Source organism: Artibeus jamaicensis, unplaced genomic scaffold (assembly GCF_021234435.1).
Source record: "Artibeus jamaicensis isolate MK-2021 breed Jamaican fruit bat unplaced genomic scaffold, CSHL_Jam_final contig_1803, whole genome shotgun sequence".
NCBI classification, from domain to species: Eukaryota; Metazoa; Chordata; class Mammalia; order Chiroptera; family Phyllostomidae; genus Artibeus; species Artibeus jamaicensis.
The window spans coordinates 4,864,033-4,934,059 of record NW_026521356.1 but is presented as its reverse complement, the minus strand read 5'-3'; the positions used below and the strand labels follow the sequence as shown (position 1 = coordinate 4,934,059).

Below are 70,027 nucleotides of genomic sequence, written 5' to 3'. Positions count from 1 at the left end.
TTATTTCATTTAATTCCCAGCCTTGCCTTAGGAGGCTGTTACTACTGTCCCCATTTTACAGATGGAATCCAGGCTCAGAGCAGGTAAATGTATCTAGGTCCCACAGCTTTTAAATGAGCTGACCTGGGCATTAGTCGAACTGGGCATCTGTTGAACTCCTGAGACTGTATATGGGAAACCACAGAGACTTCAAGGGTGACATGCTCCCTACAAGCTTTACCGAGGCTTGCAGGTCCCATTGTCTGCTGACACACATGGCTTCTCTTTGTCCTCCCTCGTCCCTGGTGGTCCCCTGGGCTGGCAGTCCTGCTTAGGTGCTGCTCTCCTCTGGAGGTCACTCTGCCCAGCGCCGCTTTCACTCTCTGACCAGGAGAAGTCAACAGCTGTAAAGAGGCGGTGGTCTGGAGGTGTCAGTCACTGCATGGCCCACCCACACCTCTCCTGGGGACTCCTTCCCTCAGAGCCTGCCTTCCGGGGTCCCAGCAAATTGCCCCAAGATGGACGCCTGACCAAGGTCAGTTCAGATGTGATTAGCTCAACTACTTGTGCTTTGTGGGACCTTGCTTAGCAAAGAGGAGCTCTTTCCATCAGATGCCTTGCCAAAAATTGGAAACTGGGCACTGAATCAGTAGAGACACTGGATATATAAATGCTGTGATGTAGAAAGGGGACTAGGAAGTGGGGGAAGGTGTGACGAGCCATCCCCTTGTGAACTGATGAATGGATAAGCCAAGCCTCTGTGCTGAGAAAAGCGCGGTCTGTGTGCGCAGAGGGGCAGATGGCCCCTGCACTGCAGGTGACAGTCCCAGTCTCCGTGGTTCCTGCTCTGGGGTTGCCACGGGCCCCCGGCAGCCTTTCATAAACCCCCTTTCCTGAGGTAAGCTGAACGTTTCTTCTTTCCTTGAAACTAAAGAAGCTTTGTCTAGAGCAAGAGGAAACTTGAAATAATTTATAAGGTTTGAGCTTCCTTTCAATTGACAAAGAAGACCTTTGGGGTAAGAGTTCCCAAAGGGCTCTACCTAAGTCATGTGGAGAAGCTATGAAGCAGTGAGTGAAAAGCGGTCACATAGTCTTCCAGTTATCTGTTGCTAGGAATGAAAACACCCCACATTTACAGGTTTAAAACAACCATCATCTCTTTTGTTTATAAATTCATAATTCAGGCAGGGTCAACAGGGACAGCTCATTTCTGCTCCACTGGGCGTTAGCTGGGGTGGGTTGAGGCTGGGGCTGGAATCACCTGAAGGCTCACTCGCTCACCTGACTGGAGGCCGGTGCAGGCTGTTGAATGGGGCCTCAGCCGGGGCTGTCTGCCAGACACCTACGTGCGGCCTCTCCATGTAAACCACATGCCTCTTCCTTGTGGCATGGTGATTAGGTTTCAAGAACAAGTATTCCAAGAGGACCATGTGGAAGCCATATCACCTTAATGAGCTTAGTCCCTGGGCATCATGGACCCACTCAGATTCAAGGGGATAAATTATACACAATGAGTGGAATATCAACATTACATTGTAAGCAGAGCATGTGGGATGGGCTACATTGTGGTGCCCAGTTTTGAAAAATAAGCTGTCATGTATAACTAGTGAGCTATAGACTTTAGGAAGATGGATAAAGCCCCTGACTCCTAGTCAGACAAACGCATATTAATTGCAGCAACAGATCAAGAGGTTCATTAAGACTGCTGCCGCAGTGAGACAGAATTATGAAAAGCAGGGAAAAGTATAAAGCACAGTAGTGTGGAACCATTTAATCAATTATCAGCATACTAATGTTGAACTTGAATCCTCTGTTAAGAATGGAGGGATGGGTTCCAGCCAAGATGGAGGTGTAGGTAGATTGCTTTGCTTCCTCACACAACCAACAGAAGGACAATAACCAATTTAAAAACCAAAAACAACCAGAACTGCCAGAAAATCAAACTGTATGGAAGTCTGCAATCAAGGGCTTAAAGAGGAAACATTCATCCAGACTGGTAGGAGGGGTGGAGACAATCAGTTGGGAAAGAGAGAATGCATGGCAACAGACTGGCTGGACGAAGCAGTGGTTGTCAGACCAGATGGTCCTACATTCAAATGTGGATAAAGCAGGAGGAACAACTGGGGAGCTAGGCAGACAATGCAACCCAGGGGTCCAGAGTAGTAAACTAAAGCCTCAAAAACTTTTGGCTGTAAAAACCTGTGGGGGTTTCAGCAGCAGGAGAAACTCCCAGCCTCATAGGAGAGTTCATTGGAGAGACCCACAGGGTCCTGAAATGTACACAAGTCCACCCACCCAGGAATCAGCTCCAGAAGGTCCCAATTTGCTTGTGGGTAGCAGGGGAAGTGACTGAAAGCTGCATGAGAGCTGAGCAAGCAGCATTGTTCCCTCTCAGACCCCTCCTCCACATACAGCACCATAACACAGAGATGTGGGTTGCTCTGCCCTGGTGAATAGCTAAGGTTCCACCCCTTAGTACTTAACAGGCACGATGAGACAAAAACATACGGCTTAAATAAAAGAACAGATCAATGCTCCAGAAAAAATACAACTAAATGATGAAAAAAGAGCCAACCTACTAGTTGAACAGTTCAAAACAATGGTAATCAGGATGCTCACAGGATTGGCTGAGTATGGTGGCATAGTAGAGGAAAAAGTGAAGGCCATGTAAAGTGAAATAAAGGAAAATGTACAGGGAACCAACAGTGATGGGAAGGAAACCGGGACTCAAATCAATAGTTTGGAGCAGAAGGAAGAAATAAACATTCAACTGGAACAGAATGAAGAAACAAGAATTCAAAAAAAAAAAAGAGGAGAGGCTTAGGAACCTCCAGGACAACTTTAAATGTCCCAACATCCAAATCATAGGGATGCCAAAAGGAGAAGAGGAAAAGCAAGAAGTTGAAAACTTATTTGAAAAAATAATGGAGGAAAACTTCCCTAAGCTGGTAAAGGAAAACTGACTTCCAGGAAGTCCAGGAAGCTCAGAGAGTCCCAAAGAAATTGGACTCAAGGAGGAACACACCAAGGCACATCATAATTACATTACTCAAGATGAAAGATAAAGATAGAATCTTAAAAGCAGCAAGAGAAAAGGAGACAGTTACCTACAAAGGAGTGCCGATAAGACAATCAGCTGATTCTCAAAAGAAACCTTACAGGCAAGAAGGGGCTGGAAAGAAGTATTCAAAGTCATGAAAGGCAAGGACCTACATCCAAGATTGCTCTATACAGCAAAGCTTTCATTTAGAATGGAAGGGCAGATAAAGTGCTTCCTAGATAAGGTCCAGTTAAAGGAGTTCATCATCACCAAGCCCTTATTATATGAAATATTAAAAGGACTTATCTAAGAAAAAGAAGATAAAAATATGAACAGTAAAATGACAACCAACTCACAATTATCAACAAGTGAACCTAAAAACAAAAACAAACTAAGTAACTGGAACAGGAACAGAATCACAGAAATGGAGATCACATGGAGGATTAGCAACAGGAGAGTGGGAGGGGAGAGATAGAGGGAAAGGTACAAGGAATGAGAAGCATAATTTGTAGGTACAAAATAGAGGGGGAAGTTACGAATAGTACAGGAAATGGAGAAGCCAAAGAACTTATATGTATGACTCATGGACATGAACTAAGCGGAGGGTGAATTCTGGTGGGAAGGTACAGGGTGGAGGGGAATAAATGGCAGAAAAAAATGAAACAACCATAATAGCATAATCAATAAAAAAAACTTAAAAAAAAGAATGGAGGGATGGGATGATATATTTTGGAATGATTTATATCAGAAATCATTAACAATGTTTTGACTTTTAAATGGATAACTTCAATAACAGATTACCTGCCCCTCATGATGACAGGTAAATATTACTATAGTATCCTATAATTATTTTATGTGTAACCTTCCAAGAAGCAAGGTCAACTTACTTTACTTAGAATTCTCTTGGAGATATCATTCCATTATATTCTAGCCTCTTGCTGTTGAAGAGAAGTCTGCTATTACTCTATTTTAGTTCCTTTGTAAGTTATCTGTCTTATTTCCCTGGTTGCATTTAAGATTTTTTCCCCCTTTGGTGTACTGAATTTGCTCGTACATATATGTCTGCCCATGGAGCTAAAAAATTCTGCTCAGGGTTCACTATGATGCTTTAATCTGATGACACATGTTGTTTAATAAGCTATCTGTTAGTCTTTGTCCTGGGTTCCTGGAAGGGAGCTTCTGAACCTTTCCCAATTTTCCTGAGTGATAGGAATGTTTTGTTGATCATGGTGGGGCCGTCGGACCACACCTGAGTTTACATTAACGATGACTCAGGGTGGGGGCTCCTCACACCAGAAAGACCAATCAGGATTAGAGAGTTGGGGATTTTCCTGATATCAGTCCAGCTTCCTCTGGGGTGGGGATAGGGGCTAGAGATTGAGGACAACCAATCCTGCAGATATAATGAAACACCAATAAAAACTCTGGACACCCAAAGCTTGGATAAGCCTCCTGGTTGGTGATGCATTGATGTTCTGGGAAGGTGACACATCCTGATTCCACAGGGAGGCTCATGGAAAGTCCATGTTTGGGACCCCCCCAGACCACACTCTATGTGTCTCTTCATTGAGCTGCTTCTGGTTTGTATCCTTTACAACAAAACTGTAATAATAAGTATTGCACTTTCCTGAGTTTTGTAAATCATCCTACTAAATTATGGTACCTGAGGGGGTCATGAGATTTGTACCTGATTGGTCAGAAGTGAGGATGGCTTTGGGGATCCCTGAACTTGCAGCTGGATCTGAGTAGGGCAGTCTTATTAGGGACCATGTCTTTCTCCTGGGGAGGCTGTGCTGACTCTGGGTTATTACTGCAGAATTGCACTGTGGTATTGCACACATCTTTCTTCACTGTGGAAAGATTTCAGTGTTTCACACGTGCTCATCGAATGCCACACTAATTTACTGAGAAGTCTGGAATGACTCCTCATTGCCTGTTCTTTTTTTGTATTTATCAATTTTTTAGACAAAGAAAAACATCAGATTTATTGTTCCACTTACTTGTGCATTCATTGGTTGATTCTTGTAAGTGCCTGGACTGGAGATCGAACACACAATCTTGGTGTATTGGGATGATACATTAACCAATTGAACTACCTGGCCAGGGCTGTCTGTTCTTTCCATAGGAGCGAACTGTGGCTCCTCTGCCTGCATCGGAAATGTGCCAATAGGAGCCCTGGCTGGTGTAGCTCAGTGGACTGAGTACTGGCCTGCAGATGAAAGTGTTGCCTGTTTGACTCCCAGTCTAGGGCACATGCCTGGGTTGCAGGCCAGGTCACTAGTAGGGGGCCTGTGAGAGGCAACCACATGTTGATGTTTCTCTGCCTCTCTCCCTCCCTTCCCCTCTCTAAAATAAATAAATAAAATCTTAAAGAAAAATATGCCAATAGGAGAAATAATATCATACCTTTGATGTCAGAATATGACAGTATAAAATAAAGGCAGTGTGGTAGATGGCATTAATGTGCCTTTAGTGGACATTATTGATGCTCTGCACAGATCTTTTCAGATATCTTTTCTAATTCTGTTCCTTCTCCCAATTTCTGTGATTTTGCTTCTAAGAGCCATGCAGGGCTACTCCTGCAGGGCTACTAGAGCTGCTTCACCCAGGTTCCGAAAGCCGAGTGCCCAGTTGCTTGGAGCAGTCCCCAGCCAATGACTGACAGCTGTGAAAATATGAAAGCCTAGCTCCACCACCTTGAGTTGGGATAGACTCTGAGGTTTATACTCCAGAACTCCCTGAATAATGAGGTTTAGCCCAGGAGTTTGTCTGAAATTATACCCTTATACCCTTAGCTTTATCTCCTTTCCTGTCCTGGTTCCCCGCTCCTTTTCTGGATTCTTGTAGGAATACTTCTTTTCTTAAAAAAAAAATATTTTACTTCTTTTTAAAAATTATTATTATTTTTTTAGAGAGGGGGGAAGGGAAGGAGAAAGAGAGGGAGAGAAACATCAGTGTGTGGCTGACTGGGAATCGAACGAAACCCTTTGGTTCACAGCCCTCGCTCAGTCTTACTGAGTTACACCAGCCAGGGCAGGAATACTTCTTAATAAATTGCTTGTCTCTAATCCTTGACTCAGGGTCTACTTTGGGGGAACCTAAAAGTTTCCAACCATTCACTACTGAACAGGTTGCCACATGACTTGCAATGTCTGGGCGGTAGGGGAACCTATTTCTCAGCCCCCACTGAGTCAAGTGGCAATGTGATGTGCTTAGACCAATGGAATGTAATGAGGAGTAATGTGTGCCACACACTACTCGACTCTTCAGAATCATCACATGTTACTAGAATTGCTTCTCTTTCTCTCAGGAAAGGCCAAGACTGGGGCTGCTCCTTCAGTCTGGATCCCAGAACAAGTCATGCAAAGCAAAACCACAGCTGATACACAGCCAGTATGTAATGAGCAAGAATACACCTTTATTATTGTTAAGACACTGGGATTAGGGTGTTGTTACTGCAGCACAACTAATGGATAGAATACAGGAAGGGTAGTATAATAGTTAACAGTATGTGTCCTGGAGTCAGACAACCCGGGGTCAAAGCCAAGCTCTGCCACTTACTATGTATATAACCTTGGCCAAGTTCTTTAGCTGACCTGCAGTTTCTCCATCCAAAAAATTGGAATATTTAGCAATAACCACCTCATAAGCTCACTAGGGATCAAATGAGTGAACACATACAAAGTGCTTCATTAATGCGTGGCACATGGTAAATGCTTAACAATTATTAACTAAAGTGAACTATAATTATGAATGATAACTCATCCCCAAGTTCTGATCTATATCAAGGGCAATATCATGTGATGCAGCCTAACACATGGAATTCACAGGAAAGCGGCAGAAGAAAGGAAGGAGGAGTAAATCCCACCAGAAGCAAATCTGAAGGAGGACCATGTGGATTTTAAAGAGATGCTAATCTGTCGCTCCAAAATGGGTATTAAATATAATTTTGGACAACTAGCTTCTTTATTAGTCAACTACATACTCCCTGTGAAGTGTCATATTATACAACACAAGCTTATATAACATCTTCATTCTTCCAACCTTGTTTTCATGGCACGATATTTCTTTTTTCCATCAGGGGCAAGAAATTCCCAAAGGTCTTAGCAGAAATTTTGGAGAATACCTTTCGACAGTTTTGGGGGAAAATTCAGGGTCAGGCAATCCAGGGAATTCAATTTTTCTTGCTGTAAACTCCCCTGCAGCAAGTTGGGGCGTTAGGGACCCGAGTGGGGCGGGTCCTTCCCCTCGCTGAGCCGCAGGTAACGCACCAGTGCGGTGGGGTAAGAACTGCCCTCGGCGTCTGGCTGGGAGGATTAAACAGGGAAATCCACGTCCGGGGCACGGTCCTCGGTCAACAGGAGCCGTTACTAAGTAAGACAATTTCAAACCTTGCAGCTCTTACAGGGTGCAGCACTCCACGAAGCGAGGAGCGAGACGCTACACCGCTACACCGCGCCTCTGCCTCCCTCCCGGCCACCGCCTCTGCTGCTTCCCAGCGGCCCCTGCGGCGGGCGTGGCCCGGCTTCCCAGAATGCCCCGCAGCTCAGGCCGCCAGCTGGACCTGGGCAGGTCTTGGCGGCCCCTCCGCGGCCGGCCAGTCACCGGCACCACTGGGGAGGTTTCTTGGGTGCTAGCTGCCCTCCTGCCGCCTCCCCCCCCCCCCGCTCCCCCCAGCGTATCCCACCCAAGCATGCACGCGCGGCATGGATACACTAGCACACACGTCCACACACGACAGCTCGCTCTGCTTTCTGCCCACAGACGACACACATCGCCCCCGCACCGAACGAAGCCCATGCGCTGCAGCATGCGGAACGTGTGCAAGGCACAGCACATCTTCACACGTGGCACGTCTCAGTGCCCACACAGAACATAGACCTCAATATTCAAAGCATTCACTTTGCTCACCAAAGACACGAATATATCCCATAACGCAGCAAAAGTATCACACACACAGTGCACCACTTACACATGCACACACCACAAACACTGTGTATTTTGCCAAGAGACTACACGAGTCACCCACACATGGAGGTAGATGTCACACACACACCACGATGCACTGTTCCTTCCTTACACAATGTACATGTGTGCATTCCACACTACAACAAGCACAAAATACACACTTAAAACCCCGCTGAAGAAAGCACATTAATTGCACACAAACGTCATGCATACACTACCCATATCACAGTCAGTACAACATACTACAGAAGCCCTAAGCATAGGGACACACCTCACAAACATGCAAACATCACATCACACACTCAGCAACATACACACAACACACGAACCCTAAATGTACCAACATATCCACACTACACACACTGCTCACACACACGAATAGTCACACACATGCCCACACTCGGCTTGCTGGACACACAGATACTACACCGACCAAAACCATACCCACAGCTGACCCACACAGGCACACCTAAGGTGACCATCCATCCTGTGTGCCCAGGACTGGCCTGGTTTTAGCGTGGAGAGCCCAACGTCTGGGGAACCCCTCAATCTCAGGCAATCCAGGATAGTAGTCACCCTACACATTATTCAAATTAATCAGTCCTGGACCCCTAATTACTACTAGTAATAAAGTCTGAGCAGGTCTGGGGGCCAGGGAGGGAGCCACAGTGGCCAGGAGCTGAGGAGCCCCAGGCAGGGTTCCTTAAGCACCAAGTCTCATCCCTTGTCCCCACCTTGTCTATAGGGGGAAGTTTAGCTGTAGAGGAATTTGAAATGAAGTTGCTCTCAGCACCTTCCAAAGAAAGGAAAGAGGCAGAGAGGCTTAAACATACCTGACTGGGGTTTTACCATTGAAAAACACTTTTATTGAACTTATCTAATCCTTACAAAACCCTGTGAAGTGGGTAGTATTGGTGCTATTATGACAATGATGCCAGAGAAGCACAGACACCTGACTAAAGTCACACAGCATATGTCATGGGCAGAACATGTCTGGAAGACATCCCAGCTCTCTGGTTCCCCCACCCAGGCTTTTCCCCTCCTGCCAGCTGTCTGCACGGGCCTCTCCATCCCTCATCTTGGTTGAGACACCTTGGCTAGAATCAAGAAGCCACCTGTCTTGAGCCACCACCTTCAAAAGCCTTTCATTCCATCCTAATGGGGCAAGGCGCCCAGGCTGCCCCACCCTCAGGGTGGGTTAGGCCTCCACCTCCCTGTTAGGGTTTAAAGTACTTCAAAAGAGTTCCCTGAACAAAAACAGCTCTCACAGGTCCTGTCTGGTAGCTTGGAATCACACCAGGAGAGACAGACCCCTTTTAGGTAAAGACATTGAGCCTTGGAGGCCCCTGCTCGAAAGTCACCTGTATCCCTAGAAGGGACTCCCACACTGCAGCCTCCAGTACCCTAGCTGGCATTGTCTCCCCTGTCACTCTGTGCATTGCAACAGACATTGCCTAATGCCAGATTGCTGATGGGATTGGACAGTCGCTAGCAATTCCTGTGAGAATGGGGGACAGGATGGGGAACTTTGTGACTGAGGGAAGGTGTGAGAGGGTGCAGAGTGACTCAGACAGGGGAAGACAGGATAGTAGAGGTGTGGGGTTCTGTGAAAGATGGGGACACGCTATTGGCAGGAGTAGAGAAGGCCTTTAGTCTAAGGTGGAATGCCATGAGCTTTCCAGCACTGCCAGGAAGAAAAGGGTTGAGTCATAGGGTGGGCATACGTGGGGGGTGGAGAGGTCAGGGGGAAGGGGCTGTTTGTGGGGGACGCTCTGGTTCAGTGCTGGCAGCACCCTGAGCGGCACACTTGAGCAATCACAGATTATTCCTCTGTGGAAGGTGATGAAGAAAATGTAAGAACATGGGAAAGTGTTTGCGATGTAACGATAAGTGAGAAAAAAGAAGGTTACAAAATGGGACGTAGAGTGGGATCCCTATTGTGTAACACTGGCTGGAAAGACACCAGAACATTAGCTGTTGTTATCCCTGCTACAGTAAGGATGACTTGCATTTCTTCTTGGAGCCTGTCTGTGTAGTCCAGGTTTTCTATAATGAACTTGAAATGTGATTTTTCTACATATCTGAAAGTGTTATTTTAGAAGAAAATTAATTGAGTGCTTATTAAATTCTACAGTTTCAGCACAACACGTCATGCAAAGAAGTGTAAGCCACAGCCACCACTCGCAGATGACTCTGAAATCCAGGCATAGCACCGGGGGACAGTTCTGTGCAGAAGGAATGTGGCCCCCGCCTGGGCTCTGCCCTGGTCCGCAGCTTCCTACCTGTGACCCGAACAAGTGCCTGGACCTTTCTGTGTTTTGTTTGCTTCATCTGTAAAATGGGAATAATAACAGTACCTGTAAGGATTAGTTGAGCTGATACACGTGACCACTTAGAAGAGCACCTGCCACTGGATAATCACGACAGAAGCGTTAGCTGTTGCTTCTTAGTGGTTAAGAACTTTGTCTCTGGTGTCGCTCTGTCTGGGTTCAAATCCATGTTCTGTCTCGATCAGGCTTAGGCAAATGATTTCATCATTGTCTCTACCTCAGTTTCTTAATCTTTAAAATGGGGATGAAAATAATGGTGCTTCATCCATAGAGTTGTTATAAAAATTAACCATGTAATTATGGATAAAATATGTTACTTAGGAGAGTGTTTAGCAGCTAAGAAGTGCTCAGTAAATGGGAGCTGCTATAATACTAATTATTATTAGTTATTACTATTACTGTTGAGGGAGGCAGTGACTGGCGGTGAGAACCACCAGAGCACCCTGTGGAGAGCCAGCCGCAAGTGGCCACTCATGACTGAGTGGGTGCATGAGATGGGCTGAGCCGGGCCCTGCAGGATGGCTTTACCCTCTCTTTTCTGCCTCTCCTGTGTCCTCCTCTAGCTTGGGTTATTCTGGTCCTTTTAAAACTGTGCCATTCCTTCAACACACCACTAACTCCTTGATCCTTATTTAGGCACAGGCAGAGGTGGGCATGTGGTGAAGTTAATGAAGGGAGGCTTCCAGAACTGTTTATTTCATGGGAAATGCCTCAGCAATATTATATTTATAATGGAGTCTTTTTCTTGTAGGAGACTTCCATCTTTGTGTCAACTTTGACCCCAACTGGATCCTCCCTTCGATTTAGGAAGGGGGCTCCCAATTTAGACTTCCAAGGCCCCATCTGCTGAAATCCAGCCCCTTTCTTTAACTGGCCCTGGTCACCAGGGACTTATCTGGGTAATGTTTTTGCCCCTGTGAGCCTCTTTTCCTTTGTTACTGATGCATAGTATGTCATGTCTCCTCCTGGAGCTACAGCCTCTACCTGTCACCATTAGGGTTGGTGTTAACACGAATGAATGAATGAATGAATGAATGAACGCACGAACGAGTGAACTTGCAATGCCTGGGGGTAGAGAACAAATGAACAAATATAGTTTGAGTCTGTTTTATTCCTAAAGAAAAATTAACAGCAGGGTAATTGCTTAGTCCTGTGATGGAACAAAGTCCTCAGAAGACAGGAGAAGCTGGAAGCCTTTTAAATCGATGAGGAACAAGAAGCCTCTGAGATCCCAGAGTGACTGAAGTTTAGGAACACAACTGCATCTACATGAGAAAATGTATTAAGTCTGGAGAGATGTGTCCAGAAGCTGAAGTTGAGGAACCATCACAGGGCTTTATTGAGAGCTGGTTCTCCTTACATTTGAGCTTTATGAATGCCGCTTTGCTGGTGTACTTTATTAAAGACTTATGTTTTTAGTTAAGAATGAGTAAAATCAACAGGAGAGGAAGCATGGCTGTGTCAACGTTAGTCAGGGACTCCCAGTGTCTCTCTGGCTTTCTGAACTACATTTGAGAGAACTTTTCCAGGCCGTATTCAGAACCTTGCAACTCACCCCATGACAGACGCTCCTACGTACACTGTGCGATTGTTTCATTGGCCCAGCATCTCCTCGGAGACCGTTACCTCTGGGAAGGTGAGACTTCCACACCCCCCCACAAACACTGAGAGCTGAGGAGCTGGGGCGTTAAACAGGAGCGGTGGGGAATTTTGTGTGAACTAAGTACCCACTTGTTGGTCAAATACCAGCCTAGATGGTGATGTGAGGGATTTGTAGATGTAATTAGTATTTAAATCACTAAGCTTTGAGTAAAGCTAATTACCCTCCATAATATGGTTGGACCTCATCTGATCAGCTGAAGACCTAAGAAAAGACTGAGGCGCACCTCCCGCACCCCCCGCACCCCGGCCCTCCGACCAGCAGGAAGAAGGACTCTGCCTTCCGAGTGCCCTCGGACTCCGCACTGCCACGCGGACTCTGGCTGCGGCGGCCAGCCTGCCAGCTTGCCCTACAGGTATGGACTTGCCAGGTTCCACAGTTCCACACATATATTCATATTCTGTTTCTCTGGAGAACCATAATACAGTAGGTATGAATGTAAGTTGTTTTCTTGCTCGGAAAAATTTTTCTCGAAGTGAATGACTTTTCACGATGGTAAGTGTTTGGACAGGTGTAGGCAGTCTGGGAGACCGCAGAGGTCTTCTTTTCTCTCCCCTCAACTTCTGAGCAGGCTTGGACTTAAATATTCGGTCACAAATAAGCATGAGAAGTGAGCATCCCATTCCTCCTCTGTCACCACCTGCTCTGTGTAGTTAGTTACATCTAAAACTACATGCATTTGTGATAGCACGACTGGAGTCAGTCTACATACTCTTTGCACAGGAAGGAGTACTATGCAGCAGTACAAAGGAAGTGGGGTCTTTTTCTGTGCTGATGTGGAATGGATTTAAGATAATATGAGTGAGTTCTGGCTGGTGTGGCTTAGAGGACTGAACGCTGGCCTGAGAACTGAGAGGTCACCGGTTCGATTCCCAGTCAGGGCACATACTGGGGTTGTGAGCTAGGTCCACAGTTAGGGGTGTGGGAGACACAACCGATCAATGTTTCTCTCCCTTCCTCCCCCAGTCATAAACAAACAAATAAAGCAAGGTACCGACACTGCGTTCCCATTCGGGCGAGTGAAAAGAATACATGCATATCTGCTTACAGGCCCACAATCCTTCGTTCGCAATTCCAAAATCCAAAAATCTCTGAGGTTTTTCTTTGGTGTTTGGCAAATTCATTTGGCAGCAAAACTGGAGCTGAAAGGATGGGTAGCCACTGGCAGTTTCTGTGTGTCCCTATTAGCACGGACACCTCACACCCCAGGCCCGGGTGGCCGGTGGGCCTGTTTGCCTGGGACTGAGTTGCTCCTCGGACCGGAACTGCCGGGCTCGCCCCCAGACGGTGGGTCATCTGATGCGGAGCTGACCCAGGTGTTAGGGAACACGTTATGCACCTTATGTACCTGTATAAAATCTGACAAGTGCTGGATTCTGAAACCCATCCGTCCCCGAGGGTACTGGATGAAGGAGTGGACTGTCTCTGGAAGGAGACCCAGCAGCCAGCCACAGTCCCCGGGGAGGCTGGGGGGCTGGGCCATTTTTTACTGCGCATCGTCTCCCATCTTTTGACCATGGACCACGTGAATGTATTATCTCTCAAAAAATAAACACAGGAAATACAGGAAAAACAAAACTCTGCACTTTTGACTAAACTAGAAGTAGAATTTTAATGATTTTTGAAAAAAGAAACTACTGTGCTGCTGTTATTGATGCTGTCAAAACAACATTTGCCTTTCAGATTCTGCTGCCCCCAGTGCATCCTGTCCTCAGGGCCGCCTCCCCTACTGAGGCCCCAGAGAGAGTCAGGAGGCTTGCTTTTTGTGTTCTGAGCTCAGAGGTCCCTCCCCAAGCAGCAGCAGGTGGACGACCCCGGCTCTTGCCTCAGCAGCTTGCTCCACAGCCCCAGGCGACTTTTTCCTGGTTGGAAGTTCTTATTTTGAAAAATCAAAAACAATCATACAAAACAAGTAGAAACAGGCTGGGTCAGCTGAAAAATACCCACACGCTCCCACCCCGGGTCTCTGGGTGATATAATTAGCTGGTTTTATCCTGCGGTGAGTGGGAGGCTTGCTCCTCTCACACCCGGCAAGGCCAGAGGCTGACGCAACAAAAGGCAAGCCCGGGCAAGGCCAGCCTGAGCTGTGGCTGCCGAGATGCTGATGCAGGCTCTGTGGGGGTGAGGGGGAGGGGGCTGCTTCAGGGCTGCAGGGGTGTGGGGACCCGGCTGCCCTGGAGGCAAAGCCGGCCTCCTGCTCACTCAGCCTTGAGCTAGCACCGCAGCCAGCTGTTCCCAGCTGACTCTGTCTCACCCAGGTGGAAGTGTCTGCTGAGAGATTCTAGAGGTGAGAAGCACCGCCCCTGCCCCCCGCCTCCACTGAGCCGGGATAGACTAAGTCAGGGTTCCCCAATAGACTAAGTCAGGGTTCCCAAAACTCTGTGGGCAGAGGGTGAGGAGGTTTCAGTCACTGGGAAGATTTGTCAAAATACCTGGGCGCTCGTGTTGCTGGCTGACCCTCACTCAATTTTAATTCAGTAGGCTCAGATAAAATCAGAAATTCGAATGTTAAAACATTGTGTTAATTATTATTTAAAACAGTATTAACTATTTAAAAACTATATTATGAGGAATAAGCCTACCTTGCACCCTGAGACAGTCTGGCTTTGCACAGCACACCTCCAGGGGGCACTGTCCACACGAATCCCAGTGGTGCTAATGGTACCCCTGGAGGTGAGCAACACAGTGGGCCTGCTCCTCCCTCCAAAGGCAACCCCCCGTTGCTTCCCAAGTCTTCTTTCAGATGGCGTCCATGTGTGAGCAGGACCAGAGCGTTGTTCACAGGGGGTGCTTTTTCCTCCCACTCTCTAAGTTAGAATCACTGAGCTAGGGGAGGAAGGTCTGATGGAGGCAGTACCGGCGTCTTCAAGGTGGTACTGGAAGACTGGGTCTTCCCTGAAGCCTCACCACAGCAAACCCCTGCCGGCCACCAGGGCCCACACACCCCTCCAGGGACCTGTCAGGGTCTCTGTACCTGTGTTTGGGGCAATAAAAGCCTTTTCTTATTAATCCTCCTGGGCCCCAGGACATTTTCTAAGGGATCTGTGGAGGAAGGGATTTTCCTGCATTGCAGTCCTGATGGCTCCTGACAGGCTTTGATGTTGACTTGTAAAAACAAAACAAACCTGTGTCCCGAAGGGAGAAACTGGGTCCCGCTGTGTGTCTTTAGACAAATCACACTGTCCCTTTATGTCCTCTGTCCCTGGTTTCCTCCTTTGGGAGCTGGGGGAGCTTCATGTCTACCTCATTTTTCCCAGCCTCTTAAGGATGAAGATACTGAGGCCCAAGAACACTCAGCTTGCAGGCGCCACTGTGTTTGTGGGGGCCGTGTCCAGACACTGGGCGGGAATTGGAATGAGGAAAGGAGTCCTTGCCAGCCTTACTCCTCTGCTGTGTGACCGCATGGACCCCTGCATCTGGGTGGGACCACATGGAATTGTGGGTGGGAATTGGTTCCCAGTGACTTCAGAGGCAGGTGTGAAGAAATGCACATGCCTTCATCTGCCTTCTCTCCCCTCCGGCAGGAAGCAGAGATCCTGTGGCCCTTGGGAAGAGGAGCCACAGGATGGAAAGTTCTTGAATCAGCCCCTGGAGGTCAGCCACTCCCCAGCCAACCGGAACACTTCAATTGTGTTTATATGTGAGTAAGAAAGAGAATTCTGTTGGGTTACCGCTGAGATCTGAGAGTATTTGCTGTAACAGCTAGTGTCACCCTAACACATACCCCCACCTTCCTCCTGAGTCTGGCCCTGAGCTGCTCGCATTTCCCCGTTCAAGGAGCAGCCCTTGGCAATCACTCCCCCAGCAGAGGGCAAGGCTGTTCTGTTTCAAGCCACTGAGGGTGGAGGGAGGGAGCTGTCATCTCTTCCCTGGCTCTGAGCTCAGCTCCAGTAGGGCCACCAGCATGCGGGCTTGGGGGTTGCAGCTGTCGCATTTCACTGTGGCTCTGGTGGCATTAAGACCATGTGTGATACTCAGAACCATCCTAGGGAAGCAAAGACAAGGACAAACAGCTGATGGGGGTCAAGGGGAGCAGGAAGGGTGAGACCACAGCTGGGGCCCTGGGTCTGCCCTGGCTGTCTGCCTGTGTCACCCCCTGGGGCCTCCATTCCCTCCGTAGTGTGAGACTAAAACAAACCTGTCCTGGATGGGGGCAGGAGAGGGTGGGGAGGGTGAGATAATAAATCTGAAATCCCGAAATTACTTTGTAAGACTCCACACTGCTCTGCAATCAGAGGGTCCAAACCCAAGACCCTCAGAACTTTGATGTATATGGAGCTTTTTCTTGGGAGGGGCTCAAAAATCATTAGTCAGGAAAGAAGAATGAAAGAATGCATAATTCCTACTCTTTGGGGATTATCCAGAGGCTGTTCTGAGCTGAAGAGCCTGGAGAAAGGGGTGTCTCGGGGGCTCACAAGGCCAGCTCAGTGTCTGCGAGCGGTTCCCTTTGCCACCAAATCTACTCTCAGGTGTCACAACATCTGAAATTCCACCATTACCACTTCATTCCTTTGGATTCCTTTTTGTTTCTCCACAAAAATGCAAGAAATGATAATCCTTTGCATGCATTCAGTATTTTAGACTTGTTCCAATAATCGTCTCTGAAAGAGACAGACAGTGAGACCCAAACTCTGGGCGTGACAGGAAATTGTAGGGGCAGTTCTACTCCTAAGTGTACATCCAAGAGAAACTCTTGCACGTGTGCCCCAGAAACACGGGTAAGAATAATCATAGCAGCCCCATATATAACACCTCAAAACTGAAAATAACCCAAGTCCTACTGACAGGAGAAGGGATTATTGGATGTTAAATAACAGTGAAAATGATTGACCCCTGTTTGTATAATGTATCGCTGCATAACAGACCGTGTTGAAACATAGTGCAAACACAACCATTTATTTGCTCGAAGTTCTACAATTTAGGCAACAGCTCATTGGCAATGGTTTGTCCCCATTTCGTATACCTTCACCTGGGGAGGCTCAACGAGGGCTGAAAGCTCAGCTTTCAAGATGGTCTCACTCAAGGTTGGCACTGACGCTGGCTGTCAGCTGGAAGATCGGCTGGCCCTACTGAGGGGGAGACCCTCCCTTGTCTTGCATGTGGCCTCTCCACATGACCTTTCACAGCATGGTGGTCTCAGACTAACCAAACTTTTCACGTGTAGCCCCAGGTCCCCACATAAGCAAAAGCAGAAGTTGCTAGACCTTCTCAAGGCTTAAGCCTAGAATGGACACAGTGTTACTTTTGTCCCATTCTGTTGGCTATAGCAGGTAGAAGTCAGACATATTTGGGGGCAGGGGCAACTATAAAAGAGTGCATCTCCCCCAGAGGTGCACTGCATTGGGTGCTGCAGACTTCCACAAACCATGACCACCCACAGCCACATGTCTAAATCTTGGGTAGGTTATGCTGCAATAACAAATAACCTCCACGTTTCAGGGACTTTCACACAACAAAGGATTACTTCTTTCTCACATACATATCCCACACAGGTCGGTGGGGTGGTCTGCTCCACACAGTCACTCAGGAACCCATGCTGATGGAGGTTCCCTCATGTTGAGATGAGACCTCACTTTCACCAGAGCCATGGAGGACAGAAAGGCTGGAGAATTTCAGCTAGTCTCGGCCCTAAAGAGACAATGTCACTTATGCTCACATCTCATGGGCTAGAACGAGTCACATGACCTTGTCTAACCTGCAAAGGGCTGCTGGGAAATGTAAAAGAGCGCATAGAAAAATGGGTATTAAAATTTCTGTCTTGGCCCCATGGGATAAAATCGTTGGAAACAAAAGAAAGTACAACCTAAAATTTAAGGTAGGGGAAGAAGGGTCCAGATAGGAGAGAAATTTACAGGGAGGTATCAGTGATCTGCAAAGGCCCTGAAGCCAACCACAGAGTGCAGGCTAAAAACAGCACTTCCATAAATATTCACTGAGCTCCAGCTAAGGCTGCTGGGCCTCAAAGGTACAAAGATGAATAAAATATGGGCTCATCCCCTCCGGGTCCCCAGCTCAGTTGATGCACATAAACCAAGCAGGCCGGCAAAGCCCAGTGGAGTGGGTTGCTCATCAAGAGCTCTAGGGGCCAGAGGAAGCTCTGAGAAGGCCTCCCCACAAAGGGTCCTGTGAGCTGGGCCATGAAGGATCAATAGGAGTTCAGTGGAGAAAGGAATGAAGGTGATGAAGGTAGGTCAGGAACAGTTATTCCAGGAAGAGGGAACTATATGTGCAACCCCGCACTCCTCACATGGCCTGTGTTCACTGCATTTCCTCACCGCCTTCTAGTTCTTAAATGTCTGGTCAACTCATTCACATCAGGCTGTGCCACCCAGAACCCTCTGCAGACCCAGGCACTCATCGTGCCCACTGGCTGTTGGGAGTATTGGTTGCTAGTCCTTATAGTTGAGTCTTTTATTAGGGATTGGCCACAGATAAGGGAGTTCTCTTGCCCAAGGTCATGCACCCTCTTTCCCCCGGGGTAGCCACATCCAAATGACTGGCTTATAAAGGCCCTGCCTCTAGCTTCACTTCAGGGAACTCTGCGGGACCATCCTACCTCCAGAGCTCCCTATGGGATCAGCTGAGGCCTCTTGGGCCTCCAGTCTCCATCACAGCTCAACTCCCCTCTCTCTGCTCAATCCTGTTTTCTTTATACCCCAGGTGCTGATTGCGCATGCACTCTCCAAGAAACGCCCTTCAAGCAAATCTCCACTTCGGAGTGTGTATTCTGGGAAACCTCCCAAAGATACCACTGAAGTGAAATGATTACTAAATTTCAATGGATGCCTTCCTTGAAGGTGTTTGTATAGCAATAATAATAATAACTAATATTCATAGAGTGATTCTATGTGCCAGGCACTATGCTAGGCACTTTGCCTATATGATCTCATTTAATAAAGAACAAAATTCACGCCAAAGGAGTGAATTTCTCATGGTGAAATTTCAGGCTTAGGCAAGATGACATTTCCAGCTCAGGGATGCTGGCTGGAAATATTTGTGTAGCACAAATTCTGTCACAAATTTCTCTGCCTCACTCTATGATCAGTCCTGATCTTCACTGGCTGGGTAAAGTCCCCATCAGGTCAAGGTGGTGGCTCCCAATCTCATTCTTCCTTAAAAAAAAAAAAAAAAAAAGCAGGGGTCTCACTTCTCAGGAGCCAGCGTGGAGGTAAATTTCTCTGAAAGCTGATTGCCCCAATTTGGGACTCCCCGAGCCTTTTCTGAGAAATGGTGACATTGTTCCCAGCACTTCCTCTCCCTGCTTGGGAAGTTCCTGCAGCCACCATTGAGTCCTCCTCACATCCTCCTTTTTCAGGCTTTCGGCTTTTCCTTTCCATCAGCTCCCTCCCAGATGGGGGCTGAGCCTTGCTCCACCCCTAAGCTGCCTGCTTTCTGGGAGCTTGCCCGGGCAGCAGGCTGTGGCCCTGACTGGCCCTCTGGCCCTCGGGAACATGTCCCAGCATGCTGAGACCTGCCGTAGAAGAGGCTGATGGCTGTTTTGTCCTTGGGGCTGCCTGCTTAGGGGGTAGTAGGAGACAGGAGACTCCCAGAGACCTCAGAGAGACCTTAGTCTGAGTTTTTCTGAAGAGACTATGTGATTTTCAGCATATCCCTTGGGAATGGCCTGAGATTTGTTGTGCACACACACCTGTGTATGGTTTTGTTTGTTTGTTTGTTTGTTTTGGGAGTCAGATTTCCTGTGTGACTTATAACAATTTGCTCCTTTGCCCTCTTCAGAGCAGAAGTCCTCCTTCAAGAACATGCCTGACTACACATTCAGGTGGATGGCTGGAAACACTCAATAGGTGCTTTATCAGTATTTGTTGAATTCTATTGTGGTGGTGGTAGTATTGAGCTAGAAGTTATTTTAAAAAACACCAAAAACCTCACTTCCCAATATCAACAGAATTATTTCATTGTGAGGCTCTGTGCCACAAAACTGTAAGTAGTTCAATACAAGCCTTCATTAAAAATGTTTCCCCCAAAGTAAATAGTCAGACAATGTCAAGTCTGTTTGAAATTCCCGAAAGCCCAGGGGATTCAAGGCAGTAGGAAGATGTGTCTGTCTTCTGTTGGACTTTTGACAACCCAGCCTTTGGGTGGTGCTGGTGTCTGTGTGTTGGGGGCCGCGGCGGGGGGGATGGGGGGAGGCAAAGGGAGAAGCAGTTTTGCCCTCCCTGAGGTCAGCTGTGCTAAAGGAAGAAGACTGGGCATGTCCGGGCAGAGATTTCCAGATCCTGAACAGCCCTAGATGTCAATAACTACAGCTGCTCTAAGCCTGGATTCTATTTTTCAGTGTGATTTCTCTTCAGACTTACACTGTTCTCTGCACATTTTTAAAAGCAGAAACTGCAAATGCTTTAGGTGAAGGAAGGGGGAAAAGGTGGGGGCCCAAGGGGAACTGGAGATTTAGGGGTTCATGGGAACATAGGGGCATCTCCTTTGCTTTTGTATCTGTCAAAGGCACCAGGGGGCATTTCCAGAATTGTTCTTCCTCAGTGTCACCTCCGTGAGCTACCTGGAAATGAGGGGTCCTGGCTGTTTCCCTCATTCTAGAGCCTTTGAAATACTGAGGGCAATAAGCAGAGAACCCTGGGCAGGAGGCAAACGCCTGTGATCCAACCACGGCCACTTATTTGCCAGGTGATCTGGGTAAGGTCACTGAACTTCTATGAGCTTCAGTTTCCCCAGCTCAGCTTCCTTAGTGTGTGTGGCCTGTGCTGGGAAATACCCAGGAGCCAAGCCCCTCTGCCCTTCCTAGCCATGCAACCTGTGGCCATCACAGAGGTTTCTTCCGTTGAGGTGAGAGAGGTGAGTGTGAGGAGTGAGGAGAAGGGTGCCGGGGGTCTGCTCCAGGTGGAGCCCCCCCTCCACCAGAGACCAGGATGCCCCTTCTGAAGAGGGCCCCCAGTTCCCTCCTTTCTCGAGGCGTTGCCAAGCAACAACTCTGCATCTCTTTAGTTCTGTGAGCCTCACCTGGGAAATAAAGGGGGCTGAATCTGCTTCAGGTCTTCAGGAGGCTTTTTTGGGGGTGTCTGGGTGTTCCTGGCGCTGGGGTGCAACGGCGTAGTGAGGGGTCCGTGGGGCTAGTGGTGATATCATGTGGGGCTTTCTGGGAATTGAAAAGTGAGATGCATTATTGTTATTATTTGTGGATTTTTATTTACTACGAATGTCACTCCTTGTGATCTTTTCAGGGCCAGAATATGGCTTATCTTAACAGTGCCGTCCCTCCGGGTGTGGGCCAACTCGCTCCCCAGCCGAACCCCGCCCCCTCCACACATTTGGGGCTCAGTTCGAGGGGAAAATGGTCAAGAGCAGGGCCCGAGAGCGCGGGGTGCTGGGCGGAGGGAATCGGAGGACGCGAGGATGGAGGGGCGTCTCCAGGGACGAGGACGCGCGGGTGTCTCAGCGGAGGGCGGTTCCAGGCTCGGTGAGCCAAGCAACCAGTTCCGCCTCCTACAGTCACCGCTATAAAAGGGCCGACGGGCCGCAGCCGCGGAGCTGTGAGCGGCTGCCTGAGTCCACGGCTTGGAGATCCGGAGCGAGTCGCGATTCGCTGAGAACCGGAGACCCGCCGAGGTGAGCGGGCGGGGGCGAGACGGAGCGGACGCGCGGGCGGCTGGGAGCGTGTGTCCACGCAACGCTCGTCCTCCTGCGTGGGCGCGGGCGTGGGCGCGTATGTCCGCGGGAGTGTGCGTGCTGTGTCCCGCAGGTGAACGACATGCGCGGGTCTCGGGTTTGCTCACGCGGGAGTGTGGAAGTGCGCGGGTGACGGGAATCGGGATGTGCCGGAGACTCGGCTTGGAGGGACCCGCGTCCGAGGGGCGCGTTGCCTCGCTCCCCTCCCCTTGAAACTCGGCTGGGGCGGGGAGGGCGTGCGCGGGGCGCGGCCGGCTCGCGGCGTGGGGATGAAGCCTCTGTCCGCCGAGGGGCGGCAGGGGGAGGAGGGCCCAGCGCGGCAGGAGGTTCATCCCGGGCGCCCCTCGGGTGCGCCCCTGCCCTGATCTCTGAGGTCTGCGTCCCGGACGCCGGAGTGTCCGCCGCCGGGCTGGGCGTTGAGGTCAGCGCGGGCTGTGTCCACAGCTTGGGAACAAGTCGGGGCTTGTCCCTTAAGGGCCAGTGAGGAGGTGAATCACGGTGACAAGGAGACCCCGAGAACACAGCCGGAGCCGCGGGGCAGTTGCCCCCAGAAGTTCCCTTCTTTGCCCCTCCGAAATCTCTGTCCCCCTGCCCCCCCGCATCAGCACAGTGACCTATTTGGCTGGCACGGAGTGTTCCCGGGGAAGCCAGGACTCCGGGGGTCCAGGGCCGGGTGTCCGGTCCCTGCCCTGCGGACCCCGAGCCGCGGCCGGGCGCCCGGTGTGCTCACCGCAGCCTGTCAGTGCGGGGAGCGAGGGCGCCCGCCCGCCTCTGTGTCACCGCCGCCCGGAGACCCGGGCCCCGCCGGCCCTCGCGTCCGGGCGGCTGTCTCCTGGGCGGAACGGAGCCTGCTCTGCGGAGCGACTGGGTGTGCGGTCCACGCCCGGGTGGGAGGCGGGGTGGTGTCGAAACTTGGAGGGGCGAGGCTTCGCGGGGCGCGACGCCGCTCTGTCCGCTTCACCGGGCGCTGGCGCGTCCCGGACCGCGGCCAGAGTTCCCTCTCCCGGGGCGGCAGGGCAGAGCCGAGCAGCTGGGCGACTCGCCCTTCGGGTGCCGCCGCCCAGTCCGGGCCCGCTGGGGCCACTTCGCCCAATGGCGGAAAACAATCTTGGAACGGGGTCTGGCACTTTACGGTGTCCAGGCAGCGCCCTCCCTCTGTGTCGCGTTTTGGGGAGGACTTTCGAGCGGTTTTGTTTTCTTTGCCCCCGTCTATTTTTATTTTCCAGGGATCTGAGTCATTCCCTGCTTTGGGCGTGGAGATAAGGTGGAGGGACTAGATCACTGTGCGCCTGTGTGCGTGTGTGTGTGTGTGTGTGTGTGTGCGCGTGTGTGTGAGTTTGTGAGACAGCAATGGCGCGAGAGTGCGCGGTTTCCCAACAGTGGCGGGGGTTTCGGAAGCTTGGCTGGGTCAGCGTGACGTGTTCGCAGCCCCCGGCCCCTCCCGTCCCCCTCCCTCCCCAGCTGAGAATGACGCGCAGCCAGAGTGGAAGCTAAGTTTTGGCGGGCAGGGCGCACTTTGCAGGAAACTGACTCATCGCAGCTCGCTCCTGCCTACCCAGGCTTTGCCCTCGCACCTCCCACACGCGCGTGATTTCCAGGAGACTAGCGACCCCTTCCGGCCCCAAAGCAACAGCACACTTGCCCTCCCGTGGAATGCGATTTCACCCGCCTTCCTTCCCGCGGCTAGTCCAGGGCTCATCCCAGGTCGCTACCCCCACCCTCACGCTACCCTCTAACGCTCCCTAAAAAGAGTACCCCATTGGTTCAACAGTGTTTGCTGAGTGCTTAATATTTACTTGGGAATTAAAATTGGTTGAAGTCTAAGGCACTAAGGCCAACGAAGAAAACTATTCTCAATTACTTGTTTGTAAAACAAGGGTTTGTGTTTGTGAGTTCCCTCTGAGCTGGGAGTTATGATAATGGGCGCCAGAGCAGATTTTGATGGGGCCCCTATGAGAGTCGTAAGGGAAGGGGTGGTAGAAAGACAGAGGGTCCCTGCCTGGAATCTGGTCCTATCTTTAGCTCCCAGAAGCCAAGGAATATCCAGCTTCCTGAAAAAGTCCTAGGGGAGCCCCTTGTCATGCTTCAAGGAGCCGAGACCTAGAATTTCCGTTTCAGCATCCTGTGTGTTCCCTCTCATGTGCCCACCTGGGGAACTGCCAAATACTTGCTTAAATCCCACTAAATTTTGGATTAAGTTGGTCCGAGGAGAGAAGGGCTTATTCACCTATATTTTTGTAAAAGCTCTCCAACTGGTTCTGATGGGATTGTCTGGTTAAGAAACCTGAACATTAGTGAGGGAGTAGGGTTCAACACCAGAGCACAGAATTTGGGGCAAATAGGCCTGGGTTCAAATCCTGGATGTGTTGTGTGACCTTGGGACAGTTACTCAACTTCCCTGAGTCTTGGTTACTGCTTCCATAAAAAAGAGCTAAGACACTTTTTAAGTAAATTAATATTCATGAACTTCTTAGAAAATCTCTGGCACATACAAATATATAAATAAATTTCAATCCTTGCCCTAGAGACAGTGGGCAAAGGTTATTTGAAGGCTCTACACTGTGTAACTTCTCCAGGGGGCAGTGGCCTTTGACCTTCTTTTAGCTTCAAGGTTTGGGGGCAAGTATTGTGTTCAAAACCCTACCCTTTAAACTTGGTCTGAGGTCACCTGGTGCCTCCCCTCCCCATCAGCTGAGACCTGAGCTGCACTGTTGTGAGCGGTGGGTGTGTCACAGGTCCAGAGCTTCCTGCCCCAGGACGTCCTTCAGCAGAGCTTTCACCCTCAGACCTGCAAATCAGGACTTGTCCCCAGGAAAATCCAGTCCCTGCTGATGTCATGCAGCAGCTCAGCCCTGGAGTCAGGCAAGAGCCGGGCAGGCGGTACCAGTGCTCACTCGGCTTTTTCTCTCCTGAAGTGGGAGGAGAGAGCTGGGTAGACCAGCCCCCTCTGATTTTCTTAGCCTGTAAAATGGGTTTGTTGGAGACAGGCGACAGGGGCAGGGCCTGCAAGGTTGTCTAGACTTCAGATCACCTGGTGGGTCTGGCAGGAAGTGGCTCAGCCAGGGAGAAATCAAGGCTTTGCCCTGCCCTGCCCAGCTCCTCCTCAGCCCCAGGCCACTGGCCTGGTGACATCCTTGTGAAAGGCTCTCAGCCTACAGCACTGTCAGCCTGTCAGCTGCTGTCTGACGGAGGTGGTGGCCTGGGGGTGGCGGGGAGGGTTGGGGAGGCTCAGCCAGAACTGAAGGCAGAGAGAAACAGTAACACTTCTGTTTTCCAAGCACTTCTATATACCAGGTGCTGGTCTCAGCACATTCCCCACTCAGTTAATCCTCCCATCTGTCCTCTGAGACATTTACTATTGTCTCCCTTTACACATGAGGGAAATATAGGCCAGAGAAACTAAGCCAGCAGAGCCTGGACTCCACCCCGGCAGTCCTGCTTCACAGCCTTGGCTCCTAACCACAGGGTACAGGCTGCCAGCTCTGTTCCGCCTGCCTCGCCTAGAGGGATTCCTGACCCATCGCTCCATCCTATTTCAACAGCCAAGCTCTTTAAACTTCCACAAAGCCCCATTTTACAGATGAAGAAACTGAGGTCCAGAAACATTAAGTGACTTTGTAAAGTTTAGATAGTTAGCAGCAAAGGTAGGCCTAGATCCCAGGTGTTTTTCATCCCAAAGTCCAGGGTACTTGTGTTAGAGCAGGGTTACCACACACGGGCATCTGGGTAGGGGGTTCAGGAGGCTGGAGAAGCTGTCAGCCTGTCCATGCATTTGGGAACTGACCTCTTGGCCAAGGCCGGGAAACTGCTGGACTCACAATTCGCACGTACTTGGAGCATTCACACCCATGAGGGACACCTCAGGGGCGGGAAAGTAAATTGATTTTAGCTGATAAAACCGGGCGGTAAACAGACCCCTGATCCCTGCTATTGCAATAAACTGTTGACATAAGCTTGCCCTTCAGCTGCCCGCTCTCCCAGTCACCCTGGGGTGCCATGCTGGCTGAGCTCTGCCCCACCCAGTGTCTGTTGGTGGGAGATTGAGGGCCCCGTGGGAAAGAGATGGTGGAAGGACACCCTCTCACCTCCCGTTCTGGTAGGAAGACCTCACTTGGTAAGCAGGACCTGGTAAGGGGGTCCAATTTCCCGAGTGACAAGGCCTTTCTTGTGTCTCAGCAGCAGGTGCCATGTCCGAGCCATCCCGGGACCCCCGCCCGATCCCCCGTGGCAGCAAGGTCTGCCGTCGCCTCTTCGGCCCGGTGGACAGTGAGCAGCTGCGTCGAGACTGTGATGCACTAATGGCCAGCTGTGTGCAGGAGGCGTGTGAGCGATGGAACTTCGACTTTGTCACTGAGACGCCGCTGGAGGGTGACTTCACCTGGGAGCGTGTGTGGGGCCCGGGCCTGCCCAAGGTCTACCTGTCCACAGGGCCTCGGGGGATCCAGGACAACCTGGGAGGAGGCAGGTGGCCCAGCAGCTCACCTGCCCTGCTGCAGGGGACAGCTCAGGAGGACCACCTGGACCTGTCGCTGTCCTGCACCCTTGTGCCTCGCTCCCCTGAGAGGCCTGAGGGGTCCCCAGGTGGGCCTAGCACTTCTCAGGGCCGAAAGCGGCGGCAGACCAGCATGACAGGTGAGGACAAATACAGGGAATGATACTGCAAGGGACCAAGACTCATAATTCATGGTTCAAGGGCTGACTTGTCTGCTCCACTTGCTCATTACGAGGGGGAAACAGGCCCAGAGAGGGGAAGTGACTTGCCTGAGGTCACACAGTCTACAGCCAAGACCAACTAGCTTTCATTTATTGGGAACATTTATTAAATGCCAAGCCCTTCACTAAGTTTCTTAGGTGGATTTCATTGAGTCCTTACAACAATTTGTATGACATTCCTGCCACCCTTTTATAGGCAAGGAAACAAGGTTCAGAGAGGTAGAGTGATTTTCCTAAGGTCACACAGTGAATTTGCAATGAAGAGAAAATTAATGATAAGGATTTCCTGGCTGCCCTATCCAAACTTAACTTCCCTTCCCCACCGCACACACGCACACACGCACACATGCACACACACTACCTGTCCCTCTGCCCTGCCTACTTTTGTTCATTTTGGTACTTCTTACTGTCAACAGCTACTTCCTTATCTTGATATTGCCCATCTGCCCCATAGGATATTATTTCCACAGGAAAGGGTTCTATATCTGTCTTGCTCATCACTGAATCCCAGCCTAAAATGGTCCTGGCACATCATAGGTGCTTGATAAATAATGAATGAGCGATGCTGCCCTTGAGCACACACTAGGCCAGGCTGCAGACCAAAACCTTTGTAGAGAGCATTTTATTTAATCCTTAGAGTAGCACACCAGTGTTGTCCTCATTTTACAGGTGAGGCTCAGTGAGATGCAGCCAAGAGTCCCGCAGCAGATTTGCAGCTGGGTCAGAACTAACAATAAGGATAATAGTAACCACGAAGGTTTATATGGCCCCGGCGCTGCGCAGAACACTTTCACGGATGGTCTGATGGTAATCCTCAGAGCAGTGCCGTCCAACAGAACTCCGCAGTGATGCAAACACACGGTGCCACCAGCCACAGAGAGCTCTTGAGTACTTGACATGTGGCTAGTGTGACTAAGAAAGTGAATTTTTCATTTTCTTTTATTTTAGTTAATTTAAATAACCACGTAGGACTGGTGGCTGCGGTACTGGGCAGTGTGGGTTAGAGCAGGCCCAGGGATGCAGGCCCCACGGTCAGTCACCTCTGTGCAGTGGGCCGATCTGTAAACACCCTGGGAGATGGGGTGGCGGTTGCCAGAGTTCCTCCCTGCACTTGGCAATCTGTCCCTTTGGCCAGAGGGAGGGGTCCTGGCCCCTCTGCAGTTTGCCTCTGTTGGGCGTCTCTCTGTGCCCTCTTCCTCCTGGCCTGGCTGACCTGTGTTCTCTTTCCTTAGAATTCTACCACTCCAAACGCCGGCTGATCTTCTCCAAGCGGAAGCCCTAACTCGCCAGCTGGAAGCCTCTCGCTCCTGGAAACATGGGCTCCCTGCAGGCCCATTCTACATCTTTTGCCTTAGTCCTGCAGTTTGTGTGTCTTAATTATTATGTCTGTTTTAATTTAAACTCTTCCTCATGTACATAGTCTGCTTGTCACCACCCTCCCACCCCTGCCAGCAGCTGGCATTAGAATTATTTAAAGAAAACATTAGACAGCAGAATGATACACTCACTAGGTTGCCAGATATTTTTATTATGCAAACTTCTATTTAAAACCTCCTCGTTCTATGCTCTCTATTTCTTTCTTCCCTGAGGTCAGGTGGGGCCAGCGTGACCCTCACCTGTTGGGTGGTGCTTTCTGGAGGGGCCTGATTCCCTCTGGTCACTGTCTCATGGACAGTGACATTCTACTCCTAATCCTTCATTCTCAGACCCGAATTTCCTTTTAATTTGAGAAGTAAAGATATAGCACTTTGAAGAGGACCTAGCAGAGTGAGGACCTAATCCAAACTTGGGAGTCCCCTCGCTTCCTATAAGGTTGGATATGGTGACCTTGAAGTGGGCACAGCCTGGAGCAGGGTGGGGGACTGACACCCTCCTGGCCCTTGATACCCGACTGTCCCGTGACGGCATGGGGCAGGTAGGGTCCTGTAGCAAGTGTCCACCTCCCCGCATGCCCCCCTGCTGCCCACAGGGTGGCTGCTCCCTGTTGACTTCCCTGGGACTTTTCTGGGAGCCTCAGGTTCCCCTCTTTTCCAGCGGGGCTCTCAAGTCCCCTCTGCTCCTCTCCCCTCCTCCACGTCCTTTCCCTCTACTCCTCTCTCAGCCCTGGGCGGCTGCTCTGGGGTGCACGTCCCCCCAGCCCAGTGGACTGGAAGAGGGGCACACTAGAAGTAGGTTCCCTGGTTCTACCTCAGGCAGCTGGAGCAGCAAGCACCCCCTCTTCTCAGCTCTGGGGGTAGGGGTTCTGGGTGGTCGGACAGGCCTCCTTGAGTGGGGCTCTGCCTGTGATAGTGGCATATAGGTCGGGGGAGCAGATTTTTCTGAGAGGAAGAGCATGACACCAGTCCCTGTATCTCATCTGCTCCACCCCTCCCCCGCATCATCGCACTTGGAGTAGCAGCTGAGCAAGGAGTCCGTGTTTTCAATGGTGGGAGCAGAGGCTGTGGACAGGGTTTTCCAAGTGGGCTAATGTGGGCCTGGGAGTTGTGAGTTATCTTTCCTGACACTGAACGCAGAGCCTCTGGGGGGACTGAAGCACTTCGTGGGCCTGCCCCAAATGCCTTCCAGCTCCTGCAACACCTGGCCCGGCCTGCTTTCTCTGGTTCCCCTTGTGTGCTGGTTCTCCTGTCTCTACCTACACTGTGCACATGTCCGGGGCAGGGGCCACGTCCTGTATTGCTCTTCGTCCTTCACAGCCCACCCCCCGCCCTTACCCCGCCCAGTGCTGGTCATACAGCAGGTGCTCAATAATCAATAAATATTTCTTGGTGACTTTACTTGCAAGTATACCTTGTTATTTTTGAGAACAAGTAGGTGGGATTTCTTTGGTGGTTTTTATAACTTTAAAAATTAACCATTTACATTTAAAAAACACAAAAAACTTAGCAAACAGGGCCATGAGGCAAAAAAAACCAAAAACAACAAACAAGAATAAAATAAAAACAGTAAAGCATCATCTCTTCAAAGATTACTCCTGTGAATATTTTGGTTTGTTGCATTTTTTTTAGTAAAGAACATATTGTAGCTTGACATCATTACTCATCGGGGAAATGCAAATTAAAAGCACAATAAGATACTGCTAGGCACCTACTAGAATGACTAAAATGAAAAAGGCTGACAATGCAAAGTGTTAACAAGGGTATGGAGGCAACCAGAACTCTTAACACCTTCCTAGTGGGAATATATTTCAACTGCTTGGAAAGCTGGCGATATCCTCTAAAGATGCCTTCCCTCTTGCCGACCTCCTGACCCAGGAATTCTGTTTCTATATTTGTTCTCAAGAGAAATGAGTACAGACTTCCACCAAAATACATGTTCATAGCTGCATCTCTCTTAACACACTCAAACTAGAAACAACCTAAATGTTCTTAAGAGTAGATATGTCAATTGTGTATCTTTATATAGTGGAATACTATACAACATTACAAAACCAAAGTGTTTTTATACACATGTTCTGATTATCTGCTCATAATTAACCACCCCAAGACTTAGTGGCTTAACACAATAATCTTTTATTTGCTCCCAGTTATGCAGTTTTGCCAAGAGCTACTTTTCCAATGTTAAATCATTCTCTGCTGTCCAGCATGGCTCTCTTCCAGAACCCTAGAGGTCAGAGACAAGACTCTGCCATCCAGGCTTTCCAGAGATTTCCCAGAGTTCCCCTGTCTCCTGTGTAGATTTCCGGTACCGTGGGAAATGCTGGGTCGCACTGCCCAGGTGCTCGTCCCTCAGCGCGGGCCTGTCACAGAGCCCTCCTTTGCTCCAGACTCCACTCAAACAGGGCAGCTTCCCAAGTCATCCAGTACATGGGCTGGAGCACAAGCCAATGGCCTCCCCAAATCCACATTGGTCCCCCCAGGGCTATGTCTGTTTTTGGTGGTAAAATGTCCCTAATATAGTAACTTGTCCTTTCCCATAAGAGGAATATCCCAGCATGCCCCAGTTCGTTGACCACTTAAAACTTAACTGACACGATACATCCCTTTCCTCATGTGGATTGGAAAGAATGCATTGGCCATATTACTAGATTCTTACAGTCAAAGGCTGGGTAGACGATTCTAGCAAAGATACTTACTATATGTGACATAATGGTTGCAATTAGAGCTACCATGTTGCTTCATTTGGTTGTGACAGGAGCTGTATGGGGCGGGTTGGATGGGGGGTATGACCAGGCCACCCTGCACCCTTTCAGATAGGACTGATCTCTGCAATTCCACCGGGATGTGTGGTATTGCTTCTGATTTCCTCGCTTGACTAGTGGAAAAAATTTATAGACTTCCACTTGGTTCTTCTTTCCATAATGGTTTTTATTTTACAGATTAGGGAAGTGGCGTATGAGGTTCTGTCATCTGCTAAGTCTATTCATCCCAGTTTACATTTAGGGGCTAGGAAATAACCACAGAGGGGTTCACAGACCCACTGGACTCTGAGGTGAACCTGGGCAGGACTCCATATGTTCCCTACTCTAAAAGGAGGGTATAATGTTATTTTGGGTCCCCTGGAACAAGAGTAAGCTCAGACTCTATCCAATAGACCTCAGAAAATTTGGTCTCCCCCTTTCCATACTGTATTCTGGTAAATAGCAAGAGGGCACCATGGGGGGAAGAACTGAGGGGGTATTTATTTTCCATACTTTCAGTGGCATTGTGGGTCTGGGTCTGAGAACTGTCTCCAACCTGGAAACCAGTGGCAGGCTGCCACGTTTTATCGTAGCCTCTGCTCGTGCCCCTAGATCTGTTGTGGTGAAGTCAAGCAACATCCTCACTAAATGCTTGTCTCCCTTACCTTTGGGAACACCACAGCCACAGGGCTCTGCAGATCCAGGACCCCTGGTTACCATTCAGGCTTTACACCCGCCTCGCCTCTGATGATTCAGTGGCCCCGTGTGGCCTCTGCTCCTCCTGGATCTTAGTGTCTCTGCAGACAGCGCCCGTGGACTCCAGGGCAGCACCTACCCCGCCGGCACTGGCTTCTTCTCACCAGGGCATCCTTTACTGCTCCGAGAAGGAAGGGCGTTCTGGGCAGTAAGCTGGGGAGATGGTAAGCTGGTGGAGTCTCATGCAGGAGGTCCATTCTCTCTCATCCACCTTTCTGAGCCTTCTAAGCCTCCCGTGTACTGTTCCAAGGCAGTTTTGGCATTGCCCCCTCGTTGGCTGTAAGGCTGTCACTGTGCCTAAGCTTTAAGGACCAGTTCAGCAGTGTGTTAGGACTGGCTCCAGAGGGCCTTGCCAAGTGTTCAATCCTGAATCAAGAGGGAGAGACCTCTGTAAACACTGTCTTTCTCCAGCCCTGTATTCCTCCTCTCCCTGGCCCGACTCCCACACCCCCACATTTCCTCCCATATGTGTTCCCCTGTTCTTCCCAGTGGATACCAGCCAGACCTGTAGCTTTTTTGGTAAGTTATGTCCTCCAGTAGCAGGGACTGTACTTTCCTGCTTGGGCAATGCTGAGACTCAACCCTAATTATTGGTCTAGAGAAGGGGCAGGCAAAGTGGAGTCCAGAAGCCAGTCGCCTGTTTTAGAATACTGTTTTACTGGAATGCAGACACACCCATTTGCTTACTTATTGTCCATGGCTGTTTTTGCACTATTATTTTAAGTTGTATAAAGGCAAACATGAGTAGTTGCCACGGAGGCCACGTGGCCCAAAAAGCCTAAAATATTTACTCTGTCCCTGAAGAAAACATTTGCTGACTCTGGTCTGCAGGCAGTGAAGGGAGGTGGGATGGGTCTTGAGGAAGATAAATATCACCTTATGAGGCACCCGGGTGAATCTTTGTGTGGATTCAGGTACTGGGAGAGGGTTCTGCTCTAGCAAGGGGAGAGGGGCACTTCTGCAGGCTGGAGGGCTCAGGGTAAAGCTGAGGGCCCAAGGTTCTCAAGTGCATACATCCAAGTAGCTCCAGCCCAGGCCTCATTGCCTCACCCATTCCCTCCATCTGTGGCTGTGCATTCGGTCTCTCTTGGAGCTTCACACCTTTATAACCAAATCCTGAAGCTGCTTATCAGCCCCGCCTGCCAGTGGGCCACAAGAGGAGAGGGCGATAGAAGGTCCTTGTGGGGTTCTCTAGTTTCCTAGAACTGCCCTGGGTTAAGCCTGTCATTCTCTTTCTTCTACCCCCACCCCATCCCAGTACCCTGGTCACTGTTCACTGCTGCTCATCACTTGACAGTCAGTCTGGCCTGTGAACAGGCCGTCCACAAACTGGCAGGGTCACAAGGATAACATCCGCTGATGCTGATGGTCATCTGCCTGACGTGGCTCCAAAAGTTTGATATGATTATAGCATCGAATCCCTGCAACAAACCCACAAGGTGGGAGCCGTTATTGTCTCTGTTTCACAGATCAGAAACTGAGGCAATAAGCCCTTAAGTCACTTGCCTGAGATCATGCCCTAGAAGCGGTGGGGAGCCAGGATATCCACCCTGATGACCAAGGAAGGTCACACTGCCTGCTCAGTAAACCAGAAAGGGGAAGTGCCTCGCCCAGGGCCACCACCAGCACTGTGACAATTTTAAGAGGAGGCTTGGGGGGACCTATCATCTTCTGTGCCCCTGTGTGGTCTTTCCTACAACAGCGTTTCTTATGTAAAGTGTGCTATGTAGATGCAACTTCAAAACAAACTCCTTTTAGAGCCAGCAGTGGGAGGCAGGGGGACCCAGGTTTCCTAGTTTGAACCCAGCTCTTGCCACCACACCCCAGAACAAAGAGTACCCTGCTTTGGGATTTACTAGACTATGAAGAGAATCCAAGTATCTGTAGGGAATTGAGGATTCATGAATGCAAAAACTTTTTCATTCATAAAATGGTCTCACTGTCTTTGATCTTTGTTCATTAATTCAGTTTTTGTAAAATATAGTTTCTGAGCTCAGCTACACTTTATTTTAAAATGAGCTCCACTGTTTCCAAAAAGGCCTGGATCTAACTTTTTTCTTAGTATGACTCGGTTACACCCAGTTATGTCTTGGGGGTGGTTTCCCCCTGCGGCTGGCGTGGAGGGTGAAGCCAGGCTGAGCACTCCAGGGCCTGCGTGGCCGTGGTCCCCACCTTCTCTGTGATGGTGTGGAGGAGACAAGTAAACTGAGGTGGCCTTGAGATCCTGGGGGCTGGGTCTTTAAGATCTAATTTCACTCTGTTCAAAGAGAAGTGGAAAGAATCTCTCACTGGAGAAAAAAAATCTTGGATTTGCTGCATTTGTCCAAATCCAGCAGCAAAATCTGTTGGCCTTACTTTCAGAACATACCCAGAGCCCTGGCTGGTATAGCTCAGTGGACTGAGTGGGAGCTGCAAATCAAAGGGTTGCTGGTTTGATTCCCAGTCAGGGCACATGCCTGGGTTTCCAGCCAGGTCCCCAGTGGGGGGGCACCTGAGACGCAACCACACACTGATGTTTTCTCTCTTCTTTCTCCTTCCCTTCCCCCCCCAAAAAAATAAATAAAATCTTAAAAAAAAAGAATATACCCAGAGTTCAGTCATCTCTCGTCTTCACGTCCACTGCTGCGCTCCTGGCCCAAGCCACCACTTCTCATCTGGATAATTTTAACAGCCTCCTCACTGGTCTCCCTGCTTCTGTCTTCAACTGGTACAGTCTGTTCTCCACAGTGGACACAGCTAGAGGGGTTCTTTTAAAATCTGTGTTGTCACGTCAACCTCCAAGGGCCTCCATCTCACTTAGAGTTGAGCTAGGTCCTTACGTGGCCTACGGATAGGTCGGACTGCCTGCCACGCCTGCCCTCACCTCCACTCCTCCCTGCGCTGTCTGCTCCAGCGAGGTCTCCTCGCTGCTCCTCAGGTTCACAAAGCAAGCTCCTGCCTCAGGGCGGCTGCACACTCTTCTTCCGGATCTCCCTCCGCACACACTCTGTTCTAACAGCGCCTGCTCAGCCGGGCGTCCTGGGCCAGCCCCTCTGAAACACGCCTCCCACCCCTCCACTCCTTTACTCCGCTTTACTTTTCTTCACAGCACTTATTGCTACCGCACGTTATTTTACGTATGGGGTTTTTATTTAGGGTTTTTTCCCCTCCCACTTTTGTATTCTCAGTGTCTGGCACAGGGTCTGGCACATATTAGGTGCTCGATAAATATTTGTTGAATAAAATATAAGTGCCTCATTTACTTCAATAAAGCTATGGAAACTCTGAGTATCGATTGCTTCAGTGCTAAAAAGGAGATAAAAAGGTGGTTGGTTGTGAGACTATAGATTTATTTAGAAATTAAATTTATTAATGTTAAAGATTTTTCTTTTGAAATCATTTCAGACACATAGGAAAACTGCAAAAATAGTAAAACCATTTCCATGTGCTCTTCATCAACACATCTTAAAAATTAGTATTTTAGCCCTTGCTGGTGTAGCTCAGTGGATTGAGCACGCGCTGGGAACCAAAAGATAACGGTTCGGTTCCCCATCAGGGCACATGCCTGGGTTGCAGGCCAGTTCCCAGCAGGGGCCAGTTCCCAGCAGGGGATGCACCAGAAGCAACCATACATTGATATTTTTCTCCTTCTCTCCTTCCCTTCCCTTCCCTTCCCTTCCCTTCCCTTCCCTTCCCTTCCCTTCCCTTCCCTTCCCTTCCCTTCCCTTCCCTTCCCTTCCCTTCCCTTCCCTTCCCTTCCCTTCCCTTCCCTTCCCTTCCCTTCCCTTCCCTTCCCTTCCCTTCCCTTCCCTTCCCTTCCCTTCCCTTCCCTTCCCTTCCCTTCCCTTCCCTTCCCTTCTAAAGATAAATAAATAAAATTTAAAAAGACATAACTTAAAAAATTAGTATTTTATCATGTTTTCTTCATCATTCTCTCTCTGAATTTCTACAAGTTACTCTTAAATATATTTTTGAATGGGTAATGTGTAAAGATGGTTCAAAATAAATAGTAAAACATAAATCTCCCTCCTTCATCTCAACACTTCTCTTCAGCCCAACTGCTACCAGTATATTCTTGTATATTCTGTTAGAACTATTATCTTTAATTGAATTTATTAGGGTGACATTAATTAAATTGCATAGGTTTCAGGTGTACAGTTCTATCATACATCATCTGTATATTGTACTGTGTTCACCACCCCAGTCAAGTGTCCTTCCACCACGATTCAACCCCCCTTTACCCTCTCCAGTCCCTCCCCACCCCCTTGCCCTCTGCTAATCACCGCACTGCTGCCTGTCAGAAATAGTCCATGTGCTTACAAACATATATGAATGCATGTGCATTCACATAGCATACATTTCATCTACACACATATGCTTTTTTTTAATGCATACTATACTCACTGTTTCACACCTTACTATTTTCATTCAACAACAGATTTTGAAAGTCATTCTACAGGGGTCCGCCTGGATCTTCCTCATCTCCCTCACAGTGGCACAGTCGGCCATTGTAGCTATATATCAGAGCTTATTTAACCAGTTCTCTGTTGATGAATTTTCGGTTGTTTACAATCCTTTGCTATGACAGGCAATGCTGTAATAAATATCCTTTTATGCCATCATTTTATATCATACATCAGCTGTAGGGCAAGTGACTAGAAGTGAAACTGCTGAGCAAAACCTTTTTGCATTTTAAATGTTGGTAGATTTCATGACATTTCCTTTCACGGAAGACACACCAGTTTATGTTCTTACCAACAACATATGAAAGTGTTTTCCTACATCCTTTACACAGCAAGTTATTCTTTTTTTAAGTTTTAGCAATTGAATAATTACATTGCAGTTTTACTTTTTATTTCTTTTATTACGAGTCAAGATAAACATTTGTTCACGTTTTTAAAAATTGATATTTTTTATTTTTAGAATTTTATTTATTTATTTTTAGAGAGAGGGTAAGGGAGGGAAAAAGAGAGAGAAACATTAATGTGTGATTGCCTCTTGCACACCACCTACCAGCGACCTGGCCCGCAACCCAGGCATGTGCCCTGACCGGGAATCAAACCGACGACCCTTTGGTTTGCAGGCTGGTACTCCATCCACTGAGCCAAACCAGCCAGGGCTAATAGTATAACTTTTTAATGCTTACATTTTTGACCCATATGAAATTATTTTAGAGTTAAAGCTCCAACTTTTTTTGCAAATACATAACCCATTCTCCCAATGGTTTATTGAGTAAACCATCTTTTTCACTGATTTGAAATGCTATTTTTATTTTACACTAAATTCCCATGTATATATTTAAGTTTATTCCTGTCTATTCTTTATTCTGTCTCATTGACTCATCCAGTTATATTCATGCTTCAGTACCACACTGTTCTGAGAGTTGTGGCTCTACAATGTATTTTAGTGTTAGGTTAGACTATTCTCTAAAAGATGATTTAGATGTAAGCCTTCCCTGATGTTTCAGGACACTGAGGTAAGGCATGGTGTGCAGTTTTACAGCCAGTGTTAGCCATAACTGTGCCTATCAACACCCTGGCTGGCATAAGGCATGGCATCACCATGGCAACCAGAGAGTAGGGCCCAATTTCCGGTTTTGCCATTGAGGGCCCGATGACCTTGGGCAGTCCACCTCGCCCTTTGGAGCCTCTGCTTAGGAGGACTTCCCTCCCAGCTGCAGCATTCTCCAGTTTCAGGATTCTAGGGCAAGGGGGCCTCGGGAAATCCATACAAAATTGTGAAAGGATAAGCAGTGGCCACTTCTACAGGAAGTCTCAGAAATTAACACAGGAGATTGGCTTGCTGGGGAACGGAAGAATGATTAAGCAAGAGACAAGACTGTTAACAGTTCCAGAGCTAGTGCGCTTCTGAACAAGCAGGTCCAGGAGAGCGGGCTGCATGCACAGCTGGAGTCTTTGAGAGGTGGGAGCTCCCCTGGGTTGCAATGCTTGTTTTCTTTGGAGAGATGAGGTTGGGGGAGGGAGCAGTGGGCCCCATGCAGCTCCTATGAGAGGGTGCAAAGGGCCAAGTTCTCTTTTCTTGTGAATTTGGGGCTTCTGCATGGTCTAATGGAGAGCACCAGGGGCAGGAGACTTGGGTACATTACCTCCCCTTAAATGGTCATGTGACCTTAGGCAAGTCACCTGGATTCTCAGAGCTTCTGCTTGTCTATCAGGTTAGTGAGGGTAGAGAGGTGAGTAAACTGAAACAAGGCAGGAGGGGGGCCCTCAGACCCCTCAACTTGGACAATTTGGGTTGTGTGGCTATCGCTGTTATAGGCAGTTATTGGAGTTATTGGAGTAAGTGGGTTGAGAGCTGACCCAGTCCCTCACCCCTTCGGTGAGAGAAGGATGGGAGTTGGGGAGGCTCTGTGGCACCTGCAGACCCTGTGATGTCCCCTGCTGCTGTCCCCACCCTGTCCTTACACAGCTCTCCACTTCCTGACTGAGAGCCCAAGGTGCCCGCTCCCCTGAGGAATCCACAGCAGGGAGCTGATTCCTATGGATGCCTGGGAGTGGGATTCATTTGCTCTCGTTTGGCTTCAAACTTTGTACGACTTCTTGGGCAAGGAATGTGAGGAGAAGGAGTTGTGCTCGGCGTGTGTGTGTGTACGTGTTATGAGGGGGCTGTGGCTGGTGGAGGTGTGAGGTGGCGGAGATCTGGGAGGGGGATGCGGCAGAGGGCGCCCCTGCTGTCTGACCCTAAGGCATGTTGTTCTGAGTGAACGAGTGGCAGGGACATTCGTACCTGGGCTGTGAGGGTGGTTACCATGAGGGAGTTGTGGGTGATGGCCGACTGAATGGAAGCTGGCTGAGGGGGAGAGAGTGTGTGTGTGTGTGTGCACATGCATGTACACCGTGTAAGGACTGACCGAAGGATGTCCACACTGTGTCTGAATGGCCGTGCCTGTAAGTGGGTCACAGATGCCCGCTGGAGCCGGCATGGGTGGGACAGGGAGCGGTAGGGCTGTGCGGGGCGACCACTGGCTCTGACTGATGGTGACAGGCACTCTGAGGCAGTGCTGGCTGCCGGGCACCTGTGGCCTTTCTGTCCTAGGCCTCCTGACAGGCAAGTGGAGGCCACCGAGTGGACTCTAGGGAAAGAAGATGGACTGGCTCAGAGGGCGAGTGCCGGGGACTGAGGCAAAGTGGAGGCTGGGGGCTTCTCTTTTAGAAATGCCTCCTGAAGAGGGGCTGTGGAGGTGCAGCCGAGCTCTTTCCCAAAAGAGACTTTAAGAATGTCCTATGTCCTGGAATGTGGCCACAGGGAATGTATTTCAGGATTCTAATCTCTTTCGGGAGCTTGACAGACGCAGCGCTGTGGCGCCCACATCACAGCAGACTCTTCCCCCACTGACCAGTTTGAGAAGCTTCCGTAATGGGAATCTTATCTTGCTGCCTTGAGCGCGTGTTATCTCCTTCAGCGGAAGTGCATGTGAAACTTAATTTTCCAAGTCTCACAACCTCGAGTAAAGCCTGCCCCCCTGCCCTGCTCTGTGAACCCTGTCCCACCCACGCCTGCCGGGGTGGGCGTCTGTGACCTACAGACAGGCCTTCTGCCACCAAGAAGTGGTCTTGGGTGAAATCCATCCCATGACCAACACATTCTGCTGCTGATGTCTCTGAGGCCGAGAGCTTCCCTCCCTCAGTTTCCTCATCTGTCAAATAGGGATAAATCATATCTGTCCAGTACCTGGCTTTTATGAGGGTCAAATGGAATGTCACCCTCACCCATGTTGTCACCACCATGGTCATTGCCACCTATACCAGCCGTCGCTGTATGCTGGGCACAGCTGTGAGTGCTTTATGTGGATTCTAGACTCAGCCAATGTTTGCAGAGTGCAGACTGCACGTGAGGCGCTGTTCTAGGGATCTGGGTTGGAGCAGTGAGCAAGAGTCAACTCCCGACTCACAGGAGGCTTGTATTTCAGTAAGAGGAGATGGAAATTTTACAAGATAATTGAATGAAAGAGTATTCTGGTCAGGTGACAAGTGCTGAGAGGAAGTAAAGCCAGAATGGGGGCTGGCAATTCAATTTTAATTTTGTCGCCCCTGTGTGGTAAATACTACTTTCATGTTCCAGTGAGGAAACTGAGGTACAAGGAAGTTAAGTGACTTGCCCAAGGTCACACAGTTAGCAAGAGGCAGGACTGGGAAATGGAAGAGTCTGACTTCGAAGCACTGTGAGTAGAAGTCACCTCCTTTCTTGGGCCTCCTTTTCCACGTCTGTGGGTCCAGAGTCGGGCAAACTGCATGGGGCGAGGTCATCTGTTCCTAAGGGAAGTGCCTGCTTGCCACTCTGCCGCCATTCAGCTGGTACTCGGCGAAGGCTGGTCACGCAAGTGCACACCAGATCTTGGGAGGCACCGGGCAGAAAGGAGTCTTCTCCGGAGAGGTGTGCTTGTAACTGTTCTGTGGGAGGAAAAAGCCCGATTTGCCACATTTGCCAAGTTGCGTGGGGTGAATACTCCCGCAGCGTCTGAGCTGAGCCACTGGGTGAGGAAGGGAGGAGCACGACTGGCTCTAACGCTCGCTCCCTCCGGAGCCTGGCTTGGCTCCAGCGTACTGCCGCTGGTCGCCCTCTGTGATGGGGAAGCGGCACCGGGAACAGACTTGGAAGGTCCCAAGAGTGACAGGCAAAGAGACGGATGGATGGAGAGACAGAACAGGAAGAGCAGAGACTACTTCAGTTCCAAGTTTGGGGGCCTCGCCTCGGGGCGAACTGCTTCTTTCAAGATCTAAGCTTTCTGTGTGAGGGAATTTGCCCAAGGCGAGGCTGCACCAGTGGCTCTAGGCCCCTGGAATGAACTCATCATCCCTGAGGCAGAGCCCCCTGACCCTTCCACTCAGCCTGTCTGTCATCTTTGGCCCCAACAGAGAAAGGCCAGAGGTGGTGTCTTGTTCCGTTGCCTCAGTCCCTTAGCCCATGCTGTCCATTGCTTCTAAACCCTACCAGCCTCCTTTAGAGCTTGACTCAAGTCCCATGGCCCACAGGAAGCTGCCTGACCCTGTGCACGTGAAGCCCCTCCCAGCCCATACAGATCTGTATACCCCAGACTTAGTCCCCCCCAGGCAGGTCCCCGAATGCCCCTTCCAAACTCCAGCCTCCCTTTCTCCTACCCTGGGGCCTCACCTGGACAAAGCCTTATCCAGCAAAATCCTTGTTAACTGACTGGCTGACCTAAGACCTTCAGTGACAGATGAAAGGACCTTAGTTCATGACTTGGACAACCCTTACTTGACTACATACTATGTGCCAAGGAGCTGGAAACAATGTGAACCAGGGTGCACAGTGACATCCATAAGGGAGCCCAGGGCATCATGGAGCCACAGACGAGGGGGTCCTGAACCTTACTTGAAGTTGAGGGTCGAAGGCTTCTTGGAGGAGGCAGACTCTCAGCTGAGGGAGGAAGAGGTGTCAGCTAGGTGAGGGGACAAGAAAGTCGGGAGGTTTGGGCAAAGGGAGCAAGGGAGGGAGGAGCCTGGCCCCCTGAAAGTGGGAAGTGGTTGAGAAGTCTGCTGTGGACTGCCAGGGGGAGGGCGGGGGAGGGAGGGACGGGCACATCACCCAAGGCCACCTGTGGGGGGGCTCCTGACCCTTGTGGGTGTGTGGAAAGAGTAGAGAAATGGCGTTGAGGAGGGAAAAAAGCTGGAGGTGAAGCGAAACTGAGAGAGGGAGGAGGGAACTCTGGAGGGGTCCTCCCCCGAAGGTGAGGTGTGAGGAAATGGGCTGGAGGAGCAGCAGCAGGGAGACGGCTTACAAGGTGCTCCCAGTCTTCAGACAGCGAGACTCTGGATGGCCCTGTGTAACCACCCCCAAGCCCTGAACAGAGCCTACCGTGCACTGGGGGCTTTTTTACAGAACAGCCAGAGGAGGCTGGACAGTTGACTTGAGATGTAAAGAAGATGAGGGCACATGGATAGCTTGGGGAAGAGTATCCCAGGCAGAGGGAACAGAAAGGCCAAAGGCGCTGGGCAGGGTGTGCTGGAGGCCATGAGGTCAGAGAGGCCAGCAGGGTCCAGTCAGGCAGGGTGCACCACCCAAGGTGGGTATTCTCCAGGGGTACTGGGGAGCATGGGAGGGACTTCAGCAGGCAGCGACTGTGCTGCAGCCCAGTGCCCCTCACTATTCTTGGTCTCCAGGCCAAAGCAGCATGGAGCCCGGACAGAGAGTGACACGAAAAGGCCGGAAACTGGGCTCTAGCCGCCGGCGGCAGATTCGAGAACCCACTGATGGCCAGGATGCCCCTGTGGCTTCAGAGCCAGAGTCCTGGTCCTCCCAGGCAGCTGCAGAACTGCAGACCTTCTTCCAGGCCTGTGGTGCCAAGGAAAGGGGCTTTGTCACCCGTGAGGACATGGAGGTGAGTCGAAGACCTCGTCCCATCCCCTGAATCCCTTTTCAAGATTTGCCCTCCTGGGAACACAGGACTTGCCTGCTCTGTCCTCCTTGTCTCATCTAAATTTGATCTCAAGAAAGGCTAGGAATTTGTTTATACTAATGTGTAAATGACTGATAAGGCTTCATATGTAACCCTCTTTCAGAAACATTTACATTAAAACATTAACATAAACATAAATATACATGTCTGGTGTGGCTCAGTGGATTGAGTGCCAGCCTGTCAACCAAAGGGTCACGGGTTTGATTCCCAGTCAGGGCACATGCCTAGATAGTGAGACGAGTCCCCAGTTGGTGGCACGCGAGAGACAACCACATACTGAAGATTCTCTTCCTGTCTTTCTCCCTCCCTTCCCCTCTCTTTATAAATAAATAGATAAAATCTTTAAAATTAGATAGATAGATAGATAGATAGATAGATAGATAGATAGATAGATAGATAAATAGATAGACAGACTTGAGAGAGAGAGGAAGGGAGAGAGAGAGAAATATCGGTGTGAGAGTGCAACATCAGTCGGTTGCCACCCACACATGCTCTGACTGGGGATTGAACCCCCAACCTAGGGATGTGCCCTGACCAGGAATTGAGTCCATGACCTTTCAGTGTATAGGATGCTGCTCCAACCAAGTGAGTCACACGGACCAGGGAAGAAACATTTACATGTTAACAACAAAAAGGAGTAACTTGTAGATGGAGTAACTTTAAGCCAAAGAAGTAACTCGTAGATGATATCATTTTAGGCCCACTGAATAGGGAAGTCTGCCTTGGGAAGCAGTCAGAGGTCTGGAAATCAAACCACGTCAACGACCGTAAGCTTGAATGAACTTAAGATCAGCCATGCTGTGTGTCCCAGTAAGGAATCTTCGCTGTGGCCTAGATCGGACTGACTGATTTTTCTTGGTTTCTCCTTGTTCTCTGCCGAGGGCCTTGTGTGGGTTGCTAGAGTCTCACTGGCCTGCCGTCTCCTTCTGATACTGCTTCATGCTCCAGATTTTGTCCTTCTCCCCACAAAACTGACCTTTCCTATAATCCAGCCTCAGGGCCACAACAAGGTATGAATGGTTGATATTAAAACATCATTTTCAAAAGGGTTAAAAAAAGAGTTTCAAGTAAATATAAAATCAGCACTTATTAAAGGTCTTACCTATTATTATTAATTAATGAAGGACCAGTAAGATATTATGATGGGTTTAAAGAACATTTTAGCCCTGGCTGCTGTGGCTCAGTTTTTGGAGCGTCATCCTGTACACCAAAAGGTTGTGGGTTCAATTCCCAGTCAGGGCACATACAGAGTTGGAGGTTTGACCCCAGCTAGGGCACATATAAGAAGGCAGCCATTCGATGCTCTCTCTCACATCAATGTTTCTCTCTCCCCCTTCCTCTCTCTAATAGAAACAATGAAAAAATGGCACTGGGTGAGGATTAAATAGAAAGAAAGAAAGAAAGAAAGAAAGAAAGAAAGAAAGAAAGAAAGAAAGAAAGAAAGAAAGAAAGAAAGAAAGAAAGAAAGAAACATTTGAGAAACTAGGGTTTTTATAGGCAATTTGACAGAAGAGTGTTATGATAAGGTGGCTTAGTTCAATTTTAAAAATGACTCATGTCCAACATGCCATAAATCTTTGGGGTTATCTGTTCTGCTAGGAAGAAACCATTTTCTTCTCTCTGGGACAAAAATCTCCAAGTTAACAACAAGTAACTTCAGTAAGTCTGGGGCTTTTAAGTTAAGGTAAACGATGAGATGAACTAAGTGCATTTTTCTAGTTTATACAGTGCTTGAAAGGACACACTATCTACCTTATTTCCAAGTTTCAGACTTTAAAAATCTCTTATCTGCTCTGCTGTCTCGAGTGACCATCTGTCTGGTCTGCCTGGGACTGGAAGGGCACCTGGGATGTGGCACTGTCAGTGCTGAGGCGGCCACCCTGCGTCTATCCCAAGGCTGGGAAACCAGCCCGACTCTCTTCCCACCGGCTTTTACCTGCAGCCCCTGTAAATGTGAGGAACTTCCTTTCTGCTTCAGGTTCCCATGTTCCAGGGTCGCTCCTCTGTCCAGAAGTGGCCTTCCTTGTCATCTGGCTCCTAGGTGGGTTTGGCAGGCATTGTCTCCATGTTCCTTACAGAGGACTTGTCGCACCTGACTGAAAGAGAGTCATTCTCCAATATGACACTACAGTTGCACAACTGATTTATCCAGCCGTATCTCAGCAAAAAAGGAGGACAGATTCTCACCGAACCTGTGTCAGTGACTAGACTGCCATGGAAAGTAAGGGGATTCGGTAAAAGTATTGGTTTCTGAATCAGGATGGGGTCGGCGAGATGCAGATACCATTTAATATGTTTAATTTCAGTTTACCCAAGCTGTAATCTACTAAACTGAAGGTTAGAGACAGCTCAAGAAGACAGAGAAAGAACTTTCTCATAGATCCACAAAAACAAAACAACAAAAATAATACCAATTATATTGCCAACGCAGAACCACAACTAGGCTTCCTTGAGCCATTCATTCAGTTCCATGGAATGAATTAATTCTTGTTCTGGTGGATCTTGGGCGAGCTGGCTGCTTGTGGAATCAAAAGAGCCCTAGAAATTGTCAGCCCACCAGCTCAGTCTGAGGGGTGATTAATGTCAGGGCGGCCTCCTGTCCCCAAGGGAAGCGCCGGTAGTTCCGAGAACCTGGTGAGATGCTTTTCCGCAGGCTGAGTCTGTCCTTGGCGGAAGGCACAAACCGTGGCCTGCAGCTTTTAATGGAGCCTTCAGGCAAAGCAGGAACTTTATTTAGTAGTGAGTTTAAAGGGCTGTGGTTATTAGTGACAGTAACTAATCAGATCAGAGTGGAAGAGAGTCAAGTTCTCCCCCGGGGTACCACACGTAACTATTTCACAAGGGTTTGGCCAGGGTTTCCCCCGAAGGTAAGGACACATCAGGAAACCTCCATGGCCATCCCATAAAGCATGCAACTTCTGAAATGGTCCTATGAATAGCATTTTACCTATGTAAACTTAGCCTGGGAAAGACTGAGCATCTCTTCTGGGTTGACAGGTCTTCCTATGATGCCTTTCTTTTTTGCATCCATGCCATATTAAATATCAGATCTTGTTACAGGTTAAAGCCTCAGTTTTTATTTTCTTCTACGTGTGACAAATATTACACTATTTTCTTTATTGATAATGATCAACTTGTTGAAGCAGGTGTTAAACACAACTGTATTTAAACTTAAAAATGTGTTTTTAAATATACGTACACACCACATCTTTCTCCATTCGTCCATCGATGGACGTGTAGGTCATTTCTGTGTCTTGGCTGTCGTGCACAATGCTGCGAGGGACACAGGGGAGCATATATCTTTTCACATTAGTGTCTTCATGTTTTTCAGATAAATACCCAGATGTGAAATTGCTGGACCATACAGTAGTTTCATTTTTAATTGTTTTGAGGAACCTCTCTACCGTTTTCCATAGTGGCTGCACCAACCACATTCCCACCCCAAGTGCACAGGCTCCCTTCTCTGCGGGTCCTCGCCAACACTTGGTATTTCTTGCCCATGATGTTCTTACAGTAGTGGTGAAGTATTTAATAAATATAGAGAAAGATATCCCGAAGGGCCTTTTCCCCTAAATTTACTATACGATACTGGAAAGTCAATATCAAAAGAGCTATTAGAGAAATTCGGCCTCTAGATTAAGATAGGATCCTGGGAGCCTGAGAAATAATACTTGGTCGCCTATTTAATTAAAATAGCAATCGAATACAATATTTTAAAGTGAACATAGAAGGAGTAACACAATTGCAAGGGTATTTAACTCTTTCATAAGAGAGGTAGCTTAGAGTTTTTTTCTTTTGGAAAAAGTTAGAAAACGAGGAAGCCAAAACATAGAGAGATTTATTCTGTTGAGAAATGGGATCGGTTTTCTGGGCAACTTACACAGAAGATAACTAGAACCTCTTTTTGACCCTTGTTAAGAGCTCTAAAACCAATTTATCACTTTAATAAAGATGGAACCCAACTCTCGTTCTGCATTAATATAACACAGGACAGTCAAAATTTCCCAAGTTTTGTTTTCAACTTAGTTTTAAACCCATCAAAACCGAGGCAAATTTGGCAAAATGTCAACAGATTTCATAGCTTATTTTCAGACTCAGGTATTATAAATCAAGGCAAATAACATTTCTTTTCAGCAAACCCTTTACAGCTCTCTATACCTATTCAGGTTTTGCCTTTTATATTTTTTCATGTTCTAGAACAACCAAATGCTTCGAGACAAAACCACTTCCTTTGTCCCTTGGGAAGCAAAAACATCGCCCATTTTCCCTGCAGACACACTGGATTCCTGTCACTATTTCTAGTATCTCAAACACCTGTAGTGAGTATAACTGTTAACCATAGTAATTAACCTCCATTTCACAGAATGAACTTGGGGTAAATAACAGAACTATCTGTCTTATGTAAGCATTTTAGTAGACAAGCAAAGCTCACAAGTACACTGTAACATGACTTTCTGTAGTCATACATACGCCTTGTACGACTTTTAAAAAATTGTGTCGAAAAATACCTAACATAAAACTTACCACTTTAACCACTTTTATGTGCGGTGATATTAAATAATTCGCACTGTTGTGCAATCATCACCAGCATCCCATCCAGAACCTCTTCATCTTCCACAGCTGAAGCTCTACACACATTAAACAATGACTCCTATTTTCCTACCTCCCCGATTCTACCTTCTGTCTCTATGGTTTGACTACTGTGGGTCCCTCGGGTAGTCAGCATAATGTCCTCAAGGTTCATCCATGTTGAAATGTATGTCAGAATTTCCTTCCTTTTTAAAAACTGAATGATATTTCCTTTTGCGTATCTACCACATTTCATCTGTTTGAGTTGCTTCCATCTTTTAGCTATTGTGACTACTGTTGCTATGACCATGAGTGTACAAACACCTACTTGGGTTCTGCTTTCCTGTGCACGGTTATTGAAAGTGCCCAAATGGATTTACTCATTAACATGACCCAAAGATATAGCTGCTCTCCAGCACGTAAATGCAAGAAGCAAAAGATATAAACTTAAAATTATCCTTAGCATTTAAAGTTTTAGTGGTATATTTTTCTTAATTAACTTAATATTAATTCAGGTTTTTCAAGTTACTAAAAACCTTTAAAATTGTATTTAAAGTGACATACTACAAAATATAAGAACTGTTAGTATAAAATTTGTTAGAATAATGAATCAGTTTAGTCGACTACAAATTTAAATTCTCATAATCTTAAACATTATACTACATTATACAAATGTTGGCATATTTGACCAATGAGACAAAATAAGAATTGTAGGACATTGAGGTTAACTAGTTTCTTTACAAAAAGCAAATCCAGATGTTATAAAAATAAAATGTAAACTTGTATAATATTTTTTTAAAAATTATATTTTGTTGATCATGCTGTTAGAGTTGTCCTGACTTTTTTCCCCTTTGCCCCCCTCCATCCAACACCTCCCACTCTCTCAGGCAATCCCCATGCCGTTGTTCATGCCCATGGGTCAAGCATGTGAGTTCTTTGGCTACTCCATTTCCTACTCTGTAACTACCTATTTGTACTCCTTAATCCCCTCACTTTTCACCCATACCCCCACAAGCCCCTCCCATCTGGCGACCATCAAAATGCTCTCTGTATCCATGATTCTGTCTCTGTTCTTCTTTGCTTAGTTTGTTTTTTATTTTTATTTTTTTTGAACAGTTTTATTTTTTTTTATTTAGTTACTTTTCAAGTACATTTTTTTTTATCTATTTCTCCCATCCCACCCCACCCCCCCGCCCGATCTCCCCCCTCCCTCCCATCCCCCCCCCAGTCCTCATCTCTGTGTCTTTCATACTTGTTCCTCAAAATCCCTCCCCCTTTTTTCCCCTTAAGTTCCCTTCCCTCTCCCCTCTGGTCGCTGCCCACTTGTTCTCTATTTCAGCGTCTTTGTTTTTATTCTGTTTGCTTGTTTGTTTTATTCTTTAGCTTCCTGTCAAAGGTGAGATCATATGGTATTTGTCCTTCAATGCCTGGCCTATTTCACTCAGCATAATGCTTTCCAGTTCCATCCATGTTGCTTAGTTTGTTTTTTAGATTCAGTTGTTGAAAGACATGTATTTATTGTCATTTTATAGTTCATAGTTTTGAACTTCTTCTTTTTCTTAGAGAAGTCCCTTTAACATTTCATATAATATTGGTTTGGTGATGATAAACTCATTTAGTTTTTTCTTGTCTGAGAAGCTCTATACCTGCCCTTCGATTCTAAATGATAGCTTTGCTGAATAGAGCAATCTTGGCTGTAAGTCTCTGCTTTTTATGACTTTGAATATTTCTTGCCAATTCCTTTTAACCTTCAAAGTTTCTTTTGAGAAATCAAAGTCTTATGGGAACTCCCCTGTAAGTAACTAACTGCTTTTCTCTTGCTGCTTTTAAGAGTCTCTCTTTATCTTTCACCTTTGGCCTTTTAATTATGCTGTGTCTTGGAGTGGGACACTTTATGAGTACATCTTGTTTGGGACTCTCTGTACTTCTCAGATTTGTATGTTTATTTCCTTCACCAAAATTAGGGAAGTTTTCTTTCATTATTTTTCAAATAGATTTCCAATTTCTTGCTCTTTCTCTTCTCCTTCTGGCACCCCCATGATGCAAATGTTGAACCTCTTGAAGTTGTCCCAGAGGCTGCTTACAATATCCTTGTTTTTTATAAGAACTTATTAATTTATTTTTAGAAAGAGGGGAAGGGAAGGAGAAAGAGAAGGGGAGAAATATCAATGTGTGGTTGCCTCTTGCACTGCCCCTACTGGGGATCTGACCTGCAACCTAGGCATGTGCCCTGATTGGGAATTGAACCAGCGACCCTTTGGTTCACAGCCCATGCTCAATCCACTGAGCTACACCAGCCAGGTCTCTTCAGGTTTTTTATGGATTCTTTTTTCTTCTTCTTGTTCTGTGTGGTTGTTTTTTGCTTCCTTATGTTCCAAATCATTGATTTGATTCTTGGCTTCATCCACTCTACTGCTGTTTCCCTGTAAATTGTTCTTTATTTCAATTAGTGTATCCTTTATTTCTGACTGGATATTTTTTATGCTGCTGAGGTCATCACTAAGTTCCTTGAGCATCCTTATAAACAGTGTTTTGAACTCTGCATCTGATAAATTGCTTATCTCCCTTCTGTTTAGCTCTTTTTTTAGGGTTCTGATCTGTTCTTTCATTTGGGCCATGTTTCTTTGTCTCCTCATTTTGGCAGCCTCCCTGTGTTTGTTTCCGTGTATTAGATAGAGTGGCTATGACTCCCTGTCGTGGCAGTGTGGTCTAATGTAGTAGGTGTCCTATAGGGTCCAGTGGCACAGCCTCCCTTATCACCCTAGTTAGGTACTTGAAGTGTGCCTTTTAAGTGGGCTGAACATTTTCCTTTTGTAGTTGAGACTTGACTGCTGTTGGCAGGTCAATGGGAGGGATTTAGCCAGGCCAGTCAGCTGCAGGGACTGGCTGTGACCACTGACCACCACCCTCTTCCCTCTGTGGAGGATCAGCTGTGCAGGGCCAGGATGGTGGTGCTCCGACATGTTCTATAATGGTCCACTGGGTTCACAGGCTCTGGGGTTTCTTGTGTGGTTCAGGACAAGGTCAACCCCCACCTGTGTTTTGCCCAGGGCCACCCTGCCTGAGCTACAACACAATCTGAGATGGCTGCTACTTGTGCTGGGCTTGGAGATGACCAGGCAAGCCAAGCTGTGAATCTAGACTGGCTGCTGTTAATGCCAGGCCTGAGGCCACTTAGCAAGAGTTATGGGGCTGGAGGCTCACTAAGACTGGCTGTTGATTGTTTGAGAGGATTTAGGAAGTTGTGAAGCATGAGCCAAGACCAGCCATTCATATGGAAGAGCAGTTTGTGTGGGCCTGCTAGTTGGGTGAGACTGAGTCTCTGGGGATCTCCAGGGTGGGGCAAACAGTGTTAGCCAGATTGATAGAATCTCATATATAGCACCAGCTTCCTGACCCTATGGCTCTGGGAACAGAGGCAGGTTAAGAAAAGGGACAAGGGTCCCTGCCTGCATTTCTGTCTGGGAGAAAGCTGTCCCCTAGCTCTTGCCTTGATGTCAGATACTTCAGTGTTTCCTTGTATGCCACTGGTACCTTTCAAGCTGCTACCCTGGTGCTGGAGCTCAGAGGGAGTGAGTCTGAGTAGGTGAGACCATGTGTGGGTTCTTTAGGAGGAGCTGCTTGGGTCTCCAGAGATTTCTTCCACCAACTCAATTGCTGCTGGTTTTTGCAGCCAGAAGTTGTGGGGACTTATCTTCCTATGCTGGGGGGCCTGGTGTGTGTCTGGGACTCCTCACTCCCGAGATATCCCTCCCGAATTTTTATCACCCATACTTGGATGTGGGATCAGTCCCATCTACATCTCCACCCCTCCTACCAGTCTGGATGGATGTGGTTTCTTTAATTCCGTAGGTGTCAGACTTCCATTCAATTCAATTTCTGACAGTTCTGAGTGATGGTTTTTCTATATTTTAGTTGTAATTTTAATGTACTTGTGTGAGGAGGTGAGCGGTGTTTATCTGTGCTACCATCTTGACTCTTATATAAAGCAAACAGATAGCTATTATTTGTGTCTTGTAGACCAAAATTCTTAAACTAATCTAATTTGTTCAAAAATTTACCTTAATTATGTGAACCCAGCTTCTTAAAAGTTTTCTGAGAAAAAAGAAAATATTCTGAGCTCATAATTTCTTCTAAGAGGGACTTAAACAACTAGCACATTGAAAGCATTCTTTATTTTCCGTGACTTTGGGAAACATTGGACTTACGTAAGCACTTACTTGTCTCTGTAAACCCATCGACGCAGAGCCCCCAGAAGAGGCACAGGACTGTTCAATTATTGATGCCCTCCAGATGTAGAGAACTATTTCACATGCACAGTGAGTTAAAGCCCTTTCTGAATTATAGACATGTAAACACACAGACACAGCGGTAGTCTGGCTTTGTTTCTGTAACTCCAGACATAGTAGGTCAAAAGTCAACACAGAAACGAAACAACTCACCAGTCCAGATCTCAAAGAGCTGTTCTCCTTCCCAGGGGCTACAAAATTCTTAACTAATTGGAGGTCACATGTAGAAAAACAGACAATACCACACTAACAAAAGATTAGCAAATCAGATTTTCTGTTGTTTTTCAACCAACAGACATTAGGTTTCCAGCACGTAGGCCAAGGAGATCACAGAATAATCAGTCCATAAAAATCATTGCTGCCAGCGAAAACCAAAACAAATTCAACAAAAAGAAAAAGAAAAAAAAACTAGAGAAACAGAGTCAGCAAACTTAAAGTTCTATCACACTTAGGATTCCCTCCAAGGCCAAGAAGGGCTTGGGTTCACTTCTCCTCGGTGAGGTTTACTCGGTTCTGACAGCTGAGTCCACTGGGCTGTCTCTGTGGAACCTTCAAAACTATTAAAATATAATTTCTAAGAAGTTAAAAATCATGACCCTTAGGCAAAAATAAAACAAATTAATATCGAAGATTTCATTTAACTCATTAACTAATGAGAGATGTTATGAATGGTTGAAAGAGCACTTTAAAGCCTAGGTAAGTTAACAAAGAAATGTTAGAACTAGATTAGAGAGCTAGATTTTTAAAAGCTGGTTAAGGCCCAGTGGGCCATAAATCTTTGGGATTATCTGTTCCATCAGACAAAAATTATTTACATCTCACCTGGACAAAACCTACAAGTTCACCTGTGCCTTTATTTAGTCTGAGGCCTTTCATCAGCCCTGTGGGATGAATTACGAGCATTCCTATAGCCTAGAAGACCCTCTGGTGGCTTTTGCCCCTGCAAAATACTGCAGGGATGTGCCGCCCACCTTTGGGGCTTACTTTCAAGTTCCAGATAGTTTTTGGACACTGATACACACAACCTGGGGAGGATTAGTTACTGTCCTTTATTAGGGTCCTAAGGGGATGAGACTCAGAACAGGTAATTGTTGGTGTTGGACGGAGGAAGGGAAAAGGTGTGGAGGAAGTTCAAGGCTCTTCTGGAGCACTGTCTCAGATGAAGTCCAGGAGTCTCAAGGACAGGCTCTGGCTCAGGTAGGCTATGGGACTCCAAGATTGTGGCAAGGAGAGGTGAGGGGGATTGCAGACAAACACCCTTCATTTTTTTAGGGGGGCCCAGAGCCTTCTCTAGTGAAAATAGTACCCAACCTACTCCTTCCTTGCAGGTGGCCAAGTTCAGCTTCCTGAGTAGCGAGGAGGAACCGGAGATGATCTTTGACTGGGTGGATGTGGAGCGGAAAGGACGCCTCTCCCTCGAAGAATTCAGTTCCGGGTTCAGTATGTCTGTCCTGGGAGGGACTCTGGGGGCGTGCAACACAGGCAGGCACCGCGTGCAGTGTGTCCAGCATGGGGCAAGGCTGGGCTGACAGCAAGGGCAGCAGTGACATTTTACCAACCAGGGGACCCTCACAACACCCGAGAGAGAGTTCAGAGTGTGGACGATGATCCCGATTACTGCGGAGGCAGGGACGCTAAGCCTGGGTGGGAAGGCAGATGGTTTGAGCCTTGACTCTTGCCCAGGAGATCTGATCACTTCCCCTCCCACCAGCCAGAGCCATTCATTGGCAGGGGGCTCCCCTGAGTATTACCCTCCTCTAAAGAGGCCTCCAGGCTTGCTTGCTGATGCCTCCCTTGTCTTTTCCCCAACAAGAGTCTTCCCTTGAGCAAGATGTTAAGAACCTCCCATTCTTGAGATCAGGGGGCTTTTTCTGTCTGTGGAAGTTCACATTCTGGTGGTGGTTAAGGGAATTCTAGGTCTCACGGAGCAGCAATGGGTGATATTTAGTGGGTAGGGGCTTCTCAGGCCCTTAGTCCTCACTGGGCAGGGCTACTTCAATACTTGCTCCTTGAGACAAACCCAAAGAACCTAAAGAACAAGACCAGTGGAAACAATATCCCCGCTGATCTTCTCAATGGGAAAGACCTTGTGGCTCGGGGAATGGAAGGTGTGGTGTCTTTGCAAGGACCCTGCAAAGCATAGCCCAGCTGTACATTAATGCAAACCCATCTAGAGATCTCAGGTCTGCCGAATCCCCAAAAGTTTGGGGGACAACAGGGAGGGAGGCCAGGAATCTGCATTTATGGGGTGAGGCTGCCGAGGAGGCGGTTACTCTGGTTCTGGTGATTGAGAAACTGGGAGAAGGGAGGAAGAATTTGGGTCTGGAACTGGGGGTGGGGGCAGAGGGACCATGGTTGTCCATGCACCTGCAGGGACCATCTTTGTATCTGTACCCAGTCATGCCCCCTGCACCAGGGACTTCCCAATGCCTGTGGAAGGAAACGCAAACCCTTTCCTGGGGCCCACAGGGCAGCACCAGCAGACTCTGCTAATCTCTTGGGCTCACTCAAATGCCGCTTGCCTCCTCCAGTGTGCCAGTCTGTTTCCTACCTCAGGGCCTTTGCACATGCTGTTCTCTCTGCCTGGAATATGCTTCCTTAGGAACCCACATGGCTTGATCCTTCTAGTTATTCTCATCTCAGTTCCAATGTCACTTCCTCAGGACATTTCTGGCCACTCACTCTAAAGTAGTCCCTGTCCAGTTTCTCAATGGAAATACCCTGTTTATTCCTTTAGCTCACTTAGCAAATTTACCTTTTTAAAAAAAAAAAAAAAAGAAAGAAAGAAAAGTATCCTTTTCAGCACTCACAACAACATCTGCTCTACCAGAGCAAGGATTTTGGCCCATTTTATCCCCAGCACACAGTAGGTGCTCAGTAAATATTCTGGGTGAAAAATGTGTTCACCACTCCAGAACTGCTATGTGACTTCCAGTAGGTCTTCTGGCTTCTCTGGGCCTCATACGGCCACCTGTACAATGAATGCAGTGCCTACCTTCGGTAGACTCCCAGAGTTGACACAAGGGATGTGTGAACGTGCTCTGTGTAAATGTGACTGAAACAGATGTAATTATTTCCCCAAGGGCTGAAGGAGGGCAAGGTGGGAGGTCAGGGGCTGAGGCTACCCCCCCACTCTGCTCCTTTCTGTCCCCTTCTCTCCCACAGAGAGCATCTTTGGCTCCAGCCCAAGCACCCACAGGCTCCACAGAAGGAAGCCACTGTCCTCCAAGCGAGGATCTGCAGCCAGCAGATTCCCGGTGCTGGAGGAGGCAGAGGCAGAAGAGAAGGAGGCATTCTTTGCCTTCATGGAGCAGCTGGGGCCTGGCCACTCACTTCCTGAGTAAGGCCTGCTCAGCGCGTGTGTGGGGAGGGGCAGAACAGGCCCTGTGGGTCGTTGTAGGTGAGGACTGAGGACTGGCCTGGACAAGGTGTCAAGGCTGGAGGCACGAGGCAGAGCTGCGTGGGAATTCTAGTTTGGCCACTTGTTAACTGTGTGACCTGGGGCAAGTGGCCTAACCTCTGACCTCTGGTTTCCTGGCTGCAGAGTAAACAGAACAGTTGTGGTCTGGATGAAGCTGTGCGTGGGGATGCCTGCTCGGGAGGCGTGTACCCTGCAGCCACCCCCCAGTCCTGCCCTGTATGATTGCTCCTCAGGAGGATCATCGAGCGGGGTGTCAGCCTCCCGAGGGTACTCCCATTCTGAGGGTGCCTTTCTGAACCCCAAAAAAGGTTGATGTCAGGATGTTGATGTCCTGGATTGGGTACATTTGGAGACAGGAGGTCATTTTCTCCAAACGGCCTCAGGCTCTGGGTTTGTGAGGTTCATTTATGTTCAGAGAAGAGGGCCCTGCCTAAAAATGCCCTTCCCCCACACCTCCTCTTCCACTGGGACTGTCGGAGCCAGCAAGATGAATCGCACACCCACAGGACTCTGTGAGGCAAGCTCTCAGAGGGCAGGGCCCAGTGTTGTGGGACAGGCAGGTGGGACGTAGGGGACAGGCTGGCGGGGCGGGTGTGGTGGGGCCATTTACCTACTTGGCAGCTTGGCTTGGGCTCAGCCCTCGGGCATCTGCCTTCACAACTTAATTAAACCCGTGTGAAAGCCAACCATGCGCCAGGCCCCAAGAGGGTGCTTTCACTGGGTGTGTCTCATTCTCTGGAGAACTTGCTTGGCAGGTATCCGCCTCCCTATTTTACAAATAAGCTCAGAGAGGGCATGGCACTTTCCAAAGGTCACACAGCTACAGAGTGGGAGGAGAAGGCAGATGAAAGCCCTGGGCCATCGGGCTCCCAAGTCCCCCTCTCCACAGTTAATTACCCAATCATAGGGACACAGAGTTTTGGTGGGGGTTCAGGAAGGGAGCGGGCACATCTGGGAAAGATTCCTGAAGGAGGTGGCATTCGATTGTACCTGCAGGGGTCAATATATTTTTGTAGCTCAGGTGCCCAAGTTTCTTGGAGTGTTGCCATTCATACAGAGAACTGGGGGCCCCTCTGCTTCCAGGTCCCCCTCTCATCTCCGACTCTCCTCCCCTCCCCAGGCAGTCAGAGCTCTGGCAGCTGTGGGGGAAGCTGAGGCAGGAGGAGCCCCAGTTGGCAGGCAACCTGGAGGGCTTCCTGGCCAAGATGACCAGCCGCCTGCAGGAGGCACGGGCCGACAAGGAGGTCCTGGAGCTGACCCTGAGGAAGTGAGTGGGGGCTGCTGGTTCCCGCCCACTCGATGCCTGTCATGTAGTGGGACCTCTTCACTTTTTAGTTGATTTTTAATTGAGTTCTGGAAGAATGAGTGACTTAGGGGACTTCAGGGAGGACAGAGTTGGGCCTTTATCGAGAGTCGGAATGCCCAGTGTGTCTTGGAGCAGGGCCACTGTTGCACCCAGCTCTGGGAGCACGGCTCATGTAGATGATGACGCAGGTGGTGACCCTGGGGCTGGTGTGGGCACAGCCTTGGAGGAGGTCTGAGTTGTGGAGGTAGGGACATGGTGACAGGAGGAAGTGGGGACAGAGGGTGAAATGATGGGGACCATGTGACAGGGCCTGGGGAACTAATATCTTGGTGATGGTTACAGGAGTCAGCATGACAGGATTGGGGTGACCAGCGTCAAGGGCTCATGGGTCAGGATGACTATGACAGGGGTCAGTGGTCTCTGGCCGAGTGAGATGAGGCATAGAATGGACTCCAAACCAGGTCCAGACCACCTCTGCTAGCAGCAGGAGCCCAGGCGCTGATGGGCCGGCTGACCCACCTCCCACCCCTTCCAGGCGAGACTCAGACCACCGTCGTGAGGTCCAGCAGCTGTACGAGGAGATGGAGCAGCAGATCCACCAGGAGAAGCAGCAGCTGCAGGCCGAGGTGGGCCCCCTGGCAGCCTGCCCTTCCCCTGCCGACCCGGTGTGGGGCTGGCGACTGGCCAGTGTGGGGTAGCAGAAGGTTGCTGGGAGCGGATCCTCTCACTCCCCTGACCAGGGAGGCAGGGAAGGAGTGCCGAGCTCCTTGTCCCTGTCTGCGAGAGCTGGCTGTACCCCTGGAGCTAGTCCTTCTGCTCTCTGGGCCTCGGTTTCCTTGTGGCCACAACCCAGGCCTGAGCCAGGGAAGTTGTGCTGAGGGCCCTCCTTCCTGAGGCCCTGCACCCAGGCCCAGGTGGAGGCAAAGTGTGGGGAGGGCTGGCCCTGCTTGGTTGTGTCTTAGATTCTGCATCACAGGGTCTGAGACCTCTCTGCTCCTCAGAGTGACTCCCGGGACGTGGCCCTCAGCTCCCAGATGCAGGAGGTCCTGGAGGCCAAGGACCGTGAGGTGCAGCAGCTGACTGAGGGCCAGAGGGAGGTGAGTGATAGTTGGGGCCTCCCAGAAGCCGAGTTTCTGAGGATTTAGAGTCTGACACCTCTCCTCTGAGGATGCCCTGGGTTGGTTGGGCTTCCGTATGAGAGAAAGCCCCTGGGAAAGAGGTGTTTTGGGCCCTTTTCTGAGATGAGGCCTGGTAGGGTAGTGGGAGCGCTGGGACCAGAGCCAGACGGGCCAGGTTTAAATCCTTATGGTTCCAATGAACAGCCTTGCAAACTTGAGGAAATAACTTTGCTTGTCTTGGCCTTAGTTTCCCCATCTGTAAAATGGGACTAGCCACATCCAGGGCACCTGCCAGGCCAGTGTGCACAATGAGGCTGGAAAGGGGAAGTGCTGAGCAACAGGAAAGTGCCGGGCAAACCGAGGTTTCCGTGCTGGAGAGGCTTGGTGGTAGGGTGGTGCTCAGCTCGCATCCCCACTGTCAGCTGAGGGGCCTTGGCAGGTCCTCAGCCTCCCTGAGCCTTAGTTTCCTCATCAGAGAAGTGGCGCTCAGAATTCTTGCCTTAGAAAACTGCTGTGACCGTTAGAGGTACTAAGCTGCAGGTGGAGGGCCTGTGATGGGGGCGGGTGCCTTGCACAGCACAGTTGTTACTGTCTCTGAATCTGACCTGGCTTTCTGGTCAGAATATCTGCTGCCATGACCCCCCAGGTCTGGTAGCCTGTGGTCACTTCCAGCTGGCACTGCGGCTAAAAGTCTGGGTCTGAGACCCCGCCCCACGGCCTCTTCCTCCTCAACTTCCAAAGTTGAGGACCTTGATAAACCCGCCATCTGTGGTAACCAGGACACCAGCCTCCCCTCCGCACTGGGTAGATTCCCAGAGCCTTCCCTGCCATTGCCTTGGCTGTCCTGTCGCCTGGTCTTGCCCTCCCAACCCGGGTTGGTGTCCCAGGTGCCTCTGAAGCAGCTGCTCTTTGGAAATCGAGGCAGGCCCCTTCTGCTAAGAGAGGAGGCTGGACTTTCCACGTGGGGCCATTTTGTCCCGTCCCCTGTGGACCTGAAGCTCTTCCCCCCAGGCCCTTCGTTCCTTCAGCCGACCACTGTTTGGGATGCACCTACTACACGCCAGGCTCAGTCTGAGTTCTGAGGGACGCGACAGACACGCGCCTCTGCCCATGGAGTTACTGTCTAGTCAGGGAGACGATGAGACATTAAGCAAGTAAAATCCACAGCATATTAGCTAACAAAAGCGCTAAGGAGAATAAAGTGAAGCAGGGCCGGGGGATAGAAGGGTGTTCATGGGGCATCAGGAAGGCCTCACTGCGATGATGACATTGTGACATTGGAACCGGAAGGAGGTGAGGGGCGGGCCCTGTGGTGTCAGGGGGAAGAGCTGTGCGGCAGAGGCAACGGTGAGTGCAAAGGCCCCGAGGTAGGCACACGCTGCGAGTGTCCCAGGAATGGCAAGTAGCCGTGTGCGCTGGAGCAGAGGGAGGAGAGAATAGTGGTGAGAGGAGGCCACAGGTGTAACAGGGGTGGGGGGCGGAATCTGTGCAGGGCCCTGGAAGCACGGTGAGAGCTTTGCCTTCCACTCCTCGTGGTCAGACAGCCCCCCATCTCAAAGTCACGGGACTGACTGCTGGCTCAAGAGCTCCCTGCAGACCAGACGGGGCTCAGAGGTGAGCAGCCATGGGGGAGCTTTCAGCAGAGGAGGCTGTGACCCTGTTTACATGTCTGGCCCTGTGGCGCTGGCAGCTTGTGTTTCTCACACACTCCCCTCTCTCCTCCCCACCCCAACAATTCAAACGTCTCTCCTGGGTGGGGGAGTCACAGAGCTAATGAGGCCAGTGATGAAACCCCTCCAGTCCTGTTTTAAGCTGGCCCTCCAGGGGCCTGGAGTCTGTGCCCCACGATGGCCTTGGGAGGCTGTTTGTCGCCCTGGAGGACAGCTGGGTTTCTCTCCTCCTCACCGTCCACCTCTGGCAGCTGGAGGCTCAGCTGTACCACCTCAGCAGCGCACACCAGGAGGCCAACCTGGAGAACCAGCAGCTTCGGGAGGCCCAGCAGGACCTGGCTGGGCAGCTGGAGAAAGTGCAGGAACAGCTGCAGGTGACCAGGGGGCGCCTGAACGTCACCAGGAGCTACGTGTCCTGGCAGATGGAGGAGACACTGAGGCAAGTGATGCTGCCTTGGGTTGAGGTGGAGACCAGAGGCTTCCTGAAAGAGAGGAGGGAGACCCCGAGTTCCGTGAGGCTCTAGTCCACCCCCAGAACACGCAGTCCCCCTCTGTACACCTCACAACAGCATCACCAGGCTGAGATTATCATGCCCATTTCTCAGAGAAGGAAACTGAGGAACAGAGAGGGAAAAGTCATGTGCCCAAGATCGCGCAACTGGGGTTCAAACACACAAGTGCACACACACGGGCCTTGTGCAGTACTAGATCCCACGTAGGCACTCATGCTGGCTGTTACAGCTCAGGGGAGTGGGATGGGCCAGAGTGGTCAGGGAAGGCTCCCTGGAGGGGGCAAGTCTTCACACAGGCCTCAAAGGATGAGCAGGATTGCATGAGCAGGGGGTGCATGCCTCTGCAAGCATGCACCCCCCGCTCATGCGCAGAAGGGCTCCCTGAGCAAAGACTGGGAGGGAGGGCCAGCTGTGAGGTGTTCGACTGACGTGAGGGAGGGAGGCAGGACTAGTGTGACATCTACCTGTCTCTCCCCTGACCCGAGCTCCCCACACCTTTCCAGTGACCCCAGAGCAGGTGTGGAGAAGGCTCCCAACCCTCAACCAGCTGCCCCTGAGGAGACGCCCCTGCCTGGACTGTTTGGGGACAACGATGACTGGGACCAGCTCCTGAGCAGTTTCAGCAGCTCCCCGCACAGAAGCCTGCAGCTGTGCTGGAGCCCACCCCCAACCCCGAAAGCCTCCTCAGCCCCCCAGACACCCCGCGTGGTCAGGCAGATCTCCATCTCAGAGCCGCACGGTTTGCCCTTGGATCAGGAGCCGTCTTCAGATGCGGATGTGGCTCCAAGGACGCCCCCTGGGGTGTCCCCTGGGGCTGAAGAAGGAAAAGCAGTGGACCCGGATGGGCAGGACCTCAGTCGGGTGCAGCCTAAGGAGGAGCCAGGGGCTGGCCCTGAAGCCCACTTCCTCTGGGACCTCCCGAGGGCCCCGAGTGGGGAGTCAGGGAGCCTCGTGGCAGCCGCACTCAAAGTGCTCATCCCTTTGGAGGACGGACCCCCTCTCCAGGTGGCCTCGCCCCCTTCCGAGGCCCCCGAAGGGACCAGCAAACAGTTCCGGGCCTCACACCCAGATGATGAGGACTCCTGGACAGGGCCTGTCCCAGCCAAGCCACCCAGGCAGAGAGAGGCCCTTCATCAGGACCCCCCCGCTGCTGGGTCTGAACCAAGACCGGGGTTACCAGGAGCCGGAGCCCTCACAGCAGGGCTGGCTGAGACCTCCCAGGGCCTGGAAGGTGTGGCTCAGGCTCCCACAGAGGGATCGGAGCCGGGCAGGCTGGGCCCAGACGTGCAGGAGGGCCATCCTGGGGTGCTGAGGGAAGCTCATGGCCACGTCCAGCCAGATGGGCTGCCTGCCCTCCCCCCGCAGAGCCTGGAAGAGGAGCCCAAGGCCGAGGAGGGGAAGCAGGTGGGCCAAGGAGGGCAAGACCTCGGTTCAGAACAGCCAGTTGAGGTGCAGGGCCTGAGAACTGGGCGTTCAAAACAGCCCCAGCGAGGTTCCCTACCCTCTCCTCTCCCACGTGACACGCTGCAGGCTCAGGCTGAGGTGGAAGCCCCTGCTCCTGGAAAACCATCACCTCCAAGGGGCTCTCCCACTCGGGGGGCTCAGCCTGGGGTTGAAGCAGGGCCCCAGCTGCCCATGAAAACCCAGCCCCCCGTGGCTGCGCTGGAAGCCCAACCTGGGCCTCCACCCACAACTGCTCAAGCAGAGGGAGGACAAGACCACCTACAATCCGGGGAGCCAAGGGCAGAGGATGGGCCCGAAGACCTGGGAACAGACTCCAGGGAGGCTGGGCTGAGCCCAGCGCCAGGGGACCCCGCAGACAGCGAGCCTCCAGCTGACCCTGATCACGTCTTCCACGTCATTGTCCTGGGAGACTCGAACGTGGGCAAAACGTCCTTCCTGCACCTTCTGCACCAGAACACCTTTGCCACTGGGCTGACGGCGACTGTGGGTAAGGGCCTGTCTGGCGAGGGAGGAGAGAACCCGGGGCCGGGCCAGCGAGCCGGGGCAGGCCCCCAGCACGCCATCCCTGGGGAAGCTGCAGGCTCTGCTCTGGCCGCCGGCCCAGCAGTAGGAGGTATTTTATATGGGAAAAGTCTTAATATTTTACTAATCATCTCTAATTACAAGCAATTTGCTTTCTGGGCATTGATCTGATTAGTTTATAATGTGTCACATCAACAAAGCACCCTGCAATTTAGGTGCCAGTCCAGTTGATAGTGAAAACCAACAACCAACAAGCCTCCACCCACATGGCCTGCCCCCAGGCCGCACAGGGGGGGGCCCTACTGGTTGGATGTGGTCATGCCGCAGGCCAGTGGCCAAGCTTGGGCAGGAAGTTGCCTTGGGCAAGTTGAATGTTTCACCAGAATGTATCTGTAGATCACGGTAAGCTAGGGACCTGGGCGCCTGAGTTCAAATCTGAACTTGGACCACCTTTTAACCCTTCCGAGCCCCCTCATCCTCACCTGCGTGACGGGACAGCGGGAATGCTGGCTTTCCAGAGTGGTTGTGGGGGTCGGTTCAGTCACCACGCATCAGACTCTGAGAATAATATATGGTACGTAGTAAGTGCTAACAAATATCCACTATTTTTATTGTTATTAATATAAGGAACTATTTGGTGATGTCTAATTCAGTGGCTCCTGCCAATGAAATGTACCAAAACACAAAATTTCGTCTCCCTAAAAGCACTGGGATGCGTGGCCACTCGAACGCTGTACAGAATCACAGAAAGCGAGCTCATGGGAGTGGAGAGGGAGCCTGCTCAGGGACGCAGGGGGAGCGAGCCGCGAGGTCGGTCAGGGGCGTGCTCGCTGGGCCGGGGGCCAGACCGGCAGGTGCACGACAGCCCACGCGCAAGAGAGGCTCGGGACGTGCTCTCAGACGCTTCTCTGCTGAGGAATCCTCACCTGGACAGCCAGTTGAAAAGGCGGTCATTGGGAGTGGGCACCTGGAGCAGGCCCGGCCTGGGGCAGGGCAGGTCGCAGGGCCGGGAGGGCCGCCGTTCCAAGTCGCCTAGGCCACTGGTTTCTGACCACCTACAATGCACCAGGCATCTTAGAACAGTCCCCCTGGAACCGAGTCTCCCCCATTATTATGTAGTAAGAAGTTTCCAGGAAATTCAATTAAAAAACAAACAAACAGGTTGCATTACCGTAAAAAGACAGGGCCAGCCTACACCCACTCTCAGATAGCAGCGAGCACCCAAGGTTCAGCCGAGTGACCCAGACCTGTCCCAGTCCCAGCTGCGATTTCTCGCCCCTGTGGCTGTTACCCATCTGTCTTAACTGTCGCCGGGGACAATCGTGGCTGCCCCAGTCATGAGCGTTTGCCCACTCAGGGTCACCCTGCTCCACTCCCACCCCCTCTCCCAGAGGGTAAGCAGCCCGCCTGCATTTGAGAACAGCACTGGGTGGCAGACCAGAGCCCACTGAGTTACATCTGAGGGTCCGTCCCCACTTGCAGATGAGAGAAACAGAGAATTGAAGACCTGCTCCATTTCTTGTCCTAGCCAGGCCCCAGCGTTCCTTCCCAGGGTTGCCCCCTTCTAATCAAAGCCCCCACACCGGAAGTTTTACCCTCTTTGGGGTTCAGCACTGCCCTCTCCTTGAGGCTGCTCATGTAAGAGAGCAGATTCTTTGGAAAGGAGAAAACATTGTGTTCCTACCAGTTTACATGGTTGTGTTGTAATAACACGTTTGGGGGAGAGTGTGAGGACACATGGGTGGGTTGAGGAGGGGCACGGGCAGGCAGGTGAGAAAGTGGGAGTAATGGGGAAGCTATTCAACACAAAGAACAATCGTGAATTGTTAAGGGTTGTGTATAGAGCACACGTGAGAATAAGCACAGGCCGGACGTTACCTCGGGAGGTGGACAGGTACCCTCAGAGGTTGCTGCAGACCCTGAGTTTCCTCGGACCTTCAGGAAGGAGGGCAGTAAAGAGAGTGGATGCTACAGACGAACTTCTTCACTCTTTCGCTGAGGTCAGGGGTCCTGGGCTGCCACTTCTCCTGGCTTCCCCTGGAGAGCACAGTGCAGGGATGGGCGCTGGTTTCAGCCAGTGGCCAGCAGCAGGTGCTTACGGGGGTCACCCTAAGAGGCCTGGACAAAGGTCTCTATCAGCTCAAGGCTGGTAGGAGAAGACACGCTATGCCCGAGCTGGCCTGGGGTCTGCAGCGGGCTCTGCAGCTCCAGGGTTCTATTAGGAAAGGAGGCGGGATAGGGACAAAGAAGCCCCCTCCACCATCCCCTACCCGACCTGGTTTCTTTGGGAAGTAGGGGTTGGCTGGAAAGTGCACCCCAAAGATTTCCTGGGATTTCACTCTTCCCTCCATATTTCCAGAAAGAGACTGGAACCATAACCATAGGCAGGGGTGGGGCTGTGAAATTCGAGGGATGAGGGTTCAGAGAGATGAGAATTAATAATGATAATAAAAATGACCACCTCCCAGACCTCCCCTCTCCCAGAAACTGGGCTAAACCTTGCTTCTCTAAGTCATTTAATCTTCTCAGTCACCCTGCAGTGAGGAAGGAAGGCTCAGAGAGGTGAAGTGATTTGTCCAAGGTCACACAGCCAGCACAGCAGCAGCGGGTGGACAACTCACAGCCCAGTCAGTCACCTCTGAAGCCTGCGCTCCTTCCATCTCCTAGGCTGCCTGTCCACCCTGCTGTCTGGCTGAAGTGGGAGGTGCATGCCATAAGTAGGTTATGAAACAAGCATTATAAAAATAAAGTCATGAAACAGATTCTCCTGGCTGGACTAAGGAATAAACTTTGCCGTGCGGTTGGGAAGACACATGTGCTCACAGAGGCCAGAACAGTGTGAGGTTCCCTGCGTCGGTACAGATGCGGTGGGCGCGGCGAACCCTGTGGGCTGCTCAGGGAAGGCTTCTTGGAAGACATGGGCCCTCGGGTATGGATGGGATTTGGGGGGCAGGAGGGAAGCCCAGCAGCTGAAGGTTTCCTTCTCCTGGGGCCACTGTTGGGGATTGGTGTGTATTCAGGCCAGCCTTGGCTAGAAGTACCAGATGGTAACTTGAAAGTAGGCCTAACCCCCTCTGTGTGTCCTAGGAGTGGATTTTCGGGTCAAAAAACTGCTGGTGGACAACAAGTGCTACGCGCTGCAGCTCTGGGACACGGCTGGCCAGGAGAGGTAATGGGCACTGTCTGCATCAGTGGCATCAGCGACCTGAGCTGAGCCTGGGTGCCAGGGGTGGGGGCAGCCCCACCCTGACGAGCCTGATGTGGGCAGGGGGCCACCAACCACAAAAAGGACATCTGCCCCTGGAGGGTTCAGGAGGCGGGGGAGGAGAGGTGAGTCGAGGCCCAGTGGGGAGGGTGGGGCAGCAGATCCAGATGCCCCCTCGGCCTGGGGGGGCGTCTGTGAGGACCATCCCTACCCGGCCCTCAGGGACAGCTACCCCCTCACCCGTGCTCCCGAAGAAAACAAGAAAACGCAGGCCTCCTCTTTCTAGTTAGGCAGCTGCGATCCAAAGGTTACAGGCACTTCCTGTTCGACCCGGCAGTTCCACTTCTGCAGATTCCTTCTTCCAATAAACTCATACCCTGCCATCCTCTCAAGGCAACTGAGGCCGTTCCCAGCAGCCTTTATTCTACAGAATGTGGGGAACGGCCTCAGTGCCCTTGACAGCAGACCCGTGAACAGTCAGGGTCTGTCCACACAGCAGGGCATTACGAAGCCATGAGACACTGAGGACCCTCTTTATGTCCCAACAGGGAAACGCCTTCAAGACATTCTGACTAGGAAAAACACAGTGTAGGTAACAGGATGAATGAGTACAGCAAGTGCTTATACTGTACCGTGTTAATAGGGGCAGAGGGTAGGGGAGTGTGTGTGTATAGATGTGTGTGTATGCACACGCGGTTATGCACACTCATAAAATGCTGCTGGAAGAATATTTCAGAAACTGGTGGCCCTGGTTGCCTCTGGGGGTGGGGGCCTGGGTAGCTGCAGATGGGGGGAGACTTCACTGGGTGCCCTTTGGTACCTTTTGAAATTTGAGCTGTGAGAACTGTTACCTACTCAACAGTAACTGCACTGTAAGAAGGAACATGTGCACATTCCCTTTGGGAAACAGACACAGGAAAGGTGAATTCTCCCCACTGTGCCAGTGGGGTGGCTGAGGCCCGAGAGGCCGGGGTCAGGGTCAGCCCCGGGCCCGGCCTCACACGGGCTCCCTGGGCAGGTACCACAGCATGACGCGGCAGCTGCTCCGCAAGGCTGACGGAGTGCTGCTCATGTATGACGTCACGTCCCAGGACAGCTTTGCCCACGTGCGCTACTGGGTGGACTGTCTCCAGGTGAGCAGATGGTCACTGAGGTTGGCCCCAGTTTTTGGAGTCAAGAGGGAACGTATATCCTGCTCACTCTGCCTTTTCTCCCAGGACTATAAATAATACAGCAGACATTCAGGTAACACAATTCACTGAGCGCATGGGGCCAGGTGGGCTGGCAGCCGTGCAAAGGAACCGCAGCCACGCGGGCACAGCCGCCGGAAGGACCGGCTTCCTTCATCCGGTGAACATTTCTGTCCTGCAGCCAGCAGCTCTGTGGTGTCTTCCTAGCACCTGGGGCAACGCAGTCCTAGTACCGCTCCAGGAGCTGTTTCCTCTGCCCACACATCTCTAGTTCCTTCCCCTGCATACTTAATTGATGCATATGTGCTGAAATCCTGCAGTGTGTACTAGCAGAATATGAAGTAGGACGTGTCTTCTTTCTAGAACTTTCTAGTTGAACAGATGTGAAAGAAGTAGGATGAGGTAATACATAAGGGCAGCTGAGTTCTGGGGTCAGACAGGACCCATCTATGTCACCCCAACCCTGTGGCCCTGGACAAGTGACTATGCCTCTCTGAACTTCAATTTCTCAGCTTCTCTCACAGAGTTGTGAGCATTAACTGGTAGCATTGCTTTCAGCACAGCACCTAGTGTATAGTAGGCACTCTGTAAACAAAAGTTATTATTATTATTATTATTATTATTATTATTTATGAAACAATTGGAAAATGAGTCAAGGCATCCTGTGTAATCAAGCACTGGGCTGTTCAGCACAGATAGGAAGAGAGGGGCATGGGCAGGATCAATCCATGAAGGCTTCCTGGGGGAGATACCCTTGAGGTTGGCAGGCGGAGGGGAGGGGCAGCCTCACTGCAGATGGAGGGAGAAGTGTTGAGATGGGAAGGGTGTGGAGTGGGTGGGACGTGGAAAGGAGGGCACATGGTGGGGAGGCACACCGCCAGCTCCCCGGAGGCCAGGGCCGAACCCGCCCAGGGCCTGGCACCTGGCAGGCCCTCAGCACGGGTGGCTGAGGGGTGTGTCCTGTGTGCAGGACTTAGCACCTGGTGGAGTGGTCGTCCTTCTCTTGGGAAACAAGATGGACTGTGACAAGGAGCGGCAGGTGCCCACAGAGGCTGGGCAGCAACTGGCCCAGGTGAGCACCTGGGTGTTAGCCTCTCCCCCAGCCTGGACTGGGCAGGCCCCTCCCTGGAGGGTAATGGACACATCACCCCAGCCAAAGTCAGGGTCAGAGTGGACACCAGCCTGCCCACCTCTTCCTCTGCCCACCCCACCCTTAGACCCAAGCATGGCCATGACTGAACCTCGCTGCTGAGTTAGCAGATCCCCACCCAGTGTCCTGACCTACATAAAAAATATCTTCAGAGTAAAAAGAGTTTTAAAAGCTTCACTTAAAATTCCCAATCAAATCTTAATTTTATCTCTGGTCTCTAATTAACATAACATTCCTTCTAATTTAATCTATTTTAAGACTCAAATTCTTCCCCAGGAAGATTAACATCAAAGGCCTGACCACCAGACAGTGGATACTATTTATTTATGAATAGAATTTGACCGCATTCCAGAAAGTCTGGAGAGTGATAAAGGAAAAGAAAAGAGAATGCACTGCCCGCCCCATCTCTGAACAGCCCTCCTTGGCGCTCACCTGCACCGCCTTCCCCCGCTCCTTTCTCACACTCCTGAGGTCACCACTGTGGCGCCTGTTTGGCGGGAACTCTTTCCTCTTAAAAAGAGTAGGCTCATCTCTTTGACATAGTCATTCCTCCTCTAGCAATTTATCCTAAAGACACAGAAATAATAATCCCTAGAGAATAGTGTCGTGGATACTCGAGTGCAGTGTACAATCAGACATGTTTCTATGGAGATGTTCTTTACCGTGGTTTTTATAAGGACCGGCATTTGACCCCAGTTGGTGGTTAAACTGTGGAGGTTCATGGGACAGGCTAGCATTTGCCGTTAGGAATCCTGTCCCAGGGAAATATTGAAGAGCGAGACTATAAAGTGTAAGGTCTTTAAGTCAGTGTGAGCTCTGACTTACGCTGTACCGTGAAGTCAGAGAAGCGGCTGCACACCTGGCGCGGGGAGGCCGACCCCCGAGAGACTGCCGGTAGTTGACCAAGACGGCGGTCTCACGGGCGTGACCTAAAAGCACAACGACACTTAGCCTGCCCCGCCCCCCAATAAAAGGGTTATTATAAAAAACAGAATGGAAGGACATATGCTAACAGGGGTGGTTTGTATTTTGTAATTTTTTTATGCTGTATTTTCTAATATTTCCCCCAATTAAATATTTCTGAAATCAAAACAGCATAACTAATGGTTTAAAAATATCGAGGACATTCCTCCAAGTTGGGACACAGGCTTCCTGCCGCTTCTCCGAAGGCTGCAGAATGTTTGCCGGACGTCATCTTTGACGCCTTGGCCAGCCCGGGCGCACAGGCTGTGGGCAGAGGGGCGAGGCCAGGGTCCATGGGCTACAGGAGACAGGGCTGCCTCCCCCTTCAGGGTTGGCGTAGGGACCTACCGGGTTGAACTCTGTCTGGTGGGCAGGTTTTTGAGGGGGGCTACTGCCTCTACTCTAGTAGTCCCCCCCAGGGCACCCATACCCCATCTGTCTGGCCCGCAGGAGCTGGGGATGTCCTTTGCAGAGTGCAGTGCTGCCCTGGGTCACAACATCCTGGAGCCCGTGGCCGACCTGGCCAGGTGAGTGCCACCTGCCCCTTTCCGCCAAGAAGCCTCTGGGCAGCCTCAGCCTCCTGTGTGGGAAGCATCTGTGAAACCGCAGGGCTCACCAGTGTGGGGAAGGAGGGAGCACTGTGTGGAGAGTCTCCTGATTCCAGTTCCGCCAGACCCATTAGCCGCATCACCTCCCCAAAGCCATGTCCCCTTTCTGAGCCTTAGCTTTTCTCACCTATAACGTGTTCCCAGCTTTCTGGTGACTTCCACTGGATTTAGAATGAAATCCAAATGCCTCACAATGTCCTGTGATGTCTCCAGGGCGATGCATCTCCCCAGTCCCTTGTGTGTGCACACACATACACACACGCAGGCACACATGTACACAACACACACACATGGGCACACACAAACACATGCACACCACACATATTACATGCACGTGCGGGCACATACACTCACTAAGCTTCAGCCACTCAGAGGGGCCCTCCCTGGCCACTCCCCTCCCGCCACTGTTCTGGATCATAGGTCACCGTCTGTGTCCTTCGGAGCCCTTCAGAACATATTGTAATTACCATGCATTTGTCTGTTTCCTTGTCGCTGTCTGCTTTCTCCTGCCCTTGGCTGTAGATCCTGGAGGGCAGGGCTGGGTGTGTTTTCTTTAACCCTCCCACACCTGGGCCTTGGCAAATACTGTGTTCTCAGTAAATGAACAAAATGAGTAAGGGGGAGGGTATCAGACCAGATGATCTCTAAACTCCTTCTCTGACAAAGTGACTACAGTGACTCCTTACCCTGTAACCCTGCTTACTCATGATGCCCTCTGGCAAACACTGCTCCATGACTTCCCTTTGCTTTAGGCTGAAAGCTCAAGTTTCTTCCAGGCCCACAGAACCCTGAACCCCGGCTGCCCCCCAAGGCTTCTTTTGGGCCATTCAGTCCTTAGGCTCTGATTTACAAAGTGTCCAGCACACAGTAAATATATTGTGAGTGAATGAATGAGAGAATGAATGAATGAGTGAATGAATGAATGGGCTTCTCTCACTTTCCCAACCCCCAAGCTCTCTCTTGACACTGAGCCTTTGCCCTCTGCCCAAAACGTACCCTCCTTTTCTGCTAGTGATCCCCAGTCTTCTGCTAGTCTCAGCCTGGACACACCTCTTTCTCTCTAATCCCCCCAGGACCTGGTGCAAAGTCCCACCGGGTGCTGCCCCATTCTTGGGTCCCAATCAGCCTCTGCCCCCCTCACTACTGGTGCTGGTTCACTGTCATAATCGGAGTCCCTTGCACAGTGCCTGGTGCATAGCAGGCTGGAAAGGATGCCAGAAAAGAGACGGAAGCCAGGTCTCTGCGGCCCCATTTTTCTGGGGCCCCGTGGATATAGGGGGCGGGGCAGAGCAGGTAGGAGAGAGGAAGCCCCTCAACCACACCCAGAGCCCCTCCCTGCTGCCCCTGGGAGGTGAGAGGGAGGACTGACGCCTGGGTATGGTCATGCAGGTCCCTCAAGGTGCAAGAAGACCACCTGAAGGGCTCACTGGTGACGGTGGTCCCTGAGAGGCCGCCAAAGAAAGCTGGCTGCTGCTCCTGACCCGCCGGCCTGGCCAGGGCGGGACGGCCACCGCTCTGGGCTTCCTGTTCCTCAGCTCCTGTCTCATCCGCCCGGACACAGCAATATCCTAGGGGGCCAGCGTGGAAGTTCAGGAGAATCCTCCTCTGGTCGGGATGTGGACCCCAGGGCAGGGGCTGTACTAACACTGCCCTTTGCTCTCAGAAGAAGGACTTTGCTAAGTAAATAATCCTTGGGGTGGGCGTGGGGGACTCTTCGAAGAAAGGAAAAGTCTAGAAAACAATGAAAATACAGCACAATATTGGCCGCACATTTCTGGGTGGCCCTGGCCAGGCGGCCCAGTTGGGTGGAGCGTCATCCCGTCCACCAAACGACTGCAGGTTCGATATCCGGTCAGAGCAGGTACAGGAGGCGGCCGACTGCTGTCTCTCTCTCACTGTCTCTCTCTCCTTCTCTCTGTCTCTAAATCAATAAAAATATCCTCAGGTGAGGATTAAAAAAGTATAGGGCCAATGTGGGAGGGGGCTATTATTTTCCTTTTTGTCTGTATTTGTATTTTCAGATCTATAAGGCCTGGGTATTCTTATATATTCAGAAATAAAAATAAATCTGAGGGGAGGAAAGAAACTTTTCAAGGATCCTGCTTTGATGCTGATTACCAGTTGCTATCACCTGCTAAGGACAAAGTCCTCTGGTCATTAAACAGTCTCTCTGCTCAGGGACGGGCAGAGCCGGTGAACTTGGGAGAAGAATCCCACTGTGCAGAATCCAATTCTTGGATGAGAGCAATGTTCTGACGGCCCCTGACCGGCCCCATCTCCCGGTCTCCTGAGCCCCAGAGGTCTGCCTCTGAGGGGTCACATTTGGAGACCCCACCCCTGCCCCAAGGCCAGGTGTCCCCTGGTGCAGCAGCCCTCTGCCCCGAGGCGTCAATCTCTGGTTGCCCTTGAGGCGCAGCT

At 50.2% G+C, this 70,027-nt stretch overlaps 2 protein-coding genes and 1 long non-coding RNA gene across 4 annotated transcripts; all 3 read left to right on the top strand.

Annotated features, from left to right (window-relative positions):
* The first annotated feature begins 14,157 nt into the window (after positions 1–14,157).
* LOC119050020 (uncharacterized) lies at positions 14,158–18,826 on the top strand. Its single transcript, XR_005082662.2, has 4 exons — positions 14,158–14,264; positions 15,235–15,397; positions 15,502–15,617; positions 18,638–18,826. It is a non-coding gene; the product is annotated as an uncharacterized LOC119050020 (long non-coding RNA).
* A 2,638-nt stretch (positions 18,827–21,464) lies between these two features.
* CDKN1A (cyclin dependent kinase inhibitor 1A) lies at positions 21,465–29,106 on the top strand. 2 transcript variants are annotated; one of them, XM_037146226.2, is made up of 3 exons: positions 21,465–21,559; positions 25,799–26,251; positions 27,565–29,106. In XM_037146226.2, the coding sequence occupies exons 2-3, from the start codon at positions 25,807–25,809 to the stop codon at positions 27,612–27,614; spliced, it is 495 nt and encodes a 164-aa protein (XP_037002121.1). In that variant the 5' UTR covers positions 21,465–21,559; positions 25,799–25,806; the 3' UTR covers positions 27,615–29,106. The 2 variants fall into 2 exon arrangements, with proteins under 2 accessions (XP_037002121.1, XP_037002122.1); XM_037146227.2 differs by having other exon boundaries at positions 21,467–21,559; positions 25,796–26,251.
* Positions 29,107–37,026: 7,920 nt separating this feature from the next.
* RAB44 (RAB44, member RAS oncogene family) lies at positions 37,027–69,681 on the top strand. The gene is made up of 14 exons (XM_037146185.2): positions 37,027–37,106; positions 41,327–41,544; positions 51,809–51,920; positions 53,646–53,820; positions 55,022–55,168; positions 55,743–55,833; positions 56,209–56,304; positions 58,247–58,434; positions 59,011–60,458; positions 63,581–63,662; positions 64,717–64,831; positions 65,859–65,960; positions 67,452–67,528; positions 68,999–69,681. Exons 2-14 carry the CDS (start codon positions 41,338–41,340, stop codon positions 69,087–69,089), a joined length of 2,931 nt encoding a protein of 976 aa, XP_037002080.2. The 5' UTR covers positions 37,027–37,106; positions 41,327–41,337; the 3' UTR covers positions 69,090–69,681.
* Positions 69,682–70,027: the final 346 nt, after the last annotated feature.

Coding starts and splice junctions, on each gene's coding strand:
- CDKN1A (XM_037146226.2), top strand. CDS start 25,807: ATGTCCGAGCCATCCCGGGACCCCCGCCCGATCCCCCGTGGCAGCAAG. Junction 26,252..27,564: donor GCGGCAGACCAGCATGACAG/GTGAGGACAAAT, acceptor CTCTTTCCTTAG/AATTCTACCACTCCAAACGC.
- RAB44 (XM_037146185.2), top strand. CDS start 41,338: ATGGAGCCCGGACAGAGAGTGACACGAAAAGGCCGGAAACTGGGCTCT. Junction 65,961..67,451: donor CTGGGCAGCAACTGGCCCAG/GTGAGCACCTGG, acceptor TCTGGCCCGCAG/GAGCTGGGGATGTCCTTTGC. Junction 67,529..68,998: donor CCCGTGGCCGACCTGGCCAG/GTGAGTGCCACC, acceptor ATGGTCATGCAG/GTCCCTCAAGGTGCAAGAAG.